This window comes from Rattus rattus, chromosome 15 (genome assembly GCF_011064425.1).
Source record: "Rattus rattus isolate New Zealand chromosome 15, Rrattus_CSIRO_v1, whole genome shotgun sequence".
Classification (NCBI taxonomy): Eukaryota; Metazoa; Chordata; class Mammalia; order Rodentia; family Muridae; genus Rattus; species Rattus rattus.
The window spans coordinates 64380064-64452152 of record NC_046168.1 but is presented as its reverse complement, the minus strand read 5'-3'; the positions used below and the strand labels follow the sequence as shown (position 1 = coordinate 64452152).

The 72089-nt window shown below is 41.8% G+C and overlaps 1 protein-coding gene and 1 pseudogene across 1 annotated transcript; both read right to left on the bottom strand.

Moving 5' to 3' along the window:
• Nucleotides 1-34971: 34971 nt before the first annotated feature.
• Mc4r (melanocortin 4 receptor) lies at nt 34972-36904 on the bottom strand. Its single transcript, XM_032885669.1, has one exon. It carries the CDS (start codon nt 36501-36503, stop codon nt 35505-35507), a length of 999 nt encoding a protein of 332 aa, XP_032741560.1. The 5' UTR covers nt 36504-36904; the 3' UTR covers nt 34972-35504.
• A 34169-nt stretch (nt 36905-71073) lies between these two features.
• On the bottom strand, nt 71074-72084 carry LOC116884756 (annotated as a pseudogene).
• Nucleotides 72085-72089: the final 5 nt, after the last annotated feature.

Below are 72089 nucleotides of genomic sequence, written 5' to 3'. Positions count from 1 at the left end.
TGCTTTTTTGAGACCGGGTCTCAAATAACAACAACAACAACAACAACAGAATAATTGTTTTCTCAATTTTATTTCAAATTGATCAGAACTGAGAAGGTGGGGGGGACAGGGTTGAGAGAACAGGAGAGGCTGAGAGGGGAGCACAGGGACTGGGGGACTGAGAGGAAAGGGGGCAAGCTAGAGAGCCTAACTTTAAAAGTTCTCACTCCATAAATCATCAAAAGCAATCAAGGAAAAGGTTGTTTTGCTTTTGACTCTGTTACTCAGGACAGTTTGTAACACAATGTGTGGTTCTAAGTGTATAGTTCTGAATTCCCCCTCCCCCTCCCCATAGCTACTTCACTGACTTCGGAAAGAACCACCTCCCGAGTTTAATAAGTACTGATCAGGAGATGCTGAAAAATAGTGACTGACATGCTCTCCAGAGTCAATGCTAATTTTCTCGATTAAGCTCTTACCATCCCGCCCCACTTGGAAGAAACTTTCATGAATTTTTTCAATATTAGATCCTTCATCTCTGGTGATGGGCTGCGATTGTCCCTTCCTTATTCTTTGTGCGTTAACCGACAAGACAAGTAAGAGTCAGATTCAGCACACAGCTTTCCTGTGAGGGAAAATAAAGAACGAGGCAGATTATCACAGCTGGCTAAGAAGTTTTAGGAACACTCAGCAAAAACAATTGCTTTCTCTCTTTACAGCAGATTTCAAAGGGAATAAAGACCTGCATCGGATTAACCATGTGTTTCTTCCCATACTAGCAGAAGACTCAACCGGCACGGAGGGCACATTAAAAGTCCTTGACTTGCCATCCCCTACAATCAATGCCAGCTCATCTCGGCAGAACAGCCTTTTCTCTGCCCTGTCTTTCTCTCCTACTAGCTTTTTTCTTTCACTTATCTCTCAGCCTCAGCCTCTAGAACGCTCTCCTCGCCTTTTGGTCCTCTCTGTCTTTCCTTCTTAAGGATCTAAATCTAAAGAGTACAAGTCATTTATTTTTACAAAGGACTGGAAGATTTCAGAGCTTGAGTTTGAAGAAAACGAAGCGTGTAAGGGGTATTGAGAGGAGAGCACTTCTCTGCACCCCAGAAGCAATGCTCCCAAGAGAAGGGTGAAAGTGGGAGAGAGTGCGCATGCCTTGGAGACAGAACGCAGTGGTCTCTGGCCCCAGACTGTGGGCTTTGGAGCTCAGAGCATGTGCAAAGATTTCTCCTTCACTCTCATCTCAAGAGGAGGAAGGCGACTGGTGGAGCAAGGGGCTCTCCACCACGACACGGGATATTCACAGGATGAAGACAAACATGATCTTCACAATTGATGCAGAAATGGCCTTTGACAAAATCCAGCAACTTACATGATAAAAATCGCTCATCCAACTAGAAATAGAAATGTCCCATCTGGATAAAGGGCACTTAATAACCACCACAACTAACATTCCACATCGTGACAAAGAACTGAACGCCTTCGCTGGTGATCTGGAGAAAGAGAAGGTTGCTGGCTGCCATCGCATTTTATTTAACACTGTGTTGTGACGACGCTCTACCATAGTAATTAGAGAAATAGAACAGATAAAGTGAGGCAAACTAGAAAGGAAGGAGCAAAGTCCTCTGCTCACTGATTTCCCTGATCCCACAGATGAAAAAATGCCAAATAATACAAAGTTTCACTGACAAATCTGACATTTTTCTCTTGTCCTTCCAGGTTTGATTTGTGGGAGTGAGTTGAGATTTAGGATAGAGCCTTTGAATTTATCAAAGTATTGGCATACAAGGTAAGCATGTAAAAGCCGATAAGATTCATATATACCTGCTTTGCCATCCTGTTTTATTCATGCATTTTATCTAGGAAACACTTCTTTCTTTGCCTGCGTACCCTCACTGATGTCTCTACCCTCTTATGAAAGCCAATAATGACATCAAGGCCCGCAATTAACCGTAATTCAAAATTATGCCACTTATGAAAAACTAACTGGTCGTTTTAAGTGCTAAATTAAGAGCTGAGGCGTTTAAATACAACCCTGGATTTTCAGGATGGGGCAGATGTGGACTCGCCCACTTGAAACAAACTTGAAATGCTTCAGAACCCGCCACCTCCAGCCCGCTGCTGTCCAGCCTCCAGCCCGCTGCTGTCCAGTCTGATCGTTGGAGCTGAAGGCTTTTGAAACACAGCAGGAGGAGGAAGGACTCTTTGAACCTCCTGGGCAGATTTACATGCAGGTCATTAAATTTGCAGCCAGAAAGATGTTCTGCCTGAACCAGGAGGAGGAGAACATTTGTAACACCAGGGATGGAGCCTCATCAGGACCTGTACAAACAAATCTATTAAAATAACACTTATCCTTCAGTAGTCCTTCCCGAGAACTTCCTAGTAAACACTCCACAGTTGACTGGGCCTAACACAAGCTTTGTCTTGTCCATTCTGCAGAATTTATGCAGTGTGTTTAACAGAATGGTTTTTTTCCTTCCCCTTTAAGATTACTCATATATGTTAAAAGAAATGCACACGATTCTATATGGGCTTTTTTTCTGTCAATATTTCTTATTCAGTTTACTTCTAAGGCCCTCATGTGGCTGTTTGCCCTCCTTTATACTGTTTAAGAGATGCTATTCACACACTCATTATAATTAAAGTTTAGGGAAAATTCCAAATGACGTGTGTCTATATGCAACTCTAGGTGAATTAATTGCTTGTTAAATGTATTAAAAGGACAAGACACACTTGTGATGGCATAATTAAATCTGTAACAAGTGTTTAGTTTTTTTTTTCAAGTTTCAAAAATCGAATCTTGGGAGACAAAAGATATCTGATTAGTTACATGTTTTTGGAGATGCTCCCTTAAAATTGATATCACTCTTATTTAGTAGGAGTTTAGGTTTTAATTGCTGGGTATATCTTTCTGTTAGAATATGTAATTGAACTATTGATACTTAAAGGTGACTGATTTATTTTTATTTTGTTTTATTTATAGGACAAAAGGAACATCTTTTTCTCTTTTATTCTACTGCTTAATTTTTTGATTAGTAAACAAAAATAGTGGCTTTCATGATAGAATTTCATACGGCTGTCTCACTGTACCTTGAAGGACAGCTCCTTAGGAAAGATCACATTCCATGTCTGTTTCTAATGTCAAGCTTATTTTGTATTGGTGTGTTAGACGGAGTGAAGGGTGTCATAAAAATAATTTCTTTCAAGTGTATTATTATATTTTAAATATTTTTGTTTTTGAGAATTTCATACAAGGTCTATTTTATATTTCCACACCTCCTTTTCTGTCTTCTGACTCTCCTTATATCTCCCTCCCTCCCAAGCTTAGACACCTTCTATAGTTATTATTAGTAGAGAATCATACACACACACACCCTACCGAGCCCGTTTAGTATTCCCTATCTACTTGTGCTTAGGGCTGATCACTTGGGATTGGATACTCTATCAGGGGCTCATCCCTGGAGATTCTCCATTTCTTGGTAGCCATTAGTTACCTACAGCACTTCATCAAAGGGTGGGACTTGTGAAATTTCCATTATCTGTGTTGTGATGTTAACTGGGATCGTCACTGTGCGGGTCTTGTCCAGGCAATTACGTCATCGAGATTTCATGGGTGCAACATCCCCATCATGTCTAGATGACACTGCCTACGATCAGGCCTCCTAGTCACCTGGCCCTTATAATCTTTCCATTCCTGGAGCCTTAGGTATAGAGATTGCATTGCTGATCTGTGAATTGGTGCTGGGAATACCACAGTTACTTAATGTCTATGTTTTGGGCAGTTGTCAATTTCTGTAATGGCTTCCCTGGGCTGTGGAAATGAAGCTCCTTTGATGAAAAGTGAGAACTCTCCTATTCTGTGTGTATAAGAAAAAATGTTTAGAATTATTTTAAATTACATTGGTCTAAGAAAATGGCAACAGTAGGTTCTTCTTTAGGGTCCATGACCTCTCCAGAAATGAATAGTTGAATGGGTTTATGATGCCAGCCATGAATTTCTTCCCATGCATCGGGCCTTAAGTCCAGTTAGACAGCTGTTGATTACCCACAGGATAAGCAGTGGCATTATTGTACTACTGGAGATACCTTACTTGGGCTGGTCATTGTTTTGTTTCATAGGCTTTATAACTGGTAGTCTTTTGGGGGGGCATCTTGCCCAGCACCCTCCAATACTATGAGAGCTAGTCTTTAGACAGAAGGCTTCCAGGCCAGTTCCAGTTTGACTACTCCAAGTCTGGTGTCCAGAGTACATGTTGTCTTCAACAATAAGGCTTACATTCAAGTACCAAAAGGCAGCCAAGGGCAATAGGAATGGCTAGGTTGTTTTGGGAGTTTCTTGGACTCCCTGATCAACAACTGGAAGGGAGGGTTCTCATCCTTCCCTTTGGGGTTTCTGCTAGACAGTCTGTGTCTCTTGGAAGAGATCATTATTACTCTATGTGGTATAACTCCATTTAAATGTGTGTGTGCATATGTGTGCATGTACACACACACACACACACACACACACACACACACACAGACACACGTGATTATAAACAATGTCTCCCTACATCTGTGCCAAACATCTTCGGTGTTATTTACCTCTCCGTCCTCCCCACCATTTGTATGTCCTTCACTTCCGATCCCTAAGTCGCCCTCTTGTTTTGTCCTTTTCCTCGTCATAGTTCTTGCATCCTAGTACCCTTGTCTCTGTGAAGCTTTCTTCCTCAACCCCATCCCCATGTTTCATTCTCTTTTCTATTGGATATTTTCTTTATCCACATTTCAAATATTATCCCCCTTTCTCAGTGTCCCCTCCAGAAATCTCCCACCCCCCCACCCCTGCCTCCATGAGGGTGCTCCCCCATCCAGCCACTCCCTCCCATCTCCCTGCCCTGACATTCCCCTATTCTTGGGCATGGAGCCTTCAGAGGACCAAGGGCCTCCCCTCCCACTGATGCCCTACAAGGCCATCCTCTGCTACCTATGGAGCCATGGATATTAGTCCATGTTTCATTCTTAGTTTCTTAGTTCCTATGGTTACTCCAGGCTAAATATCTGCAAGTGGGATCTACAAATAAGAGAGCATGTGGCGCTGGTCTTTCTGAGCCTGGAGTCACATTACTTGATGTGTCTTCCGGTTCTGCCCATTGACCTGTCAGTTTCATGATTTACAGGCTGGATGAAATTGTATATACCTATCAGGAATATTCTATATTGTGACCATATTCAACTCTTATCCTGTCCTATTCTTACCCTAATAGTCCCCCCACCTCCAGGAGTCTCCTCTCTTCCCTAGCCTCCCTTCCTTTTCCATATACAATGTGTACTAAGTGTGTGTGTGTGTGTGTATGTGTGTGTGTGTGTGTGTGTGTGCACGCGTGCCCCTTTGTGTGTCTTGTATGTAATCTTGGATCCACACATGGGAGAAACACGACACTGTGATAGTTGGCTTATGAGTCTATTCCAATTAACTTGAGATAATGATCTTCAGTTGTAAGAATTTTCCCACAAACTTTCTAATCCTATCTGTGGTAAACCATGGTTCCAACCCTCTTATGTTAGCTCTGATTACAGAGATAACTCCCTTTGTAACCCTCTGGAACACATGCTGAACTCTGTTATGTTTTCTAAAGTTTCCACTCTCTCTTCACCATTGATCGAAACTACCATTTTTTCTATCATTACCTTCCTCATACAACAGCTGTCTTTCAACCATTGCGTAATTCATTCTCCCGAAATTGTGCTAGTTCTGAGGTGGGTGTCCTGGGCCACCCTCCAAGCCCACCCTTGTCTTCAGTACATTAAATGCTTGGTTTACTCACCCACGCCAGTTTTCTCTCACTACCCCTGGTCTTCCAACTCTGCTGACACACTGCTCCTTGATCTCAACTCTAGCGCTGCCATTCGCTGCTAGAGAAATCCCATCCTCCCATCAAGGTTTGCTTCCATGACGCTGGAAAACCACAGCTCTAATGTTTGGATAAGATATTTGGGCTCAGGCATTTGTTTCCCTGTAGATGCTCACGATAACATCTCATTTTTAATGTGAATTTGTCTCAGAATTTCTGCATATAAGGTCATTTGGTAGGAAATTTACATATAAACACTATTTACAATAGCAAATAAGCTAAAATTAAACATTCATAAGATAGCCACTGTGACATAATAGCTAGTGGGATCCCCAGTTTCACTTCACAGTGATGACAGACAGGATCCTGAAGGTCCATCTTATTCTAGTTAGAAACCTACAAAGCATTTTCTCTCTCTCTGCATGATATGAATAATCACACTTCCTTTAATATTCCGTGGAAAACAATGAAAAAAATTAAAGAAGAAAAACCTCTGAGGAAGTATTCTAAGGAAAACCTTAGAATACTCCCACTTAAACCATCAAAAGAGGAGCCATAAAACTAAGGCTGTGAAACTTGACAAGGAAGAGAGATGTCTCTGTGTGGGTGGTGAGGTATGGCCTCAGCTGGGAATGTGATTATCACACAAAATGAACCCACCACTCACACACACACAAAAAAAAGATGGGCATCGTACCACACACGTATAAAGAGTATGCCCAAATTGGACACAATGGGTCTCATAAAACAAGGTGAATGACTCCTGGGGAGCAACACCGAGGCTGTCTTCTTGCACATACATGCACAGGCAACACACACACACACACACACACACACACACACACACACACCACCACCACCACCACCAACAACAACAACAACAACAACAACAACATAATTTTCCTCATAGAATTCTAATTCATCAGCTATTCATGTTCAAATCTTCATGGGACTTCAACATTATCCAGATTCTAATTTATTGACTGAAACTTGGAGACAGATATGATAAAACAGGAATGGTCTGTGATTGGTATTCAATATTTTTGTTGGCTTGTTTTAAAGTCCTAATTATTCATGCCAGTCGAGTGGAGTTGTGACAATCCAAACTTCATTCATCACCTTTGTCTTTCTAGGAGACATTCTTGTTACAGGGTCCTGGCTAAGTCAGGTTATTCTGAAAATCGCAACTGTTTGGAGGGTATATTCCACTCACTTCTAAGGCACAATTATTTTTGAGGAAAAGGTTTATCCAGCTACCCATAGTCATGTCCTCTACATCAAAGTAAAATGGCTTGGAAAGTATCAGCTTCCAATTACTTTGATTCAACCCATCCCTAGGTAGTAGTTTTCTCTCTTTAAACTCAGTTGTTTTAATCCACGCTGGCCTAGCTCTAAGCAAACTCACTGGCTCTGGTGTATAAAGTTGATCCTTGTACTGTATGCAAGCTCGTACCATGCCTACCTCTTGTCAACATGACTTTAAGTTTCTACTTCATAAAAGTCCAGACACAGTTCTTTCCTTACAAAGACTTTACATAAATAATTTCCTGTACAAATAGCGTCAAACGTTTCTCTAAGATGAATAATATTTCTTTAATCATTTCTTCACCCACGTGAGCTGATGCCTAGAGTTGACGCAGTGTAGCAGTAGACAGTACCCCAGGCCAGCTCATTTGCATTGTGTCTCCTGTCGGGGAGATAAACAACACATTATCATTAGATCTCTGCTGTAGTACCACAGGGGTGACAAGTGGCAGAGAAAACAATGCATGCACAGAGGATGAAGGACTGGATGGAATATTTTAGAAAAGGGAGTACTTTTGAACACTTGGTAATGAAGGCATGAAACTCACGGATACTTGGGTAAAATTATTTTCTTAAAAGGAATGGTGTTGTGCAAAACTACAGGGGACAGTTTCCTCCTCTGTGGGATGTAGCACAGATAGGATAGGGATGAAGCTCCGAGGTCACAGAATCCATGGTCACAGATGGTGGGAGGTGGATGCACATTTTATTCTGACTGGGAGGAACCATCATTGGGACTTTATGGGAGAGAATCATGTGGTCCGATTACCATCTTTGCTGGAAACGTGTAAAAGGTTTGTCACAGATCACATAGCAAACATTGTCTAGTCCAGGACTCTACGTTATCCTTTTTCCTCTCTTTGTCTATTTCTCTGTCTCCCTCCTTCTTTCCCTCCTCCCCATTCTCATTGTCTTTGCTTCTGTCTTGCTCTGTAGCTCTGTCCTGGACCTCCATCTGCATCAGCCTCCGGGATGCCACCATCCTGATTCACCTGTCCTCAGGAATTCCATAAGCAGTTTACTGGGGTTCCTGCTTATTTGAGGTTAGTCAAACCCACTCCTGGGTGGTTTAAAGTCTTTCTGAAGTCTTTTCTACTCTGCCAAGTAACTTTCTTTGCTTTTGTTGTTGTCATTGCTGTTGTTGTTGTTTTCCCAAATGTGAAACAAGGAGCTTTTCTTTTTGTCTCCCTGTGATACTGTTCAATCATAGTGTAATTTGGCTCTACAGGACTTTTCCAGAGTTGCCATACATGCCACAGGTCCAACAACCTAACAGCCGACACTTAGTTTCCAACTGCTCTGGAGGCCGGAAGTCCAAGCAGATGTCAGGCACCCATCTTCTGAGGTCTCTCCTCTGCCTTAGACATGGCTGTCTTCACCCTGTGACTATAATCTCTCTGTATGTGTTTATAATCTAATTTTTTCTTATGGGGGCATCAGTTATATGTGGTTAAGGTTCATCTTGAAATGCTCCTTTTGTCTTTATTATTTCTCTAAAGACCTTGTCTCCAAATAGTCTTGTTTAGGAGGAATCACTTGAATAATTTTCCCCTGTCTCATTCTTGCTATGGTTCTAATCTATAAGCAAAATGGGTTGGAAAGGAAAGAAGCAACATTTCCCCACTTTCTGGGCAACCCTCTGGAAGTGTGCCTGGAAGAGAAGTATGATATGTCCTGAGTATTTCTTTTCTTTTTTCTTTTTCTTTTTGTCCTGTATGTGAGTACCCTCTCTTCACACACCAGCTCCACTGGTTGCCCTCCATGTAGAACTCCAAGGAGGATCTTAACTGCTTCTCTCCAGTCTGCAGGCTTCACTTGAATATTTTCCCTGTGTCTCACGCCTTGCCCCACCCCTCCAGCTCACTGCTGCTCCTCATGCAGAACTCCAAGGAGGTGTTTCAGAGGCGCTGGCCACGCACACGTTCCATGCTCCCCCGTGGAACTATTATAAAGTTCATGGAGCCGAGTCATCCCTGTGGAAGAGAGGAGCTATTCTCTAGTAATCAACTACCCTGTGGCAGATGAGAGTGAGTGCAGTGGGCTTTGAACGGGATCCCAAGAGTTCAGAATTTCCTGATTTGGAAGCCCAGGTGTGGAAGCTCAGTTCTGAGGTCTCCAACAGAGTTTCTAGCCCTGTAAGTCTCCGTAGAGGAGAAATGTGACCTGAAGCCCTCTACCCCTGCCTCTGCACAGACTGTTTTCATGGCTTTTCTGCCTGGCCTTACCTTGGGGTTTGTCTTTTGCAGTATCCTTCACAAAGACTGTTCAAATATTGACAGTAGCAGTTGCATAAGACAATTTCCCTTGGCCATCTAGAAGACAAATTTTAGCTAACCTTGCCTCAGAGACAGAGTTAATGGTATATAATTCTATACAGAAAAATTTTAACATAAGCTGTATAGCCTTTTATGGTATTTTAATTATTACATTGTGACCATTATAATACTTTCAATAATTGCACTATTTCTGTGGTAACTTAAATAATAAATTCTCCCATTTCTTCTGTAGATAAAAATAAACCATAATTCTCATCCTTTTTTATTTTAATTTTTGTAATCAGTGGAATTTAAGGAATCTGAAGAGGATATTCAAACAAAATCTTGAGCAGAATTTTACTTTCTTAATTTTGATTCTGTAATTTACAGTTTTAGCATTTCAGGTCACACCTCAAGATGAGTAGCTAAGTCATTAATGTGTTATGCTGTACGTTATGTTCCCACCACAGTACCAAGTCCACTGTCAATGTCACCTGATTCAATAGTCATATTGACCAATGGTCGAAACTTATTATCCATACTTTATATATAGGGAAACTGGAGCTTCAATAGATAAAATACATTTGTAGAAGCATAGAGCACATAAGCAAAAGAGATATGAACTGAGCAGGCCAAACCATGGTGGTTAGAATTCTGCAAGATGTGATAGTGCCCAGTGAGGGAGGTTGGCCACTACCATTCTGTCATCCAGAGGGCTGAGCCGACAAACCAACAGGTAGACCAGCTAAGAGATGGAGATAGAGAGGCAGCAAACAGTGCAAAAAGTAACAAAAAGTAACTCATTAATCCGCACAGTGTGGACAGCATTGTGGGGCAGGCAAGGTGTGGAAAACATCGGTGTGGACTTTGTAACCTTCAACTGGGGGTCTGAGCACAGGATGGGCTTGATGCCAGGTGCTTCTTCTGCACAAGTAGAAAGTGTCAGCAAGTCACTGGGCAGCAGAGAGCCGGACTACACTGTGACTCTGAATCCTAAAGAGCTGAAGCACATGGCAGATTCAAAAGGAAGGAGCAAACCGGAGTCCCAGTTACCAGTGCTTCAAGGGGGAACGCAAGGAAACCGCTCGGAATGATTACCTAGAGCCATCAGGAGTGCCTTCTGAGGCTCCCTTACCTCAGGTAGGCGTGTCCTGCAACTCAGGATGAAGGTGAACCTACAGGTCGGATTCTGAGCGAAGGAGGGAGGACTTCAGAAGGAGAGTGTTGATAAATCTATAACCTGAGCAAAGATGAATTCAAGACCAAATAAAAAAGGCTTTCTAAAAATTTGACATGCAAATAAATAATCTTTTGGAAACCTGTCAGATGGCCAAGGTTGAAAACAAGCAGAGCTTTTTGATCTTAAGAGACAATTCAGTGCCTGCCCTGGGATTTGAGTTTGAGTTTGGGAGGACCAGGAAAGGATTAGAAGTAAGATTTTTATCTTCCGTTCCAAGGACGCTGCGACAATGTGCCTAGCGTGCTCCTCGAATGTATTTGGAGTCTGAATCTATCACATGCAGACTTGATGATAGGTTTTCTAAACATTCAGAATGGGGTCGATTTAAAAAGCCCTTAGATGATTAAATCCGTATAAAAAAAAAGAACAACAAAGGCACCACAGGCTGAGGCTCACTGCACCTGTTAGCAATTCAGGATGAGCGGTAAGGGGCAGAGAGGGAAACAGCACACAGAAGTCGCAGCTCAATAGAAGTCAGACAGAAGCCATTCAAAACATGTGCACAGATGTGGAAGACGTCTCTAATAAAACAATGAAACACAGCACCATCATCTCTTTACGCCGAACTGAATCATGGCTTCCAGTGTCTCTGCTGACAGTATGTTTGAGAACTAATGAATCATCCCTGCTATTGCCATGCTCAGATGAACGAAGGAAGGCATTCCTCATTATTCCCGGGTGTGCGTTTGTTTGCTTGTGTGCACCCACGCATGCTTCTAAAGAATTTTGCATTACACAATTACAAGCACCCTTCGAATGCTATTTGATATTAATGTAAACATCACATAATTGGAATAATGGTTGCTTACAACGGTTTTTGAACTGTGCAAGAAAGAGAAGAATTGATACATGTACTTAAAATATCTGAAAAAGGGGCTTTCTCACTCTTAAAAGACTCATACATTCCAATTAAGACATACTCTTTCCTAGAAGACAAATATGTTAGGACAATCTGTGTTGCCTTTCAGAAAAAAAAAATGTAAAACCAATCTCACTGCCAGTTGATGGGCTTTCTGGAAGCTATACTGAAAACTCATAAGCTCTAAATGGAGAGAGGAAATAATTCTGGATTTCTACAAGCATATTTGCTTAGGTGAGATATTTTAGAAGCACACCATGTTGATGGGTTTTATCTTCCTTTGCCGAGTTAACTGAGACTATCCCAGCATCACCCTATAAAGCATGCATCCCTCTGTGCAGCTTTACAAGAGAATAGCATTTGTCTCGGGGATATTATAAGCATTAGACAAAGGGCATAGGAGAGATTTGCAGATCTCGGATGCTTCCATAACCAGTATAATTGTTTATCACTAATGTGTATATATGAAAACTATTAAGAAGACATTGTGGGGGTTAGATTTAGCTCAGTGGTAGAGCGCTTAGGAAGCTCAAGGCCCTGGGTTCGGGTCCCCAGGTCCAAAAAAAAAAAAAAAAAAAAAAGAAAAGAAAAAGAAAAAGAAGACATTGTGGTAGAAAATCAGAAGTGCAGTGCAGAACATGACAGCTTTCTGCAGTCCCAAGCCTCTCTCTTCCTCACTGGGTCTTACATTTAAACAAAGTCTCTGCTTTTTATTCTCTGAATCTGTTTGCACATGGTCACATTCCTGCCCACCCTCTTCTGTCCCTAATTTATCCTAAGAAGTCTGTCAAGCTACCTTGTCTGCTCGTTTCTTCTGATTTTAGGATTGAAAAGTTTTTGATCTTGACATTTATTTGGAATATAGACATCCACGTTTTTTAAAATTAAAGAACCTTTTAATTGAGTTCTTTTAAAAGGATGACTATTAGAAATAACACCCAGGGGTTCATTTTCAAGGATCCTTGAGCCAGCTACAAATGAACACCAAACACCACACCCTTGTAATGCCTCCTAGTGTGGCTATCCAACACCCCCAAATCCTACCATCCTACCCCTTCACCCAAACTAGGAGTTTAGCATAGAAAACGACAACCAAGCTTGCTTGCAAGTGCATAAGTCTGTTTCTGTTGTGAAGCAGACAAAAGTGAAGGGGGAAAGATGGGACCCAAGAGACACAAAAGATCGTGCCCTCCTGATTCCTGTAAAAATCTCAGGAAGTGTTCTAAAGATTGCTCAGAGCTCCGCGTTATGAAGAACATTCTCTGCCCCAATCAGCTGGCCCACCACACTAGGCTGATGCCTGGCTTCGCAAGGTTGAACAATAAACGGCACCAACTTCACTGCTCTGAGTCTTCAGTCTCCTTATTACAAAGTGAGGATCATTATTGCTCACAGGGGACCAAAACCATTCCTCTCCCCCCATACCACATGCTTTCTTGTTAATGTGGTACTGAAACAATGTGATAACAGCTTAATTTTCTCTTTTGGTAATTCCGTATGCGAATGCACTGTATTTACATCATATCCTGCTTACGTACTTCACTCCCTCCCCCACGCTTTTAAAGAGTAATGGAGAAATAAATTGCTGAGAGTTAAAAGGGGGAAGGCAGTAAACTGTCTACCAGAGTAGACGCTGTGTTCATTCAGGCACATTCACTGTGGCTCTTGGTACTTGAAACAGTAGGACAAAGCCACTGTCAGTGGCCTATGTGATGATGCTGTGACCTGCTGATGTGTAAGGACTATAACTTCAATCTTTGTTGTTTTACTGGCTACTGGGAAATAGCAATGAACCAGTTCGAAATTACGTCAATTGATTGGCAGTGGACTTGATCACATGAATCAGTTCTGAGGATTACATCATGAGTAGCATTGAAAGACAAGGAGACTCGGATTTTTCTAGTTTGTTTCTGAAAGGTATTTCTTACTGACTAGATATCATACTATACATATTTCAAAGCCAATGTAAAATGTGAAGGTAGCTTAAAAACACATTTTTGAACTTGAAATGTCCACTTAATATAAGATGGAAGTAGTTTAACACCACCTTTCAGGGACTAGACAAGTTTGAACGATTGTTTCTTTTCAATGAATGAAAAATAATAGCCCGAGTGCTTTCATGAACAGCCTCAAGCAATAGCCAAGAAGCTTTGAATCCTAGGTACTTCTTACAAGGCCCAGAATACCAGCATATAGGCATCCTCTAATCTGCTTTCTTTTATCTGCTGGGCAGTAGGAGTGGAGACATCAACCCTTAAAAAGCCTGTAGAACTCCAAGTCGGTAAGAACAACTTCTAAGAACGTGACCTATGCTAGATCTCTGGTCACTATGACAAACACCCAAAAGGGTTGTTCAGGAGTTTTGGTCCGTGCTAGGCTAGCTCCATTATTTGGGGGTAATATCAAAGCAGAGCAGCCTAGCTGAGAGGATGCTCATCTCTGGCGTTTGGGAAGCAAGAGGTAAAATAGGAAAGTAGCCAGAATCAAGGTTCACCTTTCCTGGGCATGCCCACATCCATCTATTCTTCCATTTGGTCCACATCTCTCATTTTCTACCTCCTTCCCAATAATGCACCAGAGTATGGTTGATCAATGGATTAACACATCTGCAATATTGTAGCTCTCATAATCACCTGTCAGCAGTAGGATCCATCGGCTTGGGTTAATCCAATCACTTGTCAGTGATAGGATCCATCGGCTTGGAATGAAGCCAAGTTTCATGAAGCCGAGCTCTCAGGGTGACTGGTATTATTTTGATTACGTGAGGGGAGCGATCAACATCAGTGACTCTTCTCAAAAGAACAGAATTGAAACCTGAATAGATCCCATCAGCACTTGTATATACATACACATTAAGATATAGTCAACAAAGGCAATATCAAGCCAGAAATAATTTAAGGAGAGACATAAAGTTGCAGTTCTAGTCAGTGGGATGGTTTGGAACAAGGTAGTCTTAGATCCCATTTGTTGTGAAAATCAACTGATGTTACTTTGTAGGATAGAGGGTTTGGGGGGTGGGTTATGTACAGAGCCTTGGCTCCTTTTTTTTCTATTCCCAGCATTAATTTTTAGTTGATTTATCAACTTAAAATTTGTTCTGAGCGTGGGATTCCTTGTTCTTCACTTTCATCTCATTACTGGGTTTTCAAGTTCATCTCCAGGTACAAATTCGACTTGACATCCTGTGTGATTATCCAGTGTTTCCCACGAAATAGCAATTAGACAGGCAAAAAAAGAGCTTAGTATTCAGAATTGTCACCCAAAAGCTAGCAGCCACCACAGACACTACTCATTTGGCTGCCCCGTGTGTTCGATCTCTGCAGCTTCACTCCCAAGATCATGCTTTACGTTCCAAGACTTTCAGCATTTCCCCTTTCTATTTATTTCCATGGCTATGCTATTCAGGCATGAAAAAGGGAGTATTAAAACATCTTCAATGCTTGACCCTGGAAATAGATGGTTAATCTTCATTGTTAGTCCACTGGTGCACCTCCCAGCAGGTCCCTGAGAGTAATTCCAGAGAAGTTAACTGATGAAGGCAGACCCAGCCCGGAATGTGGGTGACACTGTCTCACGTGCTAGAATTCCAGGTAGAAGGAAAGAGAGATTACCAGCATTCAGCTCTCTTGTGTCACACTCTGGCTATGGCACAAGGACCTCAAGGAAGCCAGAGTTATTTTGACCAGACCTTCCCTGGCACAATGGAAAACTTTAAATTAGGGCCAAAATAAACCCTTTCTTTTTTTCTTTATTTTTTTTTTCTGGAATTAAGGTCAAAATAAACCCTTTCTTTCTTAAGCTGATTTTGTAAGGCATTTTGTCATGGGAGCTAAAGTACCTCACACATGCTTGTCAGATTTTCTTCTTATGAAAAGCTTTCACTACAACCCAGAATGCAAGCAGTTGCCAGTCCATGTCTGTTCAAATGCCAGTTCACATGATATTCAATGCTGACTTATAGTGAGATAGCAGCCTCACCACTAGTGTCTCCTTTGATTTCCTAGTGCTTAGTTTCCCACACATTCCTCTATTAATTTTGAGGGGACGGAAATGAGAAAAATCTAATGTTGTACATGTGATTAAAACCAAAGGAAATATCACCTGTCATAGTATTTGAAGCTGAAAAAACAAAACAAACAAACAAAAAAAAACCTCAAGGCATTCTAGTTCAGATGCATCGTATGAATGCATTTCCTTATTTATAAATAGCATTAACAGTGAGATAAGATCAGGAGATAAAGTAATTTTGTCTTACAGACCAGTGGCACTGTCGCCTGACATTTGCTCTAATAATGAAAATGCAGTGTATAGTTTCCAAAGAAGATTTCAGAGATGCTGAGCCCAAATGTGCAATTAAAATGGATATTTTCTAGCCAGGCTGTCTTCCAGAAGCTGCACTGGGCCCAGAGTGGGAACCAAGTTTATCTCCAAGTTAGACGCAGCAGTACGTAGTAGGTTTTCCAAGTCTGCAGCAAAAGCTGCAGGGACAGGGTGGGGCCCTGTTTTGACTATCAGCGTGGCCAAAGGCCACTGGAAAGTACCAGAACTCACAGGGTAGCTGCACATGTAGGAAGAAACCTCAGATGGCATAGGTCAATACCGGACCCTTAGAAGAAGACCTGAGATAGACCCTCTGATCCTAAATTCCCCGTTCATAGAGAGAAAGGAGACCTCAAGTCTGCTACGATGTAGTCTATTGAACATCGTAAGTACCACTAGCTGAAACATAAAGGGGACTTGAATTTTAGAAGTAAGAAATAAGAAAAGAAATAAAGAAAAGCTCAACCAACGAGCTAACTCCAGGTGCAGAAGTCCCAGCACAAAAGGAAAAAAAAAGATATATGTCGACTCTACAAATCACTAACCTCTTAATAATTGCATCTAATGAAGATTACCTTGAAAAAATTCCAGACAATGAATTAAAAGGTGATTATGAGTATGTTCAATTAATTCAAATAGAATAGAAGCGACTACTTCAAGAGAACAAATTCAGGTAAATGACAAAGGAAGTCAACCAAATAAGTGAAGACAGACTTAGAAATGACGGATTAAAGACTGAACTGAACTGATGTGAACTGAACTGAACTCAACGAACCAAGTAAAAGCCTGAGTGCAAAACCTCACCGATAGGATGGATGATTGGGGAGATGGAGAATCAGGGATGCAGGGCAGAGAGGAGGAATTGGATTTCTCAGTAAAGGTCAATAAAAATTTTTTAAAGAAATATGAAGAGAAAATCGAGGAGTCTGGAAAACCGTGATAAGACTTAACCTTCAGATTATGGACACAGAAGAAGGAGAACACCATATGACAGGCATAAAGAGTATTTTCAAGACAATCATAAAAGAAATCCCCCAAAGCCTACAGGAAAAGATGCTTACCTGTGAGGCACCAGGCTGTGAAAGGTATCCTGGTTCCCGGTCAAGATAAGGTTGAAACCCTGGTGATCCTAAGGGGCGGTAGGCATTTCTCTAAACTCCCAGGAGGCCAGGCCCCTCTTCCATAGCTACAGTTCACCCAAAGCCCCCTGTAGAGAGGCTTGTGGCCATCAGTCACACAGAAGCAAGACCATGTACTCCCACATGTAGATAAGGTCTTCTCAAGCTCTCAGACCAAGCCAATAGGAAGTACCTGCTGTCAGACCCTATCCTACCCCAAAACTGTATATAAGAATCCGATCTAGAAGTATTAAAGGTATGTGAGAACTACTCTGGTCGTCTGAGAGCTTTTGTCATAAGAGCTGTAACACTGGTGCTTGGGGAAGAGATCTGCTCTCCCTGTCACCACCAGAAGCTCCCCTGCACCCCTCGCTGGCTAGCTAGCCTCCTGCTGGCTCAGCCCAGCCGAAATCTTGAAGCAACTGAAGTAATGGTGGGGTCCCGTGCATCTGTTCTGCCACAGGGCTTGGGCTGCTTGGGAAGGCAGGACCTGGGAAGTTTGACCACGCTTATCCCACACCACCAGGACACCTGCTCCAGGAGTGGGGAAAGTCGGTCTGAGCAGGACACAGCGGGAGCTGGCTCGGGGGTCCCTGGGCCTGCAAGGAGACCGGGGCCATTGGTTCTCAGGCTCTTGGGCACCCAGGCACCACTGGGACGCCACGGAAGAGCTGAGAATGGAATGAGAACTCATGGGGCTGGATCTAGCCCAGGGCTGTGGGGGAAAAGGGGACACTCTGGCTGGTCCTGTGGGAAGTATCTTTGGCTGGGCAGAGGTGGGCCTGAGCTTGGTGGCAGCAGCAACTGGGAGCGCAGGGAGGCCTCCTTCAGGAGATTAGGCAGAGGCTCTACAGGCAAAGGGCTTCTCTGTGACTTTCCACAGCGGATCCCATGAAAAGAGGGAGTCCATGGTTTCAAGGCATTTATTGTCATGGCACAAAGTGGATGAATAAAACCCCACTTCTCAGAGTGGACCTGAGATTAAATACCTTTTGCAGGGAGGAGTGTCTGGGGAGGAAAGCTTCATTGGCTAAGCCTCCAGGCCTTTAGGTTCCTCATTATAATGGAGATCTGTCTTGGGCCCATGTGACCTATGGGCACGTCCTCTACCCGTGAAGGGGTAAGGGGCATTTCCTTTACGTGACTGATGCTCACAAATCTATGGAGGGCTGCGGCTAGCGACCAGCCTGGTTTCCTGGAAGTCAGGCGAAGCGCCTATCATCCCGTTCAGGGTCTCTGGGGTTCAAACCTCCTCAACCAGGAACCAGGAAGTCTTTCACTGCTCCATGCTCGCCTACTTGAAAAAGCCCACAAAACTCCTAATAGACAGGACCACAAAGGAAACTCCCATCACACATTACTAGTGAACATTGAAAGCAATAAGGGAACAATACTTAAAGTCACAAAAGAAAAGGGTCAACAGAAACTTTTAAAAGCAAGAACTGGGAAGTCATATTCCAAGTTTAGAAAGACCCCAAATTGTTAGCCCTGACCCAACGAAACTATCTATTGAAATAGAGGAGAATATAAAAAATTCTAAGGAGAAGTATCCATCTTTCTAGGATAAAAATTAATTAAAGGGATCTGTGGCCACTAAGTCAGATCAACCGAGGATACGGGAAGGAATACTTTGGTTGAAGACAAAAATAAACATATGCAAATGGCCACTGGGAATAAACACTTACAGATGTCGATCAAAAGAAGTCTAAGAAAAGACCACAGAAACAAAATGGCGCAGACTTAACATGGTTTCCACGGTGGGTGCACCAGTTTGCCCTCCCGTAAGCAACAAATAGGCATCCCCCATCACAACATCCTCACCAGCATCTGCTGTTACTTGTTTCTATTTTGTTTTGACAGCTGAATAATATTCCATTGCGTACATGTACTGCATCTTCATTATACATCCACCCATTGAGAAGCTATTTCCAGTCTCTGGCTTTTGTAGCTACAGCCACAACGAGGGTGGATGAGCAGATCTCTGTAATAAGATAGTCCTGGGCTGGAGAGATAGCCCCGCAATTATGAGCACATGTTCTTGCAGAGGACACTTCCTTCCCTGCATCCTTGCCAGCATCTGCTGTCATTTGCTTTTTTGATCTTGGCTATTCTGCCTAGGGCAAGATGAAACAAAAGTATTTTAAATTTGTATTTTCCAGATGGCTCGGGATGTTGAAAGTTTTTTAAAGAGTCTCTCAGCCGCTTGTGTTTTATCGTTTGAGAACTCTCTGTTTACCCTATTTTTAAGTTGAGCTATTTGGTTTTTTGATGTTTAGCTTTTTTATTTGAATATTCTAAAAGCTAACTCTCTATCAGAGGCATAGTGCGTGAACATTCTCCTCATTCTGAAGACTGTCTCTTCATCTGAATGAAGGCAGCATTTGCTGTACAGATGCTGTTTAGGTGGCCCCTGTGGTCCCATTTGTCATTTGTTTGGACTTAGCTAAGCCTGTGATACTAACCCTACATTCAAGCCTATGTTCCGCTTTCCCTTTTATCAGATTTAGGGTGCCATGTTTTAGGTAGAGGTCACTCTCGGCTAGGGTTTCTATTGCTTTGAAGAGACATCATGACCATGGCAACACGTATAGAAGGATACATTGAAGATGCCTTACAGTTCAGAAGTTCCTGTTCATTATTGCCACGTGGGGAACATGGCGGCATGCAAGGAAGACTTGGTGGAGAGGTAACCGAGGTTCTACATCTGGATCAGCAGGCAGCAGGAAGACTCAATGAATCACTGGGCCTGGCTTGAGATTCTGAGACCTCAAAGCCCATCCCAGTGACATACCAGAAACACCACAGCTACTCCAACAGGAGCACAACTCTTAGTGACCAAACCTTCAGACACATGAGTCCACGGGACACATTCCTATTCAAATTCCCACAAGGTCCTTAACCTTGATTTCTAGCATGTTTCTTTCATGTTTTGTTTGGGTGGTATGTATTTCTGGAACCCAGTGTTAGGTGAGGTGGTGAACAGTCAGGTGTGAGGGTAGAGTGACTCTGGGAGTTCCTAGCTGGAGTATTAGACTCTATGAGGTTATGAGTTGGGCTTTGGTCTGTCCTGGAGCTGGGCAGGGTAGGATGGCTCATAGTCTGGTGGGCATGTGGCATATTCTTATAACTCTAACAGCAGCCCCTAGTGTGTATATGTTTGCTTTAATAGGCTGACTCAGCTCATGTTCTCGTCCTTTGGTAGTATATACACAGCTTCTGCTGAGATCGCAGAGAAGCCTGGCATTTTAAATCCATTCGTTTTTGATACTTTGGTAATTGTCTCTGCATTATCATGGTATATTTAAAATCTTTATCTATATATATAAAGTTATATAAAGATATAAAAGCTTTTAAAGCTAGAGGCTTCCTTTTCTGTGATGATTTCACATGACAAAAAGAACAATTCAATTCAGGAAGGCTAAAGCAGAGTTAAAGAGAATAATTAACTGCTCAACAGGAGAAGCACTTTTACCAAAAAGACCCAGAGATGGACAGGACCCAGTCCTTAACAACAGCACTGTATTAGGATGACAAATTATCTCTTCGTCTTCAGTTGCAGAATGAAGAAAGTCATATATAGCACTAGGGGCTGCTCTTAGCATTAAAAGAAGAGGCCACCTGTCCACAAGACTATGAGCTGGCACCAAGTGGGACCCCAGGACCGAACAACCTAGAACCCCATGGAGTCTAGTACTTCAGGGAGGATTTCACAGAACCACTCCATCCTCAGAGCTGACAATTAGCCACCCACCCAATGCTGGGCCCCAGAAACATAAGCAACTCAACCCAGGGTCCTTATTAGAGATCAGGGCCAAGGACTTCAACCTAAAACATAACACCTCAAGTCTGATAAAAGAAAAAATCAGGGATACAGGCTTGAATGTATAGCCAGCAGCATAGACTCTAAGACCCAGCAGCTAACAGATTAGACCACAGAATCCTACCAAGCAGTGTCTGTATTGCAAAAGATGCCATCATTCAAATGAAGAAGCAGTCTATAGCATAGGAAAAAAAATCACTGAGTACACACCTGATAGAGGGTTAGACTCTTAAAGGTACTAGAAGGGAGGTTGACCCCACTGTTCAGTTAAGCCAGACTCTCCAGAACAGCCTGCTATCCCACTTGCCCATGTCCCAGAGTGCGCGTCTACATACCCCTTGCTTAGCCTACTCATTTCCCGCTGCTCATTGGCTATTACACGTGCACTATGGGTCACGCCTCTCTTTATGTGCATTATGCTGTCAGAGGGTCAGGAATTTTCATCCATTTCTTAAAGCCTACTTTCCTTACAGCTGGTGCTCTGGCTTCCCTCTTCAGAGAAAAGGGTAGAGCCTATATGGAGGGGGTTGGTCTTGCCATGTTGAAGAAAAGATGGGTTTCTTTCATCCTTCAACATGGAAAGACTACCCTGAAGGGATCTCTGACTCTGTGCAGAAAAAGAGCAAGGCCTGGCCTTCCTAATGCCCTAGACAGTCTTCCGGTCAGTGCTGAGATTCTCAGCTCCTTTCTGGAAGGCGATCAGTGCTGGCGGCAGCTACAGTTCACCTCCAGGGGCTTTGGTGTTTTTGAGAGTTTGATTCTTTGGCAGAGCTCTGCACAGAGCGACTTCTTTGTGTAGCTAGGGAAAAATTAACTCAATCAAAAAAGTAACCACTTACTGAAAATTAGAGGGAAATGATTTAGCTGTTCTACCGAGAGTGCAGTAAGTATTCCGTATTTTCAGTCTTTTAGCCTGTATTGGATTTCTTGCCTCTGCATATGAGCATCTCTAAAGCTAGCTCATTCCAAAGAAATGATCGCCATTTCTCTAAGCTTCTGGTGCTTTTGTGCAGCTTGTTAAAGAGAGAGTCTGAATTATAGAGAACTGAGTTCTTCAGTTCCCATTTTAGTTTATGTTCCAATATGAGAGCCAAGGAATCTGATATCACTTCCAGCAGTTTACTGGAAATTAGCTCTTTCTTTTAGGGTTCTTACTTTTTTTTTTAATTCTTTCCCCAAAGTTCTCAGTCATCTTTGCAAGAGTCCCAGCCTCAGATAAAACACGCTGGATCCCTGGTTGGAAAACTGGCTGAATACTATTCCTGTCTTGTGGTGCTGAAATGATTGATATTTCATTCTTTAAAACACACGTTTCCTTTGGCTTCAGGCGAAACACCACCTTCTCTGGTATTTCTTTTGTGTTTTCCTTTTGAGGCAGTGTCATGGGTCCCAGGATGCCTTCAAACTCTATGTAGCCAATGCTGGCTTTGAACTTCCGGTCTTCCCACTTCCGTTTCCCAGTATTAGGATTAGTTGCTACCACACGTGCTGTACTGTCTTTATTAATTATATGTTCATTATGCCCTTACATTGTATTTCTCTTTATTACATTTGTTTGTTTATTAATTGTTCGTCTATTTACTGTGTACAAGTGGGAGGTCGCACAGCACAGTTGTGTGTGGTGGTCAGATGACAACATTCAGGAGTTGGGTCTCTTGTTCCACCATGTAGGTCACGGGAAGTGAAGTCATCAGGCTCGGCTGCAGTGACCTTTAAAATATGCTCCTAACAAGCCAGTCCACCTGCTTTCCTTGCTTTTGTCTTTACATTTTCCATTTGGGTCTCCTTAGCAAGTTTCTATTAAGCTCTTACCATAACCGATTCCCATTTTAGACTCTTGGAATTCATCACTGAAGAAAATGAAGTCCTTTGTACTCTCCCAATATTCGGTGTTCATGAATGGAGGAAAACAATAAACACGATACCTTGGTGATCAGTGTCATTTGTAGACTCTTGTGAGAAAGGTAATGAACAACAAAAGTCTTAGACTATCATGGTGGGCTGTTATTTTTAAAAAAATGCTTCCCTGAGTAACCTTTAATGAGGGTCTATCTCAGCAAAACCTGAAGGGGCTGAGGGAGTCAGCTGTCTGAATAGTTAGGACATAGTTTTCCTGAAAGGTAGTTGGAAGGGCGATGCAGAATTCTTAAAGTGGGCATGACCTGGTCTGTCTAATGCAATCAGGGAGATCTCCAGACTTGCTGGGGCTCCTCGGAGTAAGAAAGGGAGAGAAATGATGCAGTCCAATGTCTGGATCAAACAAATGCTTTGAGGCTGTTCTGTTGAAAGTAAGCTATCAATGAGCAAGCTTAAAAATAAGGATGTTTCTTACAGTTGATGGACCTGAAATTGGGTCTAGTCACAAGTAAATGACAAAAAGAGGCACAAGTTTCATTGTCAAGGCCAACCCTCTATCCTGAGAGTTTGAAATGAACTATAAAATGGGAAAACCAGTTCTAATTGATTAATTGACAAAACCCAGTTGCCAATGCTCCTAAGACAACAGTGGTGTTTCAAAGCTTCAAGACCTTTAAGATTATCAACTGAGTGAGCACAGCTAGAGCATGAAGTGTTGAGCTGTGGAAGACTCACTGAGTGTTCTGGGGCAGCATCAAAAGAAAGGGATGTTTGAACCAGGAGTCAGAGCCAGGGAAAAAGAATCACACACACACACGCACACGCACACGCACACGCACACACACACACACACACACACACACACGCATGCACACACGCATGCACGCACACAGAGTTTAGATCATGACTAATGCCCGCTGGCTGTCAAGATTTTAGTTATGGCAGAAGGAGCAATTGCAGTACAGTAGTGGGATTTCCATTTGAGTGGGGTCTCACTAGGAGACAATAGACAAAAGGTATCAGGCTGCAAGATACACGAGGGATCATTCAAATGATGATTGGCTGTTATCTCTATATATACACATGGTGTGTGTGTGTGTGTGTGTGTGTGTGTGTGTGTGTGTGTGTCCGTGTCCCCACAGGTATGTGAGGTTAAACAGTTTCTCAAAAAGTCTACTAAGCGAGAGAAAACAATCCCATCCTGTCTGCCTATATTTCCTGAGTATTATGACCTCATAGAAACTGGACTTCTCCTTATGCCTCCCAAAGGGCGTCTCAAAACTCACAGTCTCATATGCTAAGCTTCATATACTTAAGGGAAGAGAGAACAAACAGGGAGGGAAGAAAGAAAACAGAAGGGAGCGGATCCCTATGTCTTTAAAATTTTATAAGCATAGATGAAAATCAAACATAAATTAATTGATTTCACTCACGGTAGTCTATTGATGCATAAATGTGTCGCGCTAATTCCACTAAAACTAGTCTGTACAATGGAAAAGAAGGGACTGATTTCAAACCCTTTCCACAAGAACGTCCTGGTCTGATACCAGCTAAAGACAGAGTAGAGGGGTTGGGGATTTAGCTCAGTGGTAGAGCACTTGCCTAGCAAGCGCAAGGCCCTGAGTTCGGTCCCCAGCTCCGAAAAAAAAAAAAAAAAAAAAAAAAAAATTAAAAAAAAAAAAGACAGAGTAGAAAAATGAAACCATGGACGTTTTGCCCTGATAAACAGGAACATGAAAATTCTCAAGCAAATGTTAGCTGATAGAACTAACCACACAATGAAAAGTGTGGACCCCATTGTCAAGCTGTGTTTTTGAAATGATCAGAAAACAGGTGAAGACCTCAAGACATGAATAAGGAAGACCTCCAAAGTACAGGTTATAAAGGCAGAAACAGTGGCCTATCAACATGGAAACTTCTATTCAGCAAAGGCAAAAATCAACTCCATAAGGCACTGCCTACAAAATGAGAGCAAAAATATTACCAGCAACATCTGACTATGGTCAAATATCTGGAATACATAAAAAGTTAAAAATCTTTAACAACAAAACCCCAAGTAATTCAGCTTAAACTCTGCTATGCCTGCAGACAGGGGTCTAGCATAACTGTCCTCTGAGAGGCTCCACCCAGCAGCTGACTAAAACAGATGCAGAGACCCCCCCCCAGCCAAACAGAGGGAGCTTGGGCAGTCTTGTGGAAGAGTTGGGGGAACCTGGAGGAGATGAGGACTCCAGAAGAAGACCAACAAGGTCAATTACTCTAGACCCTTCGGGGCTCCTAGAGAACCACCAAACAAAGAGCATAAAGGGCTGGACCTAGGCCCCTGCACATATGTAGCAGATGTGCACCTTGGTCTTCATGAGGTTCCCCCAACAACCGGAGCAGGGGTTCACCATGTCTCTGTTGTCGGCCTATAGATCCTGTTTGTCTAATGGGGCTGCCTTGTCTGGCCTCAGTGGGAGAGAATGTGCCTAGTCCTGCAATGACTTGAGGGGCCAGGGTGGGTTGGTACCCAGGCTTCCTCCCGATTTTCAGAGGAGAAGGTAAGGAGGATGTTGGGGCCATGTGAGAGGATGACTGGGAGGAGAGTGTGGGTTGCGATCAAGATATTAAAGTGAATACATAAGTTAATTAATGGAAAAACCAAACCGAAATGTCAATAGCTGCTTTTCAAAGAAACGACACAAGTGACCAATAAGTGTGTAAAAAATATTCCGTGTCACTTAGTCACGATGGAGATGCCAATTGAAAGCAGAGGATCATTCCACCCTAATCAGGTGGCTATTGTCAAAAACTACAACAGAATAAAAACAAGCGCTGGCAAGGACACGGGAAAAAAGGGAACTTGTTCTCACGGTTGGAAGGAATTCAAAATTAGTGCGCCATTAGAAAGGCAAATATGTAGGCTCTTCTAAATACCCAAAACACTACGAATATGTGACACGGCTTCCCCATCCTAGACATTTCTAAAAGAGATGAAATAGCATGTTAAAAAGATGTCTACATTCTCATGAACATGTGGCCTTATTCCCAGCAACCAAGATATGCAGTCAACTGAGGAATTTTCCTTGGCAGATGAATGAAGAAAATGCAGAATTTATGCACAAGAGAATATTATTCAGCCACAAAAAGAAAGAAATACGATCATTTGTATAAAATACATTGGAGCTTATAGATGACGTATTAAGTAAATAAACCATAAAAAGACAAATTCAGGACATTACCACTCATGTGAAAGCTCCAAAGGAAACTTCACTGAAGGGAGAAGAAGATTCCTGAGGCCAGGAGGAGAGATGGGTGAGGGAAGGAGTAGGTAACAGAGACTACAGTGGAGAAGAGGAATAAGTGTCAATGCTCTGTAGTAAAGCGGGGTGCAGTAGGGGAAAGTTAACATCAAGAAGTTTTAGTTTGTTTACCAAAGAGATGGAGTCTACGATGGAAAGGCTAATTATCCTAAGCTGATCATTACGCACTATGTGTAACTATTGAATATTACATAATTGATAGGTAATTTTGTTCTAGGCATACACACAATTATGCTTCTATATTGCTAGTTATAAATAAAATAGAAAGTATGTGTGATTTTAAATGAAAATAGTATGTATTTGTATGTGTATGTGTTGTGTTGTATGTGTGTGTTGTGTTGTGTGTATTGTGTTATGTTGTACGTGTCTTGTGTGCGTGTGTGTGGTCTGTGTGTGTGTTGTGTTGTATATGTGTGTGTTGTGTTGTATGTGTATGTGTGTTGTGTTGTGTTGTATGTATGTGTTGTGTTGTATGTGTGTTTTGTGTTGTATGTGTTTTGTGTGTATTTGTGTGTGTGTCTGTGTGTCTCTGTGTGTGTTGTGTTGTATGGGTGTATTGTGTTGTATATGTGTGTGTTGTGTTGTATGTATGTGTTGGTGGGTGTGTGTGTGGGTTGTGGGATGTATTTGTGTGTGGTTTTGTGTGTGTGTGTGTGTGTGTGTGTCTCTGTGTGTGTGTGTTGTGTTGTATGGGTGTATTGTGTTGTATATGTGTGTTGTGTTGTATGTGTATGTGTGTTGTATGTATGTGTTGTGTTGTATGTGTGTTTTGTGTTGCATGTGTTTTGTGTGTTTTGCGTGTGTGTGTGTGTGTGTGTGTGTGTGTATGTGTGGTCTGTACTTATCCATGTATATGCATGTGTGTTCACATGAGTATAGAGGCTTAAGGTCACCATTGCAAGCCTTTCATCAGTCTCCACCTCCATTTTTTGAGATAGAGTCTCTCTTTGAACCTCAAGTTCATGGGTTTGACAGTATCTGTTAGTCAATGAGTTTCAGGAGTCTGTCTGTCTGTCTGTGCTCCTTCCATGCTGGGGATACAGGAACCCACCTCCACTCCTGCTGTATGTGACTTCTAGGGCTCTAAGGGGCACACATCCTTCTGCTTGTACTGCGGGCACTTTACCAACCTAGCTAACTCCCACTCCAGTAATTATTATTAAATTTGAAAACTCAATATACAAGTCAGGTACACTTACATTCAAAACCAACAAAATTTTGATTTTTTTTCTCTATTGCAATTATAACCAAATTTGTTCTTATCTTTTCACTTTGGAGTTAAGGTCCATGGTGATGAGCATCTCCCGGCGGAGTGTCTCATACTGTACAGGGGTAGGTTTAGAATCAAACTCTGACTTTCATTCGTGATGCAGCCCCAGGCCAGACCTCACTTCAGAAATCACTAGCTAAGCTGCTGACATTTTCTTCTTGGCATTATATTCGAGGATCCTCCAGGTGTCTCGACGGTGGTAACACTTCATAATTATAAGTGGTAATTATTAATTTAACTAACCGGGGCCAAATGTGACAATTTCTGTCTTAGAACAAAGCTCATCTCTGTCTCTTCAGTGGCAGCATTAGAGGGCAATAGGAATTCTTACTTTGTTACATCAAATACAGACTTCTGGTTTCCTGCTGGCTAAGAACATTAGCATAACACCCATTGTATCCATTCATCAATGAAAAAAGTATACAGGAAACTGGCCTGAGCTACAAGATAACATCAACGCTACACTAAACCTACCCGTTAACATCGGATGTTAGCGAGGTAGGTGGTGAAATAACCTGGCTTCCTGAGCAGATTCCATTCACATCTCAAACAGATGGTTTTGGAATATTCAAACTTTCTGCATATTTAAAACAACTTATTACAAGTAAAAGGTTTGCTTTTACTCATCCCACCTCTTAGAAGCAAGAGAGATGGTGAGACCAGATTTGAGTGAACCCTGACTCTCTATGCTGGGTTATCAGAATCCACTGTTAATCTGCCCTGTCCCTACCACTGTTTCAGCTTTTCTAGGACCAACAGTCAGAAAGTCCGTTGAGCACGCTTGTTTTAGTTAGGGTTTCATTGTTGTGAAGAGACACCATGACCACAGCAACTCTTATAAGGGACAACATTTAATTGGGGTGAGCTTACTGTTTCAGAGGTTCAGTCCATTATTGTCATAGCAGGAAGTATGGCGGTGCCCCAGCAGACACAGTGTTGTAGAAGGAGCTGAGAGTTCTACATCTTGTTCCAAAGGCAAACAGGGGAAGACTGGCATCCTCAGGCAGCTAGGAGGAAGCTCTCTCAAAGCCTTCTTACTTCAACACACTTACTTCAACAAGACCACACCTACTCCAACAAGGCCACACCTCCTAATGGTTCCACTCCCTGGACCAAGTGTGTCGAAATTTCCATGACGCTTTGATTAGTCACTGTATTATGGCTGCCCATAGTGAGAAGCCCTACACTCGATCTATACTAGCTGGACATCTAAATTCTCAAGTGTCCATGACAACGTATGATGAAATAATAGTTAGGATCCTCATTGCCAAGGTTAGGAAAATGAAGCCCATGGTGTAAGGGATCTGGGATTTGAACCAATAGTCAGTTCAGAGAGATGCTCCTGTTCTCCTCTCAGACACAGCTGGGTGTAACTTAGCAACATCAACTTAGACAGAAATCACTTTATGTTAACATTTAAAATTCATGGCATGAAGGTTAACAAGCATTGGTTCTAAAATATGCTAATCGATTGTTTTATTTTTGGTGCACTATCTTTCTAATTAGCCTTTTACGATATCGGATTTGACGCTGCAAATTTCAGAAGCAATTTGTAATATTGATGATAAGGAATTGTCGGATGAGAGTTTGCATGCCCCTGCCATATCTATTATATCTAAGTGCATTTGTTCATAACAAAAGTCAAGCCCCAATTAAATTATCGCATGTACTTAATCCAAACCCCAACACGTCGATCAATGTGTGCAGCTAGTAACATATCTATTTACTTATGTTCAAAACGGTGCTATGATTGTGCTAATTTTTAGTGCATGCATATGTCATCTACTGCTTTATGGAATCTCTACATCTTTAATCTTATTTAATTGTCTCTTGTTCCCTTAAGATATGAATCAGGCGAGCGTTCTGGTATAGAGTTAAGGATGAAGAAATGAAGGAGCAAAATCATGCATTGAAAATAGAGGTGAGAACGCGTCAGTGCCCAGTCTGGTGACTGGGAGAAGTGGGTTTACTTGCAGGGAATGATGGGAGTCAAACACTGCTCCTGCTGCTTCTGGGCAAAAGAAGAGTTTCTCTGAGTCTACGTTGACGTTGTAGCCTTGATCTTTAAGATCTGCTCTCAGGCTGGAGTGCAGCTCAATGACAAACCCCCTCCCTAGCATGTGCAAGGCTGTGAGCTTGATTCCCAACACAGGAAAAACATCTGATCTCATTTAAAACAATCTCGTTAATGTTTACATTCTCCCCACAAACTAACAGTAATATAGTAAAAGTAGATAGGGGTGTGTGTGTGTGTGTGTGTGTGTGTGTGTGTGTGTGTGTGTGTGTGTTGTGTGTGTGTGTGTGTGATACCAGAACATGACTGTGAGATATTTCCCCACTTCCTGTCTCTCAAAAAATTTTAAATGAAATAGTCATGAAATGGTGCATAAACATTGGTGTTTGTGGGATCTAAATACATGGGAAATTGCACTGGTGGCCTTTAGATTGATGTTTCCAGAAGGTGATGTGGACTTTGTGGCATCTTAACCTAACAGTAGAAATTCTATATTCAATTGTAACAACAAAACCAAAAATCAACTATGTTGGTTCTTAATACATGTTCTCTACACATCTTCGAGGCAACTGATCAATTTACATTCAAAGGTAAAAGGACCCAGAGCTGTTTGTCCTGCTGCTTTGTCGACGAATCTGAATGCATTCCATCTATCTTTAGGCACTCTCCCCAACTTGACAGACTGACATTTTCAGGGACCGTTTCCTCAGTGCTCCATATAATGCTACAATTAAAATCTTAGTGATTACTTTGTGGGCAACTTTTACTTTTCTTCTTTGGGAACGGTCCAGGAACACACATGTGTTTGTACTTTAAACTGACTGATTTGGGTGAATTTTCCTTATTCCTTCATCCCTTTCCTGATGCCATGATAGGGATCCCTGATGAAAGTCCACTTCTGAGCCCTGGATAACTACACTGTATTATCTTTGCAGCAAGTGTATGGTCCTTCCACTCTCCTTTGATTTCAAGTAGATGTGTGTTCTTCCCAGGAAGATTTCTGTGACGCCAATCAGTGCTCAATGCAGCAGGCTACGTTCCTATCTCAAGCCCCTCAAAGCAAAACTGGACTAAGTCTGAGAACTAATGTGACCATCTCCATCTATTTCATTGTTTACCTTTTTTTGTCATGTATTACCATGTCACAACAGAGCAAATTGGGTAGAAAAAAACACAAAGGAAGTAAGAGCATAAAGTCAGCTAAAAGGCACTAATTAAGACTCTATAACACAGACAATATCACTTTTAGATGGGTAAGAGAAAAAAATTGAAGGACAAAATAGCCTACAGATTTAAACAGGTGCCAGAATAACACTCCATGAGTGGACTGGTAATGAGCGGACAGGGCTCCCTTCCCCTGCATTGTCTTCTAACAGCGAGGACACTTACATGACAGAGTCAGCTAATGGCCACACTACCAAAATTTCCCTCCAGGAACATTTCAAGAAGATACCCTATGCAAGTGAAAGGTGACAGCTATACAAAAAAGGCTTCAAGAGAGTCCCTCGTGACTCTCTTGAAACACATTCTGTCTTCGGTCTCCGTAGAGAGAAGAAATTCTGGAGCCATCAATCAGGGTGGATTGATCGTTGTTTAAAGTCTCTGTTACACACATTTGATGGATTTATTTACTCATTTATCTACCTCCCCGGTTATTTTTTGACAGTCAGGCTAACATAACTGATCCACAGTCTGGTAAACATCCTTTCGTTCATTTCCTCTTCTTCATGCATTTTTAGTTTTTTCTCCACCAGGAAGCTCATGCCCTAGCCTTGTTAGCTGATGGCCAGCTGCTTTGAGCTCATGCAGTAGACCATAGACTACTGTTTACTTTTCTAGGAGATGCTTCATGGGGGAAGGGGAGAGGGGGTGGCGGACAGAAAGTGATACCTTGATTTCCACTTACTAGAGACCATATGTGCTCTCTCCTTGATGCTGTGGGCAAGAAGGCTTCTCGTTTGTGTGAGGTTTAGTTGATACAGTGTGCTTAGAGACAAGCAGCTTTATCTCCTCACTCTGTCATTATATGGACCAGTGGAGACTATTACAGATTACTTTTACCATCCCTAGTAAAGCCAGGATTATCTGACGAAGTGTGGTGGATCTTAACCTTATTCACTTGAGCTGTGATTTTATATCTCTAGTTATTAACCATGGGTTTTCGGAAGGGTGCCTACAGGTTGCTATTCCCACATTCCTGTGTGTGACTTAGCTAAGCCCAACTCGTTTTCTTCTCCCCTTTGTCCCGCCTTGAAACCATCCAGTAGCTGGGCACAACATAGGACTAAGCAGCCAGACTAAGAAGGTTCAGCCCCAACTATTGAATAGATGGGATAGTGGAGATTCCAAGTAGAATCTCCTGAGAAACCATTTCCAGAAATCAAGCACACTTTCCTTATTTATGGTTTGTATTAGATGTATTTCAATCTACTTTATAGATAAGACTCCATGGGAAGAGAATATGATCATCAGATCCCTATTTCCAAAGGAGCTTCAGTGGAATTATGGGAAATGGAGCATACAGAGGCAGTCAGGAAAGCGAGGCTGAAGTATGGACCCATTTGTGGTACGGAAGTCAATCTGGAATCTACGTATCATGGTTGGCTAACATTTTATGTCTTTTCCCAATGTGTTCCCATTAGAGGCAGGCCTAGGGGAACACAAATACAATCTGATCTCCCCACTGTGAAGCTTGTCATGTAATTCTCTGAAGCACAATTATCTGTCCTTACTATATTTAAAGTTCTCTAACTGGAGCAAGCATTCCTCCACATCTGATCAATAGATCGTGTACTGTGGTGTCTTCATTTTATGCAGGTCAAGTTTCTTAACCCCCCCCCCCAAATCTCCATCTCAATTCTTACCCTGTATTCTCCCCTGTCAAAATATGTTTATTTGCTAAGCCTAGAATTTCACCTATGAGTTCATCACAATGACCCCATACCAACTCATTTGGAGAACCTGGAACTCTAAACACTACAGGATACTAGCTAGCCATCAGAGGTCACTTGAGTAAGGGGTGTCCCTCTGCAGAAAACTAGATGTATTTATTTATTTATTTATTTATTTATTTATTCACTACATCCCATTCACTGCTCCCCCCCATCACCCATTCCCACAGTCCTTCCCCATCCCCTCTCTCCTTCTCCTCTGAGCAGGTGGGGGGCCCTGGGTACCCCCTCTCCCAACCCTGGCACTTCAAGTCTCTGCAAGACTAGGGCACTTCTCCCACTGAGGCCAGACGAGGCAGCCCAGCTAGGAGAACACATCCCACCTACAGGCAACAGCTTTAGGGGACAGCCCCAGTCCCAGTTGTTCGGGACCCACAGGAAGCCCAAGCTCCACACCTGCTGCATGTGCACAGGGAGGCCTAGGTCAAGCCTACGCATGTTCTTTGGTTGGTGGTTCAGTCTCTGAGAGACCCAAGGGTCCAGGTTAGTTGATTCTGTTGGTCTTCCCCTTAGGGGCTAGATTTTTTGTTTTTTAACAGAGTATTGGGAATTAATATCCCCAAGGAAGGTTTGGAGCACAGAACAAGTTAGGAAGAGACACTATCAGCATGGTAAGACACTGGAGACCCACAGGGTACTGTAAACGCCGTGGGAACTTTCAGGCACATAGCTGGTCAACAACAAATGGATGTGCTAACACTACACACTGTTCCAGAAAAAAAACAAACAACAACAAAAAAAAAACCCAAACAAACAAAAAAAACCAAAAAAAAAAAAAAACCATGTGAGCATGAAGGAACAGTCAGGCCTTCCCTCTGAGTGTCTGAGCTGACACCTGAAGAGAAGTAAGTTTGGAAAGACCAGAGCTGCAGAGACGGGGTGTGCAGATGATGTTCTTCATGTCTCTTAGCCTTAGGATCTCTCAGGGTCATTGTGTGAAATTAGAAATGATAACAGAAAAAAAAAAACCACCTGGGTACAACTATTGTTTTGGGCTCAGCTTCTGATGACCATCAAAAACACTTGAGATATTTATAAAGTGGGAAAGGTTCAAGTTGGCTAGACTTGGAGTTTTACAGTAGAAGACTGACTGGCCTGCTTGTGCTGGCCCTGTGGTGAAGCAGCTCTTCATGGAGAAGCAGCTCCTGCTGGATTCAAAGCGCTCATCTTATGGCCTCAGAGAGCAAGAGCAGGAGCCACAGTCCCACTGTCCCCTTCAAGAATACACTCTAAGGACTGGAAGTCTTCCAATTAGGTCCCGTCACCTAAAGACTCTACCCTTTCCCAGTAGCACCACCATGGAGAGCAAGCCTTTCCTGCATGAACCTTAGAAGAACATTCCAGATCCAAATTTCAGCAGGCTTTGTTGGTATAGGAAACCTGACACTCATTTTTGTTTAAAATAGAAGCACTGTAGGGTGGTCAAAACCCAGCCTTAGAACCAAACCACTTTCATTGGTTAATGGTGCTGTTGTGAAAATTACTTCCTTAGGGGAAACATGAACGATATCTCCCCTTCCTCCTATGGGCCCACTCACAGACCCACATATGATTCCAGAAACATTCATGCTGGAGACCCAATGAGTTTGTTAGGCTTACTTAAAGAACACGAGTGAAGGGTTGCTGACACGATTGTGTAGGTGACCACAAAGCAGTCACACTGGTGAGTCTCCTCTCATCATGGATGACAGCTTCCCCACAGCTACATAGGTGGCACCCTCTCCCCCCTTTTCTTCTCACCTGAGTTCTGTTATGTCCAAGTTACACACAAATGAATGGCTGGGAAGAATGAGTGGCTACACAGAAGATCCAATGACACACCCTACCCTCTTCCTTCTGGGAAGAAAGGTCAACACACGAGCTGATTGTATGCTCAGCTAATCTTATGCATGCAGTGGCAGTGTGGCTCAGAGGTTAGTGCCTTCAAACAGTTGGCCTTACCATTCCACTTTGGTATGTACTCGCACCTGAATGCCCTCAGTGCGTCTCAGGCTTAGGACGAACAGGTGACAAATTTACATTTTAATTCGAATGTACTGCTAGGCGTTATCTCTGCCTATGGGTATTTGGAGACACTATCAATTAAATCCTAGGAAAGTTTGCCTCTAATCATAGGCTTAGTGTAGACTTTATCACTTCTATTTCAAAGTATACACAGACTAGAAAGCATAGATTTGGTTGCTCGTGACCACACCTTTGGTAGTACTTTGGACGAAACAAGCATTCCCAATCCCAAGGTGTGGCTGAGAACACCGGAGCGTTTTATTGTCCTTTCCCGGACCCCATGTGTGTCTTCTTACCATCTCACTATGCGCAAGAACCACAGGGTCCCACATGGGTAGATATTTACACGCGCTGTCCCAAAACGTTTTATGATGTGGGTTTGGCTTGGGAATTAAAATGCTTGATCTTCAGCACTTCGAGTCCAGCTCAAAAAGTGATCAGAAAGGGAACAATAAGTCCCCGCCACATGAGAGATAACATAACTCATTCTCAACTCTAAGATTAAATGAATGCTGGACCTCTCGGTGCAGAAGCAACTCTTCTGGATGCTTCTGTAGAAACCGGATCCCTGGTAAGAGGCCAGAAAGAATTCATTCTGTTTGGACACTTAGAGTGGGGCATCATTTGGCATAGGGAATTTCAGCATGGCATGGGCAGTTTGCATTAATAGTGGGCATTTCCTCTACCCCAGCTGAGTTGCCTCTGTGAGCTCCTAGTCTCGGCCAGTGAATCTTTCCATCTTGGAGAGGAAAGGCATGTGACTGAAATCTCACTTTCTCCTCAGTAGCTGCTTCTCCCCCCCCCTTTCCCTTTTATTTAAAAAGAAGCATCAGTATATTTGAACAGAAAGGATAATAGGTAAGCGTTTATTCAGTTACTTGAAATTTCACGAGTAGAGCTGACTCATTAAATGATCGAGCATCCAGTGTTTAAATATTTCCCCATAAACAGTGGAATCAGGCTTCTGCTGTGCTGTGGGGGTGACACAATGAAAACAGCTGAGAACATGTTTCAGAAGGCTCTGATTTCTGCTACCACAGAGAGAACAAGGGTTGACTCTTGATAAATAACATGGAAAGAAACACTGTCAAAGTTTTAATAAGGATGTCTTTTTCTTTCATGGAACTCCATAGTGCCCACGCTGTAGAACATAAATAAGCAGTTTACACACAAAAAAAAGTAACGTCAATAAACATAACACGTTGAGACTTTTTTCCCACGTCAAAAGTCATAAACTTACATTTTATACAGTAGATATTTTCCAACCAAAGCACTATACAGTAGAGGCAGCTGTTGGGAAGTACACTGCTCGGGTTGAGCCTGAGTGACAAATTCTGCAGGTCTCTACCTAGTATGCATTCTGTCCCCACTTAATACCTGCCCGGCAACTCACAGATGCCTCCCAGGGGGTAGAAACAGATGATCTCTTTGAAGGTTTTCCTCAGTTCTTGACTCCGCAGGGCATAAATGAGAGGGTCGATGACAGCGTTACACATGATCAGGATGAGATACAAGTTAAAATGAGACATGAAGCACACGCAGTATGGATTCTGAGGACACGAGATGTAGAACAGTAAGTGGAGGAAAAACGGGGCCCAGCAGACAACGAACACTCCAATCAGGATGGTCAAGGTAATTGCACCCTTCATGTTGGCACCCTGACGGATGGTACCCGTGCCCGGGAGGACAGCGATCCTCTTAATGTGAAGCCTCGCCATCAGGAACATGTGGACATAGAGAGAGGCCATGAGAACCAGCATGGTGAAGAACATGGTAATGAGGCAGATGATGACAGCGCTGCTGTCCGAGTAAATGATAAAAAGAACGCCCGAGACTGTGCAAGCTGCCCAGATACAACTGATGATGATCCCGACCCGCCTAACCGTCATAATGTTATGGTACTGGAGCGCGTAAAAGATGGTGAAATACCTGTCCACTGCAATGGAAAGCAGGCTGCAAATGGATGCGAGCAAGGAGCTACAGATCACAGAGTCAATGACATTATCAATATTCACGGTGAAGCTCTGGGCGTCCGTGTCCGTACTGTTTAGCAGGGTGATGACGATGGTTTCTGACCCGTTCGAAACGCTCACCAGCATGTCCGCCACAGCCAGACTACAGATGAAAAAGTACATGGGTGAGTGCAGGTTCTTGTTCTTGGCTATCGCCACGATCACTAGAATGTTCTCCAACAGGCTTATGACACCCAGAGTCACAAACACCTCGGGGGAGACAAAAAGTTGCTCATAGCATCCTCCGTCTGAGTGCCCCTTCCCCAGAGACTCGCTGGCATTGCCGTGCAGCCCGTGGCTGCTGCGGTTCCAGAGGTGGAGGGAAGTATACATGCCGTGGTGGTGGGTGGAGTTCATCTTCCTGCAGCCGCTGGATTCGAATCCTCCTTGAAGTGGTCCAACCTCCTAGGTCAGGGAAGCCCGGAGTGGTTTTTCTCCCAGCCTGTCTGCCTGTAGAAGTTGGGAGGCTGCAGTTGGCGCCTGCTGTGAACGGGGTCAGAAGCTGCAGAGCTTGCAAAGGAGTTGTTGGTCTCTTCTAGGTTCAGCTTTGCTCATCATTTCTTTAGAAGCTGGCGCTACTGCAAGCTCACTCTCGGCTGACCAGTCTGCAGTTCGTTTTTGTGGCTTTCCCTTTAGCCGTAGGATTCACTCGGGGTCTTTTCAGAGTCCTTTTCCTGAGAGTCGCTGGAGAGCTGGGAGCCGCGTCTGCATCTGCGCGCCCACACTCACAGCGCAGCCTCTCAGAAGTTGAGCTGCCCGAGCATCCCTGTGAGCCAGCGCAGCCTGCTGCGGGCTGCTGATTTCTTAGGTTCTACGGAGGTGGGGGAACTGTTCTGAATGGCTCCTCCTCTGCTTCCTTCTGACCAATCCAGGCTCAGTGGTTCTGAGACCTCGCTCTTGCCCAGATTGATTACAGGGCAGCACCCAGCTCAGTGGCCAGGGCTGCTGGGGTGGGAAGGAAGCAGCCTGTAAGACACTGGATTTTCCTTTCCAAGTTTTAAGAGAAATGACTTGATTGTTCGAGCACATCCTGTGGTACTCCTTAAATCCTCGGGGATCAGCCAGGCTCACTCCTTGAGACAGAGCTGCATGTATGCGAGCGCGCGGTTAAAAGAGAAATGAAAAGCGCTCTGTCCTGGCTCCTGAAGCAGACGCTGCCCCCTGCCCAGGATCCCCGCTGAATCTAGTTTGAAAGACTAGAAATGCAGGCAGGGTTTAATTAGACAGATGGGTATGCTGTGGGGAACTACGGCACAGCCAGAGATTAAGACCAGGCATGCTGGTAGCTGTTTGTCCATTTGCAGTTTCTGCTATAACAGCTGGAAAAGTTTGTATTCACCGTATTTAAAAAGTTCCAGTGGCATTAATAAAAGCCTATTGACTGTGAACTTAGACAAATCAACAACGTGACAATATTCTGAATTTTTTTTTTTTGGTTGTTGTTGCTATTGTTTGGTTGATAGGATTTTGTGGTGGTTTTGTCGTTGGTTGGTTGTTTTTGAAAGAGAGTTCTGTTGGGTTTTTTTTTAATTTTGTTTAATTTTTTTTCTTCCACAGTTTCACACACTGAAACTATGAATACATAGTTCGGCTGTGTGTTTACTCAGGCCAGGGCCAGTGGGTGCACATTCATGCGTGCTGCTGTGAAGAGATTGGCGCTTAGCTCTGAACTTCCATCCCTATCCCCTCCCCGGTGTGTGTATGCATGCATGCGTGTGTGTGTGCCTGCGTGCGTGCGTGCGTGTGTGTGTGTGTGTGTGTGTGTGTGTGTGTGTGTGTGTGTGTGTGTGTGTGTGTGTTAGAGACCCTGCTAATCACTGCTTCAGAACACTGTGCTAATTTAGGGTTGCCACGCAACTCTGGAACTGAGTAGAGCCTACTACTGAATTCTGGCTAATAGACAGTACAGAAGTTGGTACACATTGGGTCACCTTCCTCTTGATTCTGCTCTTTCTCCTGTCTGGCAAATGACTACAGAGTTTCTAGAAGCTTTATGGCATAGAAGCCCCTACTAAGTGACTGTACAGAATAGAGCCCACCTCCGCACTCCTTCGGTCTTGAGCTGACCAGCTACCCTCAATGTCCTAGAAACAAGGGACAGCTTTGACTATTGTAAACCTCCAAGTGGTTAAGCTGTTAAGCATCTGACAGCAGTCACCTCCAGACACTTTCCTAGAGCCCTTAAGAAGGATGATTTACATATTTGTTTTCCCTTTCACACTTTCTCCAATGGTGAGTTATCTGACCCGTGAATGAGTGATAGAGAAGAAATGCACAGAAGCATCACGTGGTTAACCGAATAATCTTTCTAAGTAGCTCTTGCCCTTGGGCCCTTCCTCTCGGGGCACAGAGGGTCTGTGTTTTTCACAGCGAAGAAAGCATTTGCTACCCCAGCATCATGAAGGTTTATATTGCTTTACTGAAGTCGCCTATGATGGAATGTTACTCCTATAGGTGTGATAGGAGGTGTTCATCATAACTGGCTTAAAGAATCTCACACACACATAGGCTTTCCCAAGAATAACTTTTAATGGCCACTTTCCCCTCTATGTCCAGTCATACTTTCTTATTTCCTTTCGTACTTCTTTTCATTTTTGTTCAGAACTGGACATATGAGTATGTCGCAGCTATTCTGGAAACCATATTTACCTCTTACGGAAAGCTTTTTGTTATGGTGGTTGGCTGCCGTTGTTGCTTCACCAGTGACTTAGAGGGAAGTCTGCAGTGGTCTGTCTCGTGGGCCCAATAAGTCATCTGATTTTGTGACCTTACTGGTCAGTGAGTGAAGGACTAAGGCAGCTACAAACAGGAAGTCTCCCAGTCTTGCGTGTTGAAGCAAACCGGCACTGTGCTACCTCCCCTCCCTTAGCAGCCTTCCCTCCCCTTACTTCTGTTTGCACAGAGGAGAAATCAACCAGAGGTGAGGACTTAGGGCAATCTCAGCTCTTTCGAGACCTTATGCAGAGCTCTACAAGCAGCACAACTTTTTATATTCTCAGAGCTCATTTGATCTGTCTCTATGGAGACCCTCTTCCCTCACTTGCCTTTAAAATTTTAAATTCTTTTCTCTAAGTTGTACCCACATGTCAGGCAACCATAAGATTAACAGTTGCTTGCGGGGCAAAGTCTATTCTTAGAGGGCACATTCTGGGTCAGGAAAAAGCCCTGGAAGTCTGGCTTTGGGGGTTCAACTCAGGTAAGCTGAGTTGCTTCTCCGTAAAGAGTCTAAGGGGTTTCTAAGGACTTACAAGTCAGGTTGCCTCTAAACTTCCTGGTAAGAGATGCCTTTTGGTATCTTTCCGGCAATTGATTTTCAAGGATACAGACCAAGCTGGTTAAAAAGCCACAAAGTTCACTTTTTAAACTTTTGTAATTTAGTAGTTTCCTGGTTTCTTCCTAAATTGCTGGGCACATTAGTTAATTTGTCTCATGTTGTATATATTATAATGCTAACACATGTTGCTAGTGGTATGGATTTACTTGGTGAGGGATTTTTTCACTAGTCCTTACTTTACTATTTTTTACTAAGATTATTTCTCATCCTTACCTTTTATGTTAAAATAACTAAATTAGATTAGTCTCTATCAACCATCCCCTGTAACAGACTTCTAGATGAGTGACTATTTTGTAGTTTTTCCTACACCTTTAAAAAAAAAAAGCTTTTCATTCAAGAAGTAAAGAAATAAAAAGACTTGGATGAAAATTTAAATAAGATGAAACCAGTAAAAGCTTAGATCAAAGTTGATTTTTTCTGTGTTTTTCATGAAGAGGGTTTTGGTTTTTGGACATTAGGATCAAATGAAAATTGATAAAATCTTCTCATTTTTATCAATGGAATGAAGTGTTCCATTTTATTCTGTTTCTCCATCCTGTGAACCAGCATGTGTCTGTATTTTTTGAAAACTTGAACAAAACAAAACAAACGTTCTTTATCCCCACAGCTAGGAGTCTCAGCTAGATCACCCTCATGGACTCCTGGAGCCTCCCCATCCCGGGTCTCTGGCCGATCCTAGAGATTACCTCCAACTCACCCCCAATTTCTATTCACTCTCCCTGCCCTCTCCTCCTGGCTCTCCCTACAGATTATTCCTCCCCCTTTCCCCTCCCCATCTCCTCTCCTCTCCCACCTGGTTCCCTTCTTCCATCCAACTCTGATGACTGTTTTATTTCTCCTTCTGATTGAGATTCATGCATATCCACTCCGTGTAAGTACATACCATGCATGTCCTTTTTTTTAGGTCTGAGTTACTTCCTCAAATGTGTTTTCTAAGTCCATCCATTTGCCTGCAATTTCATGTTTAGAAGCTGAGTAGAATTCTATTATGTAAATGAGCCACACTTTCTCTATCCATTCTTTGGTTGACGGACAGCTGGATTGTTTCCAATTTCTGGCTATTATAAATAAAGCTGCTATGAACATAGTTGAGCAATTGTCCTTGTGGTATGGTGGAGCATCTTTTGGGTATATACACAGGAGTGGAATAGCTGGGTCTTGAGGTAAAACTATTTCTGAGAAACTGCCGAATTGATTTCCAGAGTGGTTGTACAAGTTTGCACTTCCCCCAGCAATGGAAGAGTGTTCCCTTTGCTCCACATCCTCTCCAGCATGTGCTGTCACTTGAGTTTTCGATCTCAGCCATTCTGGTGGGTGTAAGGTGGAATGGTGACTACGGACATTGAACATTTCTTTAAGTGTTTCTCGGCCATTATAGATTCAAAAGGATAAGGACATCAACCTACCCACAAAACCATCAAGCCAAAACTTGCCCTCCCCACGAGAAGTGCCAGGACAAAGATGGAGCACAGACTGAAGGAATAGCCAACCATCCCAACTTGAAACCCATCCCATGCGCAAGAACCAATTCATAACACTATTAATGATACTCAGTTATGCTTGCAGACAGGAGCCTAGCATAACTGTTCTTTGAGGAGCTCCACGCAGCAACTGATGGAAACAGATGTGGAGACTCAGAGCCAAACATTAGACAGAGCTCAGGAAATCTTACGGAAGAGTTGGGGGAAAGATTGAGGGTGCTGGAGGCCATAGGGACTTAACAAGAAGACCAACAGAGTCAATTAACCTGGACCCTTGGGGGCGCCCAGAGACGGAACTACCAACCAAAGAGCATACATGGGCTGGACCTAGGTCCCCTGCACATATGTAGCAGATATGCAGGGGCTCTCCGTGTCTCTGTTGCCTGCCTATAGATCCTGTTCCCAAACTGGGCTGCCTTGTCTGGAAGAGGGTGCGCCTGGTTCTGCAGGGACTTGATGTACTAGAGTGGGTTGGTTCCTGGGATAGGAGGCATCAGAGGAGATGGGGAAAGGGGATGGAGAGGGGGGCTTTGTGAGGGGGTACTGGGAAGGGGCTGCAATTGGGATGTAAAGTGAATAAATAAACTAGTGGAATTTTTAATTTAAGAAAGGAAAACTTAGGTTATAACTTATTCCTGTCCTAGGAAGAATACTTGCCCTATATTTTATAACAACATAAATGAAACAATTACTGAGAGAAACGTTTATCCAACCATGGCACCCATCACCTCTAGTTTTAGACCATGTTAAAAATTTTTTCCACCTCAAAATAGAGGGTTCCAACGTTAAATCGTTTCTGAAAATATTCAGGCTTGCCTCCCTCCTGAAGTTTAGAGCTTGCAGGATCAGATGGAGTTTCTCAGCTCTACTACTGTAGAAGCCGCTTAGCTCCATCCCTGGGACTAGGGTGTGCTTCTCACTTTGCTCACCAGGTCTGCACCATTACATTGTGTTCCCCTACAGCAATTGTTCCAAACATGAATTGATTCCAAACTTAAGGGATGCCAGGGAACATTTTGAGCATGTGGCAATTTGGGGGTTTGGTTCTGTAAAGGTTTGTATAAATTGTATCCAGCTGAACTGAGGCAAGACAGGACCTAGAGGACACCACCCAGACACCAGAGGTGACCTTGGCTAGCACTGCCTGTTCCATGAGCTCAGTCAAGCACATATGGGCTGAGACCTTATGAGAAGTCTCCTGAAACTTCCATAGGCAACCCACAGTTCCTTCCCAACTTAAAGCATTGCTGTGGTAGATTGTGCTTGTGCAAAATGCTGTTACTGATTTTCTTTATGTCTTTGGATTGTGATGGTGTTTTTTTTTTATTTGTTTTGTTTTGTTTTGCTTTTTGGTGTTTTGTGCTTTATTCCATTCTGCCCACAAAACTCTCATTTTTAAATTTTATTTTAATATGACTTTAGAGCATAGGATTATCCTAGGAATATGTACGCCAGGTGACAGACACACTAAATGTATTTTGATTTGGCATATCTGTTCACTGAATCACATTTTCGGATACATTGGCCAAATTATTCTAACTACAAAAATTGTGCTTCTTTAAAAACACTGAGCTGAGCACTGTGGTTCACACCCATAACCCTCTTACTCAGGGTGCTGAGGCAGAAGGAATTGCATGCCTTTGGGCCAGTCTGGACTACATAGTGAGTTCCAAGCCAGCTGGACTGCATTTGTGAGACTTTGTTTCAGTTCAGTGAGGTGTCCTGGTAGTAAAGGTGTTTGTGGCCAAGCCTGACAACTGAGTTTGGTTACCAGAACCTCATGGTAAGAAGAAAAAACTTCACTGCCACCAGTTTTCCTTAACCTCCACACACACTTCTGAACACATACACGGGACATGCACTCCTCCCACACACACACCCTAAATGGTTTATAGATTAGAATAAAAGTTTTAATGACTTTTTGTAACTAAAAGCAAATATTCTAAACTGACACAAACATCTAAGTCCCATGGCTTCTTCTGTCTCTGGAACTTTACCTTTAAGAAAGTTACTTCAGATAGGAGACAGGAGGCATACAAAGGGGAAAGAAGGAAATAGACTCTGAGATCCTTAAAATCTCAGCTGTCAGTGTGGGGGTTTTCTTTCTTTGATGACAGTAGGAAAATCTCATTTTCACAGCGCGCCACTCTTGACACTTTTGTGAAAGATACTTTTCATTAAAGACTCTCCAGCTGGGAGCTGGGAGCTGGGAGCTGGGAGGCTAAGGCGCTCCATTCTAGGTTCTCCAGTGCACTCAGCTGTTTGAGGTTGGGAAGCCACTTAACTTCACTAAGCTTTAGTCTCTTCCTGTTGTGAAAGGTGTGATACCTGCCTCTTAGGTTTGCTCTGGGATAATAGGTGGTGTCTGTAAAGCTTTTAAGGCTCTTGAAGTAGGTGCTATATAAATATAAAACATCTATTAGATAGATAGATAGATAGATAGATAGATAGATAGATAGATAGATAGATAGATAGATAGATAGATAGATAGATATGGAAGTGTCTAACGAACACTGTATGCACCATGGCTTAAACCATTCTTTATAAACACTGTATGTGCCCATGATGAACTTGTTCAGCATCCTCAGTGCACAGCTGGTGGCTCCCAGTAGCCTGTGGGATGTAAGTCTAGGAGCAGTGTGGCAGTACAATTAAGAAGCCAAGCCCTGGGCATCATGGCAGCTAGCTAAAGATCTCCAAGTACCTTTCATCACGGCTGTAGATTCTAACTAGTGATCATCCTGGTAGAAAGACAAAGAAACAAGCAAGCAAACAAACAAAACAACAAAAACAGATTCAAGGCCATAGACAGTCAAACAGTAAAGAATCTAAAGGACAGGGAACCGTCAACAGGTCCCACCATATAAATAGCAGAGTTCTCTCATGGATCGAACTGGAGAAAACCACCTTAACTCGGTAGGAGGTGAATGCTGTCGGTCATGGTACTAAGAGCAGAAACAGGAAAGCAGAGGGAGTTTGTTACTTGGCATCCCCGAATTGAAGGCTGAGAGAGCCGAGGAGTGTGCACATGTGTGTATTTTCTCAAGAACTTACTGGAAAAATAAGATATGGAACAAACCATTTACTCATTAAAAGCTCCCAAGGCTCTATCTAGCTCGGTGTGTAGAGTGCTTTTCTAGCATGCATGAAACGTCCGTTCAGTACCAGCATTTAACAACTGGGAGATAACAGTGCACTCCTCTAATCATAGCATTGCCAAGGTAAAGGCAGGAAGATCAGAAACTTTAGGTTATCTTTGACTAGAGAGCAAGTTCAAGGCTAGCCTGGGATACACAGACCCTATTTCAAAGAGGAAAATAGGGGAAGAAAATACATTTCCTATGGTTCATCCTTGGAATAACATCATCATAACAGCTATGGTTTCTGTAGGGCCCAGTATCCAACAGCCTCTTAAACTAAAAAGAGCTGAAGGTTTTCTGGGCTCTCCTCCCAGTTCTCCGGAGCAGCTGGGCAATGGTTACCAATTTGTCAGTTGCTGCACATACATTTATCTTGTTGGCAACCGTCTGAGTTTATTTATGGCAGGAAACAGTAGCCACACTTCAGGGTGCTTCCAACAATGCGCACAACTGGTGAGAGTAGGAAGACAGATTCCCCCTGATTGATGAATTAACTACGATTGCTTTTAGTTTCTTTATTCCTTTGATGTAACTTTAAAACTTAGCTTTAAGTCTTCCAGACAGTAAAACTGCCTTTGTGGATTCCTTTCAGAGGTTCTCCCTGTGGAACTGTTTCCGCCACACGGGGTTTGTTGTTGCTTCCCCTCTGAGGCTTTGCTAAAACCACTGACGGGGTTCCCATGTTGGAAAGCAGTTAGATAGGAATATGCCATGTTTAATGTGTGCAGAGCACAACCAATCCGATTTGCTCCTTCTGCCGCTGGAGTTTTGTCTTCCAAGGAATTGTTAGAATTTAAGATTTTGCCACAATTTCTTTCACTGTGTCCAGTGGAAATTACATTTTTATGGCAACTGATTTATATGCCCAGAATTTTAATTTAGATGGGAGTTTAATGCCGCTTTTAGTCTGGGACGTTATTTTACAAATGACGCTCAAAGATGCATTGTCCTCGTCCACACTTCAAACACATCAGAGCTAGAGTTAGAGACCAGCAGCTACGATCGCAGCCGTATCTCCCTTCATAGTGATGAACCTGTTAGTTCACAAATGTGAACTACTGACATCTGAAATTCCCCTGCAGCAGTGGCCAAATCCTCCTACAATCCAAAAGCACAAAGCTCTTTCTGATGGAGCGAAAGTATAGTAAACTTATAACAAAAAAGACCTTGGGCAGGGAAGGCTTTCCCATGTGGTCCCTTTCTCTATAGTGGCTGCCTTTCTCTTTAAGCACCTGCTGTGCTCATAATATTGTCACTGATCATAGAAACACAATTCCCATTAGATAACTATAATTCTCAGAAACCTTAAACATGCCCCAAATTAAATAATATACTGCTGGATATATATTTCATAATAATTTGGTGTATATGGCCAAAGACTAATTGTATGTTTCAATTCCCTCTCTATAATATTAGAGTAAGTCCTCTCTGTAGTATTAGAATATCATGATCGGTACAAACGATGGTTATTTGAGCTGATATCTAAGCTGTACTCTGACTTGTTCTTTACGCTGAGTCAGTGCTGTGGAAGTGTCAGCTATATTGTGTATCCTGCCTGAAGTCCCTGGGGATTGGATGTTCCTTTCAAGATCCAACATGCTCTCCGTGCGCTTCAGTCATGGGAGTGTTCCTTAAATTCTTCTTGTTATTGTTTGTTCGGTTTTCTTTGAGTCGGGGTCTCACTATGCATCCCTGGATGTCCTAGAACTCACTATATAGAAGAGGCTGGCCTTGAACTTACAGAGATCCACCTGCCTCTGCCTCTGCCTCTGCCTCTGCCTCCTGAGTGGTGGAATTAAAGTACTGCACCACCACAACCAGACCATCGGTTATTAAATTCTTGCTGACGAAGATATCCTTTCTCTGTGCACTTATTTCAGATAGCATTAAAGCTTCCATTTTGGGCGCAGCACCAGCTTAGGGTAGCCCGTCTATTCACTCCACGTCAAAAACATGCACGGGGCAAGTCAGCACCCCAGCAAGCTCATTCGTTTTTACACAAATGAAAGACTACAACCTGTATATGGAGATGCATCCTTCTTTGCAAGGGAGGTTTTGACTACCTTGGGCAAACAGTTCTTGTACGTCCATTTTCCTTCATTGGAGGGGATGGAAGAAGGAATATAGGTTATAGAGAACCTCCTGTTCTTGTGGGAAGACAGTTGCTGACAGAATACCTTGTTTCGTTAAGCCCTCATCTGTAAATATTTTCAAAACATAAGATCTATTGAAAGCTATAGGTATCAGGGTGTAGTGAACATTTTCTCAAATACTTCCGTATAAAAGTTATTCCTCATTAAATTTAACTGGTTTTTGTTTTCTGTCATTTCCTGCTACATTTTATCAGTAATCTGTGCTTGGGTCTTATTAGGAAAACCTCTACTTGTATAAAATCACGACAAACGAATTTACAATAAAACTTGCCATTCATCCTTTAACTGACTCATAAATTTAGATTTTCATGTATCACTGGTTTTAACTGCCTTTCATTTTTTTCTACTGAAATAAAGTTGATAGTTTTGTACAGCAACAAAGTAGGCCCTTAACTATAGCACACCCAAAATAAATTAAATAATAACAGATCTCTTTACTGTCTGCTTGATCTTATAAAGAAAGCAGCAACGCCATCGCATAATAATGTTAAAGAACACCCATAAATGCTCATGGAATGTCTTGTAAAGTCAAGTTCCATGCTACATGTGGTGGCTAATTCTGGTCATCAGCTTCACACACTTAGGAAGAGAGCCCCTCAATTAAGGAATTGTCTCCATCAGACTGCCCTGTGTGCATATCTGTGGGGCATTTTCTTGTTTGCTAAATGACCACTGTGGGCAGTATCATCCCCCAGGCAGGTGGGTCTGGGCTGTATAAGGAAAGCAGTTAAACAAGCCAGGAGAAGCAAACCAGTAAACAGCATCCCTCTGTGATTCGTGCTTCAGTTCCCACACTGACTTCTCTCCACGATGGGCTGTAACCTGTTAGCAAAATAAACTCTTCTCCCAAAAATTGTCTTGGCTCATGGTATCTGTTACAGCAGCAGAATACAAGTAGTAGACAAGGCAAATGGCTTTGAGATCTCAGGTCCTGCCACCCCCCCCCCCAAAACTATCTTGAAGTCATTTGTAAACTTGTTTGTACACAGGTTGATCTTGCTTACAGTTTCATAGATTTGGTTCTTTGTCGGTTGACTCTATTGTCTTGTAGCCTGAGGCAAGCCAAGGGTATATGCTTAGAGCAAGTGCAAAGTGCAAACTATTCGACTCATGGTGGACAGGAAGCAAAAGAAGAAGGGGCTGGTAGGGCAGCATCTTCTTCAAAGCTATGCTCCCAGTGACCTAACCAGCTCCCACCAAGCCACAGCTCGTGACGACTACAGCACCTGCCAAAGGATAAGGTTCCAGCTCTTAAGATTTGTGCTTTAGGGGAATATTTAAATTCCAAATGCTGACGGGGTGGCTGATGTGTATACCAGTGTCACTGCCAAACCCCTTTGGCAATGGTTTAAATGAAAACAGCTCCCAGGGGCTCATGTATTTGAATGCTGGTCACCAGAAAGTTGAACTGTTTGGGAAAAATTAGAAGATGTAGCCCTGTTGGAGGAAGTGTGTTACTGGGAGTGGATTTTGAGGTTTTAAAAACCCACACCAGGCCCAGTTTCTCTCTCCATCTTTACCCACTGCCTACTGCCTGTGGATCAGGATATATAGCTCTCAGCTACTGTTCCAGTGCTTGTCTACTTCCCACCCTGATGATAATGAACTAACCCTCTGAAACTATAAGCCAGCCCTAATTACATGCTTTCTTTTTCTGAGAGTTGCCTTGGTCATGGTATCTTTTCACAGCAATAGAACAGTCACCAAGACACCTTTCTACCAAACATTTTCCTGGGAGGAAGGCAAAAAAATGTTGGGGAAGTTTGGCTTTATGTCCAAGTAAGAGATGTTAGACAATGTCAGTGTGAAGTTTCCCTTACCTTTATAGACAATTTAGAAGAAAGTCCAGCCAAGAAAGGAATTGAATTATAAGGCTGTATCAAGAACTAAGCTATTGGGGTTGGGGATTTAGCTCAGTGGTAGAGCGCTTGCCTAGGAAGCGCAAGGCCCTGGGTTCGGTCCCCAGCTCCGAAAAAAAGAACCAAAAAAAAAACCAAAAAACTAAGCTATTGTCCTGGGACCACCGTTGGGCCCTCCGATGTATTTCAAATGCTGTTGTAATTTCCTTTTCAACATCCTTAGTTTTGCTTTGTTTTTTAAATCTAGGTTCCTGGTCCTGTAGCTCCCATATAGCCTAACATTAGCTGTTTAGGACTCCACATGGCCGTGATGCTGCCTTCTATACTTTTATGTCCAGTACTCATCACCCTCTGCTCGGATATCCCCATATTGCAGTTGAACTTCCTGGCGTGGCCTCTTGGGTCAGATCATAGGTCAATAACAGCATCCAGCACTTTAAGAAGATCTTCCTGTGTCAGGTATCATCTCCAGGACCAGGTCACAGTAGTAGACACACGAGGTGGAGGAGCAGAGAGGTGGAGGAGCAGAGAGGTGGACCTGGAGAGCTTCACCATGCAGATTATTGTAGAGCAGGAACCAGGCTCAGAACCTGGAGCACACATCCAGGTCACAGTCTTTCCTGTGCCCTATTGCAGTAATTAACCAGCGGCTCAAAGAGGCCAGAAGAAGATTTCCTCTCAGGACTATAGTTTGAACTGAGAGGTGGGATAATTGAGGGAGTCCTTTCTCCATTGATAACAGTAGGCCAAGTGCAAGAACCTCAGGGAAAATTAAGTCTCAGCAAGTCTGTGTCTACCTCTGCACTCTTGGATTCTGTAAGAGAGTCAAAGTGTCACCCTACTTCTGCCTGCCAGCTCACAGATGAAACAACTTGGTCTGGCTCCTAATAGCTGACATGTCACAAATAAATCCTTATCAGAGTAGAGATCTTTAAGTGGGAGACTTAATAATAAATTGTCCCTTTTCACCTTTCATTTCCAGAAGCAATCTACTTGTGTGACGATTATTTATAACTCTTCCTATTATTGGTTACATTGTGAGGACAATATGTCTTCTAGCTTAAGACGTGCTTTTCCAAAAGTTTCCTGTAGATAACATTTTTCCCTGCAGACTCAATTAGAGTATCTTTTATTGGCATGCTCTTTGTTTGGGAAGACAGAAAATGTGCCAATAATTATCTGGCAAGGTGAAAAAGGGCTCAAGATGTATGCAGATTGGATTCCGAGGGAATATGCTCAGATCTATTTGAAATATTCCAGCCACAAAATGGATTTGCCTTCAACTCACACACAAGCTAGCCTCTGTGTCAACATTTTAAATAGGGTCTCATTCCGTTCTCAGACATCATTCCATTTAATGTCGGTATAGTCCTAAAACTTTAGTTCCTGACAAAAACTAGTAATCAACCGTGCTTCTGTAGAAAACATGCAGCTATGTGACATCTTAACATGGTCATTCAAATTACAACCAAGACCCCTAAAGTAGAAATAACCAAATATTTTGAAAGGTTATTTAGTTTTCTTTTATACCCACTAATTTTGACAAATTTTGGATTAAAACATTAGCTGTTTTATCAGTATTTACCATCTTAAAGCAAGGTACTCATAGGGAAAAATAGGTGGGTCAGTAGGTCAGAAGTTAAGAGTACTTGCTGTTTTGTCAAGGAAAGGGACAGATCTCAGCACCCGACTGGGCAGCAACAGCCCAACAACTGCCTGTAACTTCATCTTCAATGGGTCTTACAGCCACCGTAAGCCTCTCTGTAGACTCTGTAATCGTCTCCACACTAGCCCACACATACACATGCATACACATGTACACATGCACATACACACACAATACCAGTACAACTCTTTAAGAATTATTAGACATTAAAATTTTAAAAATGAGGCTGAAAGATACTTTTTTCCTCTGAGAAAAGAGAGTTCCTTGAGCATTTTCACTTATAAGTCATGAGAGACTATGTCTTCAGAAAGAATAAAAAACTAAAATTCTAAATGAACTCATTTAAATGAACATTGAGACCCATTTGCCAGATCCATTTGAGTTATTATTCCTACTATTAATTCTTACTCTTATGAAAATTGTAACATACCTTCCCAATATACTATTTCTGATTTTAAGTCTGTATGTATTTTTACTGTATTTTGAAAATTATGACTTAAGTATACATTTAACAGGTTAAGTATGATATTTTAAAACATCAGACATTGTGCACTAATTGGTCAGCCTCTCTTTCTCCACACTGCATCCTTCCCACCCCTGTCCTCTAGTTCCTCTACCGTGCATGGCTTCCCATGAGTTAGCTTTCGCTTTAAATGAGGTCTGAAAAGACTCTAATGGGTGAGTTTAGGCAACAATCCATAACATTTAGAGAAAATAATGACACTTTAGTAGTGACTTAAAGAAAATAAGATCTTGACGATAGCCATTATCCATCTTTCCTAAAGCTGTTTGCCCTTCCGTTCATTCACTCTCGATGTCTGTGATAGACTGCCATCGTTCTGGTGGCTCCAGGAGATGCCTAAGTAACTAAGGCACTAGCTTGCCTGATGCTCTTTCATTAGTGCGGGAGAAACAGAAGGATCTAATAGTAAGGTCAGAGGGAGAGACACCTCCATGGCTTCTGAGACTGTTTGGGTTGTGACCCAGCTGAGAGGGGAGCATAGTTCCTGTGGAGCAATGGTTCTCAAACCCCCATTGGGAGTCACATATCACATATCCTGAATATCAGATATCTACATTAGGATTCACAACAGTAGCAAAATTACAGTTACAAAATAGCAAGAAATTAATTTTAAGGGCAGGGGTCATGACAACATGAGGAACTGAATTAAAGGGTCGCAGTGTTAGGAAGGCTGAGAACTACTGTTCTAAAGAGTCACCAGCACATTTTAAACTGTAACTAAGAACTATGATGTGAAAAAGAAGGCATGGTGATCTCCTTCCCATGGGACAGCGTGGCAATGTTATCAAGACGAGAAAGATCACGGGCAATGATAGGAACCACGTGGCGATTCATATACCAAAAGACAAGACTCAGGAAAGAGGGGAGCCAGGTTGGCAGAAATCTGATCATAGAAGATTTTGCAACTTGATGAACATAGTTGACACAATAAAGACAATATGTAAGGAGATACCACTGGGCACGAAGTAACTAGAACTTGGCATTGCAAATAGGACTGCAGATAAAAACACTATATGACTCAATATAATAAAAACTACAACAGCTTATTTATTGGCATGAACCGTAAAGACAAGTAATCAGTATGACTCTAGGTTTCCAAAGAGGTCAACCAGATGGATGGATTTGATATTGACTAAGCTGATTTGAGAAAAGATGATAATTCACTTTTGGACATTATAAATTCGATTTTCTTATGAGTTATGTCCCAGGGGTAAAAATGGGAGAGCTAGTCAAGACTGTCTAAAGGTGAAGTAAGTCTGGGACACAGGTTTAGGAGCTAATAGATGGGTTATTTAAGCCTATAGGGTATACACACTGAGAGAATTAGCTTGAAAAATCTTAAAAGCAGATGAATGCATAATACATTGAGTTGCAATAATATTGTCTCGAATGAGGAATCTCGACAGGTGAATAAGAAGCTGCATGTGATTTTGGAAACAGTAGACCAAGCAACCAGTTCCCAGGGCACTGCTATTATGGTGATTTATGCACTGGAGTTCCTGAGGCTCAAAATATGAGAATATGCCTGCAGTATGCTGCAGCATATATGCTTGCTTGCAGTCTTCAGCTTGAAAACTTGAAGATGACCTCAAACAGCTCATTTTCTGTAATCATGGCTTGTGTGCTCTTAGTCTAATGCAGTAGTTCTCAGCCTGTAGACCGCAACCCTTTTGAGACCATGTATCAGATATTTACGTTATGAGTCTAAACAGTAGCTAAATGACAGCTATGCAGTAACGACAAAATATGGTTGGAGGTCACCACAACATGCGGAACTGTATTCAAGGTCATCAAAGTTGAGAACTTGTCTAATGTATTAATTTCATATTATTCACGTGCTGGGGTACTATGATTCCTTGAAATTTTGCCAGATGTAACATCATTTTACATGGTCATAGTATTCTCAACTAATTAGTTGAAGAAATGGAATTATTTCTGAACAAATCAATGATAGTTAACAAGTTCATGATTTTATATATATATATATCATACAAATATAATATATATAATATATAAATATAATAAATAATATATAAAACAAGTTCAACAAATTCTTTAAGTATTCAACATCATACATTAGTGTAATTTAACAACTATTGGGAATACCTTCCTTTTTTTCTATCTTTTCTTCATGGTTTCTCCTGTGTATATATGCATATGTGTGTGCGTGTGTGTGTGTGTGTGTGTGTGTGTGTGTGTGTGTGTCCCAGTGTGCACATGGTGCAATAATCAGAGGACAGTTTGTGGAACTTAATTCTTTTATTATGTAGATCCTGGGTATTGAACACAGATGGTTAAGCTCGGTAGCAAGTGTCTTTAACCCACAGAGCCATCTACCCAGCCCAGTTATTATGAATCTTTAGTCAACAGTTAGAAAAATGACATTTTGAAAACAATTTTACAATTTATGTGAGAGAAAGCAAAACTATTTTCTTTTTCTTATTTGTCTCATCCTCCTTTGGTTTACCAACATCATTTTCCAGTATTGACCAAGAGCCATGATAACCGAGTTTCCTTAGATTACTGTCTCAAATTTAATTGTTCGTTTCAAATGTGATAAGCCCACCATCTCCCAGAGCAAGCACATAATTCTCCTCATGGATCTTCTGTCTGTGTGATCAGTAGGATATGGTCTACAATTCTAACAACACACTTACCTCCCTTTAACAAGGTTAACGGCAGGTTTCAAGTTCCTGGTAATTGATGATATCTTTTGACCTCAGTTGCTCCCTAGTCTTTCTCCAGGAAACCGTGCAGTGCAGACTCTGTAGTTTTAGGGTAACACTGTCAGTCGTCTTTAAATACATGGAACTTTGAAAATGTGTTGCCCTGTGTGCGGTTCAGTTATTCATTGCTTTTATCTAGGAGAAATTTCCACACACTAGACTCCTTAGTGAATTTTGCCTCTTTTTCAATGAAGGGGAACACTGAATGTTTATGTAATAAATTTTATCTCTGCACATGCACTGGGTAATCATATTTTACAGCCTCCAATATTTTCAGACCATTTTTTATTGTAGCAAAATAGCCCAAGATTTCCATTTCTCCAACATTCCATGAGGTCATTTATTTCTATCTAATGGGGGAGATCAATTGCTCTGTGAAAGTGAGACTTCATGACAACACATGTGATCATTTCTTGGGAATCTATTAACCTGGCCAGAGGTACGGTTGTGTGTATCATAACCTTCACTTCTATTTGGTATCTAGTCATTGTAAATGCAGTCATCACATCTGGATTAGGCAACTGAAATTAACAGGCTACGTTCTGGTTATATTAATAGCCATTGATGGTTACTGTTCAGAATAACAAGGTTTGGAGGTTTCATCACTGCCCTCTTTGAATTTTCCCTTAGAGACCAAACCCAGTTCCATGCTTGTAGCATGAGTTTTGCTGCATGACTAAACCTAACATTTATCAAACAACACACTTTTCCATAACTCTCTGCATTTATTAATGTGTTCATTCCATCAGTAGAAATATTAGGATTTCAGGGCTTCCATAGTGAAATAGCATGAACAATAGAAATGCTTAGTCTTCCATTTCTGGAGGCCAGAAGCTCCAGTTCAAAAGGACAGTAAGTTAGATTTTTCTGATGACCCCATCTTTAGTCTGTCTTCAGTCTTCACATTGGCTTCCCTCTTAGAAAAAGGCACAGCAGCCATATTATCTTTCAGCTCAGCAGTCATAGTCCATTAGGGCAATGCTGATGATGTAATTCTAACTTCTTTAAAGGCCTTAGCTTTGTCTGGGTGTGGTGGTACATGTCTGTAATCCTAGGTCTTAGGAAATGGGATGGAAGGATTCTGAGCTTGAGGTTATCCTGGCCTATGTAGCAAGACTGGAAGAAGAAGAAGAAGAAGAAGAAGAAGAAGAAGAAGAAGAAGAAGAAGAAGAAGAAGAAGAAGAAGAAGAAGAAGAAGAAGAAGAAGAAGAAGAGAAGAGGAGGAGGAGGAGGAGGAGGAGGAGGAGGAGGAGGAGGAGGAGGAGGAGGAGGAGGAGGAGGAGGAGGAGGAGGAGGAGGAGGAGGAGGAGGAGGAGGAGAGAGAGGGAGTAAAGTGGAGAGGGTGGAGGACAAGTAGTAATAAGAGTAGGACCAGAAGGAGGAGGAAGAGGATGAGGAAGAAGAGAAGGATAAGTGTAAGTAGAAGTCTAAGCATAGTCACATCCTTAAGACTTCAGTAAATGGATTTTGTGAGTACAGGATTGAGCCTTAGCAGCGCATGCTCTGTCCTCATTTTGCCCTGAGACTCACAGTTTAATAGTCCAACATTTGCTTTCATTCAACATATGTTTAACTATACAAGCATTATTCTAGTTTGTTGAATACAGCAGAGTCCAGACAGCTGAAAACAACATTCTAGTAGGCAGTGCTCAGGGACTGAATGAGCCGGGGCTGCCGAGGACACGATATTCCATTTTTTTAAAAAAATTTTAGTGGTTATTTTATTTATTTACATTTCAAATGTTATCCCCCTTCCCAGTTTCTTCTCCGCAAACCCCCTATCCCATCTTCCCTCCCTACTGCTTCTATGAGGGTGCTCCCCCACCCACCCACTCACTCCAGTCTCACCACCCTGATATTCCCCTACATTGGGTCACTGAGCCTTCACAGGACCAAGGGCCTCTCCTCCCATTAACGCTAGCTCCAATATCTTATTTTATATCAAATTCCAAAGTTATGAAGATCGATGTGAAAAGATTTATGGAAGTTTATAAACAAATTAATATTTTGTTCTAAGAAGATGTGACCACCTCTTGCCTGCTGTGAATTTCTCATTTTGTCATGGTTTCTAGTGGTAGAAACTGCAGTCAATTAAGTTCAGAGTCAATGTAGAATAATTGGCAAGTGTTTAAGAAGGACAGTTTGGTTTCTTTCTATTTGAACAATTGTAATTTGTCTGATTGGTACATGACAGGACTTGAAATGTAGCCGGGGCTTTGTTAAAGTTCCATTTCGTTTAAATGCATTTTCTCTTACTGACGGGGCTGAGCGGTCTACACTGAGAACCATCACCACAAAGATAGCGTTGCTGCTTCGTTTTGGAATCGTGGGATTTGGGTCTGTTGCTAATCTCTTACATATTCAATGTAAAGATGACGATGAAACACGTGCTCACCTAATCTAAGATCTGGAGATTTCTCTTCTTCTGTGGATCAAGTATGCTCTCATGGTGTGGTGGGGGAGAATCTAGCAAGGTTTCATGACTCACCTTCGTGAACTGAACTCAGTGTCCTTCAATGGTGGCGATCTGTGGAGTCCTAGACACTGACTGACTCTGTACATTTATACCAGGTTTCCGCACTGTGCTTCAGCCTACTTCTAACCTTACTTCCTGGAGACATGGCAATACCTACTTTGGTACCCTGGTCCCGTGGATTCCACGTCAGTGGTGATACCCGACTGGGAAGCCTGTGGGGGTCCCAGTGTACCCCACAGTCTGCACTGCCTTCTCCTTTGCTCTGTCTCTGCCTCCCGTCTTCCACACACTGATGGAGATGCCTACTCTCATTATAGCCGTTTGTCTGTTCCCCTGAAAGCATTGGAGTACGTTGATTCTTTCCTTGTTCTGGTGAGGAAAGAATTTACCTTCCTCTCTACTGATTTTCTGCTCACATCAACTAGTGGATGGTAAATGTTGGCTGAGGGGTGGGAAGTGGTTAGTCTGATAAGTTTTAGGCAGATATTTGGCTCCTACTTGTTTAAATATTTTTAATAAGTGTAATATTCGACCCTTTTCTGAGCCCAATATTTGGTCCAAGATCGAAAGAAACAGAAAGTGCTCTATATGTTTGATAAATTGGACTATATTTAAATATGTTAGTTAATATACTAAAATAAATTAATTTGTATAACCCCTCAGTAATTACATACTATTAAAAAGACAGTTCTCGTTCTCCCTCTCCCTCTCTCTCCTTTACATGCGCTCTCTCTCTCTCTCTCTCTCTCTCTCTCTCTCTCTCTCTCTCTCTCTCTCTCTCTGTGTTCTGCCAAGGGTTCAAACCCAGGGCCTTATATATACACTATGCAATTCTCTACCACTGAGCTTCATTTCCAGTTGCATATTTTCTATTTTTTTATTAATTTATTTTTATTTAAATTTTTATATACTTTGATTATATTCTTTTCCCTCCCCCAATTCTTCCACCTCCCACCAAACTTCATGTTCTTTTTCTCTCTCAAAAACCTCCAAAAGATGAAAATCATAACACACACACATACACACACACACACACACACACACACACAAAAGAAAAAAACAAAAAATTTCATGAGACCTTCTTTGAAGTGTGGTTGGCATACCCAGAGACATCTAGAAAACCCATATTCCCTTTCCTAGCAAGTATTAATGTTAGTAGTGTCTAGGTGGTGGGACTTCGTGTCTACTTCCCCTTCTCCATGCTGGGATTTTTGTCTCTTTTGAACCTGTGCTGGTCTTGGGTGTGCTGTCTCTGTCTCTGGGCATTCATATGTGTTTGAGTCTCTTGTGTCTGGAATATGCAGTCATTCACACCTTTGGCTCTTAAACTCTTCCTGCTTCTTCCGCCCTATAACTCCCTGAGCATTAAGGGGAGGTTTTGATAAAGTTTTCCCATTTAGAACTGAATTGTCCAAAGTCCTCTCTGCACATTGTCCAGTTGTGGTCTCTCTGTTCATTACCATCTACTCCAGGAAGCTTCTCAGGTCAGGGCTGAGTGATGCTCTAATTTGAGTCACAGTGAGGCTCAGCTTAGTGAGGTCCTGGCAGAGAGACGTTCTGTGGTCAGCAGAGTCACAAAGGACCAGAGATGGGTTAGAAGGAAAGGCTGCAGGGGGTGGCTGGGAAAAACTAGGAGAACCTGTGTGTGCAGCAAAAGGTAACCTGTCAGAAAGATAGAAGAGAGCAAGAGAAGGCTAACAGATTCTCTTGATTAAGATGAGAGACAATAGTTTGAAGTTCAAATCCTTGATTGAGTCTCATACGTGTTGTAGCATTTAAAGGAATATATATATTTTTTTTTATTTTTTTATTCCATTTTTATTAAATTGGGTATTTCTTATTTACATTTCAAATGTTATTCCCTTTCCTGGTTTCCAGGCCAACATCCCCCTAACCCCTCCCTCTCTCCTTCTGTATAGGTGTTCCCCTCCCCATCCGCCCCCTATTAACATCCCCCTCCAACAATCCCTTACACTGGAGATCCAGTCTTGGCAGGACTAAGGGCTTCCCCTCCCACCGGTGCCCCTACTAGGCTATTCATTGCTACCTATGAATTTGGAGCCCAGGGTCAGTCCATGTATAGTCTTTGGGTAGTGGCTCAGTCCCTGGAAGCTCTGGTTGGTTGGCATTGTTGTTTATATGGGGTCTCAAGCCCCTTCAGCTCTTAAAGGAATATGTTAATTCATGATCTAGACCCCTCAGCATCTTTTACCAGAGAACAGATTTAGATGGAGACTGCAAATGATTGGCTGTAAAATCACTGAAACTCGAGCATCTTTGCTAGATGTAAAAGGCATTTCAAAACCACCGTGAACATTTTAAGGACAATTTTCTTTAAGTGAGGAGAATATACATTATCTTACCTTGGACAATGTAGTAGACTTCAATTTGATCAGAAAAAAAGATATAGGAAAAGGTCTCCAGGCCCTACTTTTCGGGCAGCAGTTTAAGTCAGTAAAATTACAACCTGTGAGCATTTGCCCTCAGAGTCTCACATATTTTTATTTTAAAGGAATTGATGTCCTTGGTGTGTTATGGAGATGGCAAAAACGATTTCCCTGGCAAGACGGGGGCTAAAAATTAATACAAATAGAAAGTAAATCTCCTTTCTGACCACATTGGACATAGCTGGGAATGTGACCTGCTTACCTTATCAGGCTCTGATTGCAGGAGCAGCAATAAGAAGTGAACAAAATATTAAATACTAAAAATATGTTTTCCTGTTTTTTAATGCCCCCTTCCCTTTGGAAAAGGACTGAAACAAAGGATTATCCTACCTCCAATATGAACTATAAATACAAATGAGTCGGCCAATTAAAATGTTTGCACATAAAAACCCACTTGAATTACTAACTGTTCAATAGAATAACACGGTTAAGTATACAAAAGTTTGTGCTTCCCATGGCAGCTGTTTGGAAAGCATGTAATTACAGTGATAAGAATTGCCTCATTAGTGTAATCTGTTTTCTTTTAAGTATCATGACTAATATGTACACTTCCTTATATATAGCTAAGAACACTTAAATAATATCATAATGTTTTGAACCCATGCCTCCAGTGGATTATGGAGAAAGCAGCTTCTGGATGTATATTAGTGGTTAGCTCTGTCGGTAAACCTAACCCTAAAAACCTCAGCTCACTGCCTCCAGAGCTTATCACACCATACGTCAGCATTTTAAGTGATTTCTACTAAATAGGTATGAAAAAGTAAGCAAGAATTATTATATTGTTCCTTGTATATTGCAACCCTCTTTTAATAAGATGTAACATTGTTGGATTATAAGGATTTTTTTTCATTGGCTACAGAGATGGCTCGGTAGTTAAGAGCACTGGATACTATTCCAGAGGACCCTAGGGTTTGATTTCCAACTCTCCCAAGGAAGCTCTTTTTTTTTTTTTTTTCCCGGATCTGGGGACCGAACCCAGGACCTTGCGCTTGATAGGCAAGCGCTCTACCACTAGAGCTAAATCCCCAACCCCCCAAGGAAGCTCTTAACCATCCGTAACTCTGCATCCTCCTCTACCTTCTCTGGGTGCTAGGTACCCTAGTGGTGCACAGACATACATGCAGACAAAACATCCATACACGTAAAATAAAATTTAAAAAATGAACTTTAAAAGGAAGAACTTTTTCCAGAATCTTTGCAAGCGATGTGACCTCAGTTTAAGATAAAATATTAAATAAAATACTATGTAAGCTAGTGTGAGTTCAGGGTATTAAGTATGCAAGTCACATGAAAATGTTCTGTAGTTGTTATCTTTGATTGTTATTACTGTCAGTTTGGGTAGGTGAACTCTGTCTCTCAACTTGAACTTGCCTTGAAAAGGAATCTTTTCAACATTGTCCTCTCTAACTTTTATAAGCTTTGTAGTTCGTCTTTGTTCTTCCTGGAACACATTGTCCTGGAACTTGACTAGAAACATTTGATTCTGTAATGCAGGTAAAAAAAATTGAGAATCGCCCAAGCATACATACATAAATCAAAATAATAAGCACTCATAGAGAAAAGTCACCTTTGTAACTTTTTCTGACTTCATTTACTTTTCCTAAAAAAGAATTTATCATTGTAATGAAATAAAAATTGGATTCTTTTTAGATATTGGATTTTTATACCAAATGTTATAATCCATTTTTTTGTATTTAAAAATCAATGAAAGATGTTGTATTAATCAAGATTCTGTAGAGAAGCAGAACATATATATATATATATATATATATATATATATATATAGAGAGAGAGAGAGAGAGAGAGAGAGAGGACTTATTAGAATGACCTATAGGCTGTGGTCCAGATAACCCAACAATGGCTGACTAAGAATGAAAAGTCCAAGAATCCAACAGTCGCTCAGTCAATGAGGCTGGATGTCTCAGCTGATCTTCAGTAGATGCTGGGATCCTAAAGAAGTAGGCCTTAATGCCAGTGAAGGAATGAATATGCTAGCAAGGTGAGAGTAAGTAGGTAAAGAGCAAACATTCCTCCTTCCTTGTCCTTGTATGGGATTCCAGCAGAAGGCAGAGCCCAGAGTAAAGGCGTCTATTCCTGTCTCAATATCCAGATTAAAGGCATGTGTCTTCCTTTTCTGGACTTTAGTTTATTCTAGATGTGGCCAAGTTGATGACCAAAAATAACCATCACACATTGGAGTTTCATTTAACTTGGGTCTTAAGAAAATTCAATTGTTTCATCATAAATACTCATCAGTCGATAACTATGTGTTCTGAGTTTACTAATAATTCAATATATTAGTATTGACATGTGTAATTTTGAGGAGTCATTACAATGCTGGCTCCATAAGAACCTCATTTTCCTGCTTTTATAACTAATTTTTTTTCAGCTCTTGTGTGTCTGGATATGAGAACTTCAGTCATTGAATCAGTAAATGGCCAATGGTTTCCTACAAGTACTGTTAAATTTCCAAAGACGCTGAGATGTCCCAGGAATGTCAAGAATGCATACACCATACAACACAGTGCAATGGGAAAGTCAAAAGTAAATGAATGCAACTCAAGGTAGCATAGCAGATGCACGGTCTGAGAACAGCAATATTCTAGTCCAAGGCATCTCTGACCGTCCTGAACTGAATATGGGAGGCAAGGAAAGAATTCAAAAGAAGTGATTGTTTTCTCAAGAATCGAAAGGTATGCGAAAATTCACCAGTGTACAGAGGCATAGGAATGCAATGAATGGCAAACATCTACTTAAAAAAAAAAAGCCAGGGGTTGGGGATTTAGCTCAGTGGTAGAGCGCTTGCCTAGGAAGCGCAAGGCCCTGGGTTCGGTCCCCAGCTCCGAAAAAAAGAACCAAAAAAAAAAAAAAAGCCAGTAAATGTTAGAAGTGCTTCATGTGCTGGAGTAAAAGATTCAAGCCCTATTTTATCAGTAAAATCTTGAGAGAGGAGGGCAGGTTGTTTTCAGAAAGATCCCTCTCACTGTAGAATAGACAGCTGGTTGCAATCCTTTAAGCCCCAAGGCTGTATCATTGCACCAAGATGTAATGAAATTTCCTCATTTCCCAAGTCAAGTTGATCCTGTAAAGATCCACAAGTTTGAATGAATAGAATTAGGCAAGGAAGTAGAACTCGAAGAAGGTTTTTGAATGGTTTTAGAGTTGCAGCATCACCAGAATAGCTAGAGCAGCAACAGCTACAAAGACTTGGCATAGAAGTTGGACAGCACCTGACTTGGTCTGGTCAAGGGTAAGTGCTATTAGAGAATCCAGGATGTGCTGTTGGGTTCAATAGAGAGATCAGGTTTGAATATTAAAATGACAGATGTAGCCGGTGATGCCACTTTTGATTTTAATGTACGCATGGAATCTGGGAGGACTTAGGATTGAAATGGAGCCATATGTGAAAACCAACACTTAGTTTTCTGAGTTGGTGAAGGAGAGCAATCTATGAAGAATTCGGTGAGCAACAGAAGGAATTATAAAATGCAAGATTGTTGAGTGCATTAAGCAAGTCTTGTGAAAGGAGGGGTGTATTATGGTATGTGTGCACAGTGCACTGGTGACTTTCAGGAGAAAAGTGTTAATGAGCGGAAGCCAAATTCACAATCAACTGCAGGTAGACCACACCTGGGAAGCTCTGGTTGTGACTGAGGAGACAAGGAGAAACCGAAGCCTTGGTAAAGATCTCTGACCCACGGAGCCCAGCCATTCAGAAAGATTAGACCTGATTCTAGACTGAGTTATAAAAACATATCCATTCTTGATTTTTTTTTCTAAGATGATCATAAGGAGAAAGCCTTGAGAAAATTAAGAATTTTCAGACATAAGAAAAAAATAAATTATGTATAAAAATAAAAGTCAAAGCTTTAGGGGTAAGGAGGAGAAAGGCGGGCTCTCTTGAAGATTCGGGATGTTTGAAACACGGAGATCTTGAAAAGAAGAGGGCACTCATCAAACACTTGTGAAATTAGCAGATGTAGCTTCCGGTGTCCGTGTGTGGCAGGATGGAATGGTAATCTTCCTCCATCCGAAGTCTACATGGTAAAATGTTTAGCTTCAGAAACACTGATCTTGAGTTCAGTGAGATGCTTATCAAAGCATCGAGCAGACAGACAGAAAGCTGAGCTCAGAGCAGGTGGGAAGGTATGACTGGCTAGAAGGGGGCAGCGGTAAGAGAGGGTGAAGAAAAGGACTCTGTAAGTTAGGGACATCCCCAGATAAAGAATTGTTCACTTCACCAAATCACATTTGAGTATTGATAATTGGTTAGCAGTGAGAAATATTTTTTCCACATCAGGATGTTTCTCGTAATATTTCACAACACCAAATAGATAGAAAAGGTAAAATAGGGGAGGAAGGTTTCTTACAGAGAAAGATAAGATACTGAGTGAAAGTTGCAGAGGGATCAGGCAATTGTTTTCTAAAAAGCAATTCTGAAAGGAAAAAATAAGAGACGGGGAGAGAGAAAAGAAAAATTGCACTTTGCCGCGTTTCGAGGAAATGGATTGTTTCAAGACTTTTTGAGAGAACAGAAAAGCTTCAGCCGCCTTTCCACTTTAGCAGAAAAAAGTTCTACTTTAAGGGCGATTTGGGGAAAGACAGGTCACTAATTTAATTCTGTAAAACGTGGCCTGCCTCTAAAACTCCTTGTCCTCTGTCTTGATCAAACATTGCGATCTTGTTTGAGCCATAAATCATCCAGTGACACAAATAAAGTAAGCGACGTGATTTTGCTCGGGGACCTAAAGCAGACATGCTGACTGACTAGCTAACAGAGAGAGGAATCTACCTGTAGTCCAAACCCATCTCCTCGTACTGCACGTGCGCGTAATTCTACCACTTGCACATATTTGGTGCAACCAAGAGTAAGGACACTATACTTTATTTTGGGAAGGATGTAAACTGTTTTATAACAAATCTATTTTGTAAAGCATCTTGCAGTTCTTTTCAGTTTGCTTGCTTCAGACCGGTCTGTTTCAATTCTGAAACGCATGTTTTCAAGTCTTCTGGAGTTTCTATTCAGCATCTTTCTCTGTAAGGAAGTTCGGGGAGCTCGTAGAGACTGACCTTCAAATCCCAGGCCACCCAAAGGGCAGGATTCATTGTAAGCATAGATGATGAATGTTTCATCCTGGTTTTGCCTTGTCTGTTTGGTGCTGCTAAATGTGGCATGGGACACACCCCAAAAAAATTCTTCACGGTTCATCTGCTATCCAGAATTGACTGGCACCCTGAATGTTTATGTAGTGACATTTAATATGCATATTACAATATAATTTTAAGGTCCTTTCTGATCATCAATGACTGAACAGGGCAGGATTTGGATCTAGACTACCGAGGCCAAATTCCTTATAAAGAGAAAAGGCCTTTGCTCCTTTCTCCAATGAGGAGATTTCATTGCAACTGTTTATATGTGAATGTACACTGATTTACACTTCTAAAATGGCACAATTATGATTCTGCTTACACGACCCTATTTTTTTAAGTTTGACCTTTAATAACCTTCAAGACCTCTCCCCTTTTCACCTTCCCTGGCATCTGGGCAAACTGTTGAGAGAATCTATCAGACACTGGGTGAAAGTTCAGGTCAGGCAAGCTCACTTGGTCAAGCGTGTTTACCTGGGCTCTATCCTTTAACCACCCTGAAAAACTCAGCCTTTGAAAAGTCTGGGTTTTTTCTTTATTCCAGTACCAGCATTGCTCTGGATGACACACATTTAGGGGGGCGGGGGGGGGGGGGAGTATGGGGATGGAGGTGGAGAGGGGGTGGCAGGAAGCAAGAGGCACACTGTTTCCTGAAGAACTGCTTTTATATTTGTATTTTACTGTTCTAAGCAGTTCGGGGTCCCCCCAAAGACATACCAAGTCTGCAACACTGAGTCAAGAGGATCCAGAGTTTCAGGATAGCCTGGGCTACATTAGAAGGATCCTGTCTAAAAAAAAAAGGATCCTGTCTTTTTAAAAAGAAGCAATCGTGCAAGGTTTGGGGAGACTTTCTGTATTTGTTCCTGGGCAGTTGCATGCTGCTCAAGTGAGGGATTTTTTGTTTGCTTTTTGGCTTTGGCTTTGAAGTTTCTGAGAGCTGTCCACATATGTGGCCTTCTTTAAAGAGACTTCAGCTAGACTAGCTTCCTGTAGATAAGCCCCTTGGGGCTCTGTGGATGCCCCACAGAGCATTGCCATGGTTACCAGGTGTCATCGTCTCTGTGGGGGCATTTCAGAGAAACCAAACAGCAAAACTGAAACTATTTTCAGGTATCAATCTTTCTCTATTTTCTATTTTCTTACATTTACACCATTAGGCAATCTCGAATATTGTTTACTGTTTCAAAGATGGTATCTTCCTTTTGGATGAGCTGATAGTGTGTATCTTTCATTTAAAAATTAATTGTGCCAGACAATTAATTGTGCTTTATCAAATTAAACTGCTCAATTTCATATAGTGTGATAACATTGGAACATGTCCAAGAGACCAGCTTTTCTAATACAATTTAAATGATTAGGAAAACAATAATAGACAGGCAGTGGTGGTGAATAGTTTCAATCCCAGCGCTCTGAGGCTTAGAAGCAGGCAGATCTCTGAGTTGGTCTATAGAGTGAGCTCCGGGTCAGCCAAGGATACAAGGTTTTTCTGTAAAAACCCAGTCTTGAAAAAATAAAAGAATAAAAAGAAGTTTCTAATTTTTAAAAAAATATCATTTACTAAGAGCCCCTTCAAGTAGAAAAGATTTACTGTGTCAGTTTCATTTCTCAAGTAATTAATAGCCATACTTAATTTCACTTATCATAGTTGATACTTTTTTATTGGTTATTTTATTTGCCTCTATGAGGATGTTCCTCACCCACCCACTCCTGCCTCACTGCTCTAGCATCCCCCCTACACTGGGGCATCAGCCTCCACAGGACCAAGGGCCTCCCCTCCCACTGATGCCAGATAAGGCCTCCTCTGCTACCTACGTAGTTGAAGCCATAAATCCCTCCATGTACTTAGAACAAAAATTTGGCTACCTATTTTATTATCATAATTGTTACTATTGATAGTTTGTATAATAATTTTTAGTATTTTTACATTGGTTATAATATGTATAACCGTATTACTTAATAGCACACACATTCTAATTTTGCACTTTTTTCTAGACAAATAACTGAGATGAAATAATCTTTAACTTAACCGCAGTTATATAGTTTTAACAAAAAAAGATGTATGTGCCCTATAATCACCAGGATTCAGATGGTGTTGAATAGGATAAATCAGAGACGCTATTTACAAAAGATGGTCTTTGTTATGAATTACTGAGCATAGCTAGTGTGGAGTTAGAAACTGTCACCTCCTGATGGGACGGTGGAAACAATGTCTATCAACAAAGACTACTGAAAAGACGTTTTCACAGAGCCAGAAGTTCCTATGCAAGATGCTAAAAGAGGGGAGTAATCAATATTTCTACCCCGCTGTGATGCCTGTGAACCACAACAGTAACAAACATGGCTGACTGTTGGCAGAGCCAATCTTCTGCATGCCAGCTGACCCACAGCCCTCTGGGTTCCTGATCACAATGACTGTGTCCTGTCTAAAAGAGAGTTTCACAGCCCTCCCCCTTGCTATGAATCTTTAAAAAAAAAAAAAAAGAAACTTTTGTTAAGTTCCCTAACTTTTTTGATAGGTTGGTATTGGGATTACATAACTTGGTTTTGATTTTGGTAGGGTGGCTATTTTCACACTAATCTCTTCTGATCCTTGAGCATGAGAGCTGGTCTTTCCATCTTCTAGAGTCTTCTTTCCTTTAGTATCTTGAAGTTTTCATTGTAGAGGTCTTTGTTTCCTTGGTATTTTATTACGTTTTTCCTAGATTGAGTGATTATTTACTAAACTTAATATTTCTTTTTGGTAGCTATTGTGAATGGCACAATTTCGCTAATTCCTTTTTCAGTGTGTTTGTATCAGTGTGTAAGAAGGTCACTGACTTCCATGTGTTGGTTTTGTGATCCGGCCACCTTGCTGAATGTATTTATCAGATCGGAAAAGTCTTAATGCAGCCCATGGGGTCTTATCTACAGAATAACATCGTATGCGAGTAGGAACACTTTAGTTCTTCTTTTCTTGTTTACTTTCTTTTCCTGTCATTTTGTTCTAGATAGGTCTTCAACCATGGCGTAAAATAGACATGGGGAGACTTAGCACCCCTGTTGTGCTCCTGATCTTAGTGGAAATGCTTTGAGGGGTTTTTTCCCCATTTAGTCTGAAACTGACTGCTGTTTTCTCATCTGTAGCTTTTATTGTGTTAAGATGTGTTCTCTCTATCTCTAATTTTTCCATGAATCTTATCACTAGATGGCTTTTCGTCAAGGGTTTTTAATGTACCTATTGAGATGAGGTTTCTCTCTTTCTGTGATCATTTAGAATTATATTCATCCAATTCACGTATGTGAACCATCCCTGCATCCCTGGAGTGAAGCCAACTTGGTAATACATGATCACTTTGTTATGGTTGTGAACTTAGTTTGAAAGCATTTTATAGAGAATTTTTGCATCTACATATATCAGGAAGATCAGCCTCGTCCACACGGGAGGGAAACAGGAATTCTGATTGCAATACAATATATGTCATCGATGGTTTTCATTTACCCAACTCATGTAGATCAAGGAATGAATCTCACAGTGAAGAATTTGCCATGACGGTGAGTTAAAGATAAGACTTCCAAAGCCTTACTTTTCTCTCTGTATTATAGACAAAAGATGGACTCTTTTCAACAGCGAAGGACTCCATCTTTTATGTGGGGTAATTGTTGGCATAAAATCAAACATAATAACTAAAAAAATATATATTTAGAGTGAAACGAACTCCGGGCTCGAGGCTGTGGTTCATGGGGGGAGGGAGAAGGAAGGGGGAAGGGAAGGGGAGGGAGGGGGAGGAGAGGGGAGAGGGAGGGGAATGTCAATGAGGGCAAAGCTGTTTCTGGTTTGAGCCTTCACTACAGCAGCTAAGTTGGGAGGAGGGAAGAGTAGAACCACGGGATACAGTGAACATATCCTTACAGTAGACTTGGATAAGCAAAGCCCCTGGTCAAGTCTAAGTTCATTTATTCAAGAAACCTTTGTGAATCAGACACAGTATTGTGTACTAGGTATAGAATAATCACCAGGCAGACATGCGTCCCACCCTAGTGCAAGTTAGAGTCTAGATGAGAAAATAGAACAGCAGTGTGTTCTATGGCTATGTGTGCATAACTGAAGTTTTTCCTGCAGTTGAAGAATGAGACAGAGAAGACTTCGTCTCAGGTGGGAACATCATTACGAGCTGATTGTACCTGATTTGGAAAACTTACCACCTCTCCTGTATTGCTATGGTGATGTTTCTACAGCTATGTTTTAGAGTCTATGTCAAAGTCTAAGTATAGAACACCTTCCTGTCTTTGTTTCATCCAAAATGAGATGCCAGATTCAGTGTAAACTGGGGTTTTTAATTAAACCAGATAGTGAGCACAATGTCTTATATAAAAGAGTTTGAAGAATCTGTACACTTGAAACAAGCTTTATTTTAGAGTCATAGCTTAATTATGCAATACCCAGTAAGGGCTGGATACCATGACTTCTAACTCTTGCCCATGTTCCTGGGTTCAATTACACTTTATACTTAAGGAAGTGAAATTCCTGATGAATAAGATAAGCAGTTTTGAATACTCACAATAGTCATTAATAATGTCTATACTATCATTTAGATGACACTACTAATCTGATAGAAAAATGAACTTTCCCTTGAAAATGCTTGATTCAAAGGATTTGAATGGCTTCAAAATGAAGCCATTAGAGTAGGCATTGTAATTTAATGAACTTATATAATAATCTAGTTTTTTAAAGTTTCATTTCTATCTCATAATTTTCCCTTTGGAAAAAGTTAACTTACTCAAAAAATATTATCACAGTTTTATTTTGCAATTTTTATTTGAAACCACCATTTTCCTAAAAATTTGGTCGTTATTTTCTGAGTGCCTTGTCAAAAAAGTCTCCTATTTGAATTATTAGAGTTCTTTTGTGTTAAAATTGCCTTAATATTTCTTTTGCTTTAGACATTTTTAATGATGTCATACTAAAATTCAATTTTAAGCTCAGCGATTTCAGTTTAGTATATTGTTGTTTCCATATTTTCTTCACTATTAGAGCATAAATTAGCTTGTCACAATGTTCAAATGTTTTAATTTTTAAAAGCATTTATTGAGAAACATGGATGCCAATCCAGTCACAAAACCTTTGACCTATACTCTGTCCTGGTTGAAAAATATGCTAGGCTAATGGTGGCACAGAACTTGTTGGATTAGTCAACCAATATCTGATTTGACTTAAGGCCCACTACACAGGAAGAAACCCACACCCAACATTGCAAGGGTAACAAGAACCAGAGAAAGACTAGATAGCCAAAGAGTAAAACCAAATGCACTTGGTCAATGATACTTATCAATTAAAAGACTTCTAATGATAGTCTGCTATACTCATAGATCAATCCTTATCCGGTCATCATCAGAGAGGCGCCCTCTAGCAGCAAATGAGAACATATACAGAGACCCACGGCCAGACATTATGGAGAGAGAGAGAGAAGCTAAATTGGAGTTATTCATCAAATCCCTCTTCCCAAGCGCTCAGGGAATTCATCACAGGAGGAGACAGAATGATCATAAGAGTCAGAGAAGAGAGGACATCCGGAGAGCACAGCCCTCTGAATCAACAAAGCAAGGCACATGTGAGCTCACAGAGACTGAAGCACAGGACATACAGGGGTCTACACGAGGTCCTCTGCATATATATTATTGCTATTAACGTAATATTTTCATGGAACTAATGACTATGAGAATGAGTGGGTCTCTGCCTCTTCGGCCTGGTCTTGGGACTCTTTTCCTAATGTTGGGTTGCTGTGTCCAACTTCAATGTGAAAGGTTTTGCTTCATCTTGTATTTTATTTTGTCATGCTTGGTTGTTATCTCTTAGAAGTCTGTTCTTTTCTAACGAAAGACAAAAACAGAGCAAATCCAAAAGGGAAAGGAGGTGGGGAAGGACTGAGGAGTAGAAGGAGGGGAAACTACAATCAGGATATTGTGTATGAGAAAAGAATCTATTTTCAATAAAAAAGTTACCTTTATTCTTTTTCATAAAATTTAAAGTATTTACATTTTTAATTGTTAAGACTTTGAGACTTAAAAAGGCTGAGACTAGAATACGCTGGGGATACAAGTTATATATAGCAAACTTTCTTTTTTATTTTATTTTTTGTTACTTTTGGGGAGTCATTTCTGTTCTATAGTCTGTTGTATAAAACACGATTGCATTTTGCCCTCCTTAATTTTACAAGTGTAGAATGTATCTTTTTAATCCTCAACTTTGGCTAATTAAAGACTTCCAATCCTCTATCAGAATAAGAATCAATAGGAGGTTGGTTCCATTGGTTCATCAAACAGATAATCCCTCTTAATCACAGACACCTGAACCTGTATGCTATATAATTCAGTGATATGTGGTCACCAGTCTTGAATACTGTTGAATGTGCCTACATTAAAGCATAGGCATTTTCCACGGTGAGACATCTGTTCATAAAACACAGAGTAGGGCCCTTAGTCATTTTCAGACTAAGATATTTTCATTTCCTTAAACCCTAATAATTCCCCTTCATCAATGATACTATCTTCTTACCACATTGTTTTCTTTCTTTCTTCAGTTTCTTCCCATATTTCACATAAGTTTTGATAATTCCCATCCTAACAGAGGAAACAAGCCCAGTGCACCTTCTTCTTCATCTTTCTTTTCACTCTGTCTCCTTCTGTCCTTGCACCATGAGAACTTAGTTAGCACTTAAGATAGGATTTAAAATGTTCTCTGAGAAGTAGGTAAAGGGGAAGATGCTGAAACTATATAACATTCTCTCTCTCTCTCTCTCTCTCTCTCTCTCTCTCTCACACACACACACACACACACACACACACACACACACACTCACACACATTCACACACACAAGCACACACATAGGCACACACATGCACTCACACAAACATATACACGCACACTTTCATACAAAAAGTACAGATAGACCCAGGCAAACATTTATATATATGTGCCTGTGATTTAGGAATGCAATGTAATTTTTATCTTAACATGATCAGCAGATAAAAGTAGCTTGCTATTTATGAGAATAAAGGTTTTTTAACTATTTTATCTTAAAATACAACTGTGTCAAAATAGCACAACAGTGAATAAAACTATTCAATAAATGCGATTTCTAAAAAAGGCTGAGGATAACAGAGCACAATTTTTTGCTTAATTTCTTACCCTGATCTTTGTGAGTTACTTTACAACATAGAAAGAATGCTTTTTGCGTTATTCTGGTTTCTGGGAATAGAGAGCTAAGAATGCAAATGTAGGATGTTTAATTAGAAAATTTTCTTAGAAATTGAGAGGAGTCAGAAAAAAAGAGAAATAAAAAAAATTAGCAAGAGGGCCCATTCATTGTTGAAGTTATTTCTGTGGTCCATGGGCCTTGGTACTATCTGCACTTCATAAGAATGATACAAGATAATTCTTGAAAATTTCACTGTGGGATGCAGAAGCATTTATCCAGTGGACTCTGTCTTCCTAACTCAATTCCCTCCCACCATAAGTCAGAAAATACCCCCCTGGGAAATTACCTTTTTAGAATCCAGCTGTGGCTAATGTCATCAAACAAAATTCAGAGCAGGAAATAAAAGGTCTACAACTCCAGTACTAGAAGGGGAAGATGATTGGTAGGGAAAGAGGTGTCTACTTCAGCAGCTGAGGGTGGGGGTGACGTCACAATACATGCAACAATGTATCTCTAAGTCTGTCTGACTGAAACCTTTCTTTTTTGTTTTTTCCTTTTCTGTGGGGGGAGGGGAGGGCAGGGAACTTGCAGTGAACTTTACTGATGGTATTCAAGAGAGTAGGGAGGGCTCCCTAGGCCCTTCCTGTTATTGTGGGGGTCTGGGATGGAAATTGTGAGGGAGATACTCAGTGTTGGGGGCCGAGTTGGGATGGGGACTCCTCAGCAACTGAGGGCCTCCCTCTTGCTCTCAGTATCCTTGCGGGGCTGGGGAGGGTGGGGGTTGTGGTCCAGGGTTTCTTACTCCTTGGAGGCCATGTAGGTCATGATGTCTGCCACCCTGTTGCTATAGCTGTATTCATTGTCATAACAGGAAATGAGCTTTACAAAGTTGTCATTGAGAGCAATGCCAGCTCCAGCATCAAAGGTGGAAGAGTGGGAGTTGCTGTTGAAGTCGCAGGAGACAACTTGGTCCTCGGTGTAGCCTAGGATGCCCTTTAGTGGGCCCTCAGATGCCTGCTTCACCATCTTCTTGATGTCATCATACTTGGCAAGTTTCTCAAGGCGGCATGTCAGATCCACAACAGATACATTGGGGGCAGGAATACAGAGAACCATGCCAGTGAGCTTCCTGTTCAGTTCTGGGATGACCTTGTCCACAGTCTTGGCAGCATCAGTGGATACAGGGATGATGTTCTGGGCAGCCCCACAGCCATCACAGCACAGCTTTCCAGAGGGGCCATCCACAGTCTTCTGAGTGGCAGTGATGACATGGACTGTGGTCATGAGCTCTTCCACGATGCCAAAGTTGTCATGGATGACCTTAGCCAGGAGGGCTAAGCAGTTGGTGGTACAAGATGCATTACTGACATGCTTGAGTGAGTTGTCATATTTCTTGTGGTTCACACCGATCACAAACATGGGGTTATTAGTTGAAGGGGCGGAAATGATGACCCTTTTGGCCCCACCCTTCAAGTGAGCTCCAGCCTTCTCCACGATGGTGAAGAAACCAGTAGACTCCATGACATACTCATCCCCAGCATCACCCCATTTGATGTTAGCAGGATCTCACTCCTGGAAGATGGTGATGGGCTTCCCATTGATGACAAGCTTCCCATTCTCAGCCTTGACTGTGTCATTGAATTTGCCATGGGTAGAGTCATACTGGAACATGTAGACCATGTAGTTGAGGTCAATGAAGGGGTCGTTGATGGAAACAATCTCTACTTTGACAGATGCAGAGAAAGCAGCCCTGATACATAGGTGCCCAATAAGGCCAAATCCGTTCACACCAACCTTCACCATCTTGTCTGCAG

Coding starts and splice junctions, on each gene's coding strand:
- Mc4r (XM_032885669.1), bottom strand. CDS start 36,503: ATGAACTCCACCCACCACCACGGCATGTATACTTCCCTCCACCTCTGG.